Source organism: Perognathus longimembris, chromosome 25 (assembly GCF_023159225.1).
Source record: "Perognathus longimembris pacificus isolate PPM17 chromosome 25, ASM2315922v1, whole genome shotgun sequence".
Classification (NCBI taxonomy): Eukaryota; Metazoa; Chordata; class Mammalia; order Rodentia; family Heteromyidae; genus Perognathus; species Perognathus longimembris.
The window spans coordinates 15,100,123-15,171,303 of NC_063185.1; the positions used below are offsets into that span (position 1 = coordinate 15,100,123).

General features: G+C 47.4%; 2 protein-coding genes and 1 long non-coding RNA gene across 4 annotated transcripts in view; 1 reads left to right on the forward strand and 2 right to left on the reverse strand.

The window, feature by feature from the left end:
- Positions 1-3,663, reverse strand: part of C25H5orf15 (chromosome 25 C5orf15 homolog) — an 8,738-nt gene extending 5,075 nt beyond the window's left edge. The window contains exon 1 of the mRNA XM_048334182.1: positions 3,488-3,663. Coding sequence (XP_048190139.1) covers positions 3,488-3,623 — 136 coding nt within the window. The 5' untranslated portion in view covers positions 3,624-3,663. The remainder of the gene's footprint in view (positions 1-3,487) is intronic.
- A 3,337-nt stretch (positions 3,664-7,000) lies between these two features.
- On the reverse strand, positions 7,001-37,465 carry Vdac1 (voltage dependent anion channel 1). 2 transcript variants are annotated; one of them, XM_048334047.1, is made up of 9 exons: positions 37,396-37,465; positions 24,109-24,181; positions 23,295-23,344; positions 21,674-21,826; positions 21,536-21,588; positions 14,771-14,998; positions 11,499-11,649; positions 8,378-8,435; positions 7,001-7,956 (listed from the first exon to the last, which is right to left on the reverse strand). In XM_048334047.1, exons 2-9 carry the CDS (start codon positions 24,173-24,175, stop codon positions 7,865-7,867), a joined length of 852 nt encoding a protein of 283 aa, XP_048190004.1. In that variant the 5' UTR covers positions 24,176-24,181; positions 37,396-37,465; the 3' UTR covers positions 7,001-7,864. The 2 variants fall into 2 exon arrangements, with proteins under 2 accessions (XP_048190004.1, XP_048190003.1); XM_048334046.1 differs by lacking the exon at positions 37,396-37,465 and adding an exon at positions 35,587-35,615 and having other exon boundaries at positions 24,109-24,182.
- LOC125341920 lies at positions 35,824-46,003 on the forward strand. Its single transcript, XR_007209107.1, has 3 exons — positions 35,824-36,107; positions 36,478-36,482; positions 45,991-46,003. It is a non-coding gene; the product is annotated as an uncharacterized LOC125341920 (long non-coding RNA).
- The last annotated feature ends 25,178 nt before the right edge of the window (positions 46,004-71,181 follow it).

The following is a 71,181-nucleotide window of genomic DNA, read 5'->3' on the forward strand; positions in this document are numbered from 1 at the left end:
ATCGAAGTTAGGGCTGGGGATATGGCCTAGTGGCAAGAGTGCTTGCCTTGTATACATGAGGCCCTGGGTTCGATTCCCCAGCACCACATATACAGAAAACGGCCAGAAGTGGCGCTGTGGCTCAAGTGGCAGAGTGCTAGCCTTGAGCAAAAAGAAGCCAGGGACAGTGCTCAGGCCCTGAGTCCAAGGCCCAGGAAAGGCCAAAAAAAAACATAGGATCGAAGTTAGAAGCCAGCCCAGGGGGAAAAGTCCATGAGATTCTTATCTCCAATAAACTAGTCAAAAAAAACTGGAAATGGTGGTGTGGCTCAAGTGGTACAGCGCACATGCACATGCGCGCACACACACACACATATATACACACACAAAGCTATAAGCAGCTATAGATAGCATTTCTAAATGATATATGAACTGAAAGACCCCTTCCATCAGTTTTTTTAAAAAGGATACAAACGAAGCAGAAGGAGAAAAATCCTAAAAGACAAGAATTAGAAATTGAAAGCTAAGTGACAACTAGACAATTTTCAAGATTGAGGAAGACAATCTTGGTATAGGAAATGGCACTAAAACATATAAATTCTTATTTTACTGTGTAGCTACCTATTCGGCACAGTAGGTTTACTGAAGTACATGAAAAGATTAGGGACATAGAAATTAAAAACCACAAGCCAGGTACCTGTGGCTCACACCTGCAATCCTAGCTACTCGAGAGGCTGAGATCTAAGGCAAACTGTGAAAGGCATGTACAGATAGTCAAATACTCTTTGTATATTCATTTTTATGTGAACCTAAAAACTTGTCTAAAAAATAAAGTCTGTTCTAGAACATTATGCATTATTTTTTAATTCTGTTATTTGAAACTTTATATGAATCTCCACATCTCCTTCATTGAGATATTGATATTCTGAGACTTGACAGTTTACACTGTTGTGCTACAGCTGTCATTAATAAATACATATTTGTATATTGTCTGTATGCTGATACTTTTTAGAAACAGAATCATTAAATAGCCGGAATTCAATGCTGCTATTGATAACAAACAATTTGCATTAAAACGTTAGTGTTTTTACATGTATATATCTGAGGTCATCTTCACTGACTTGCAGAGACATATGAATAGAGTGCTTTAAAGACTAAGAACTATAACTTCTTCCCTTGGCATCCTACAAACACTTTTCAACCTCTCTTTCTGAGAAGACTGGGTATGACAAAACAAAGCAAAATAGAAACACAAACAAATGAGTGAAAAAATAGACTATTATGGCACTTTCCATTTTTACTCATTGATCAAGTACATGTCAATGGTACTTATGGCTGCTAGCCTCCAATAGTCATACCTAAGTAACAAGGAAACATTTTCAACAACTCTGAGGGTAAGTATCAATGAATGTTCAATGTTTTTAGCACATTAGTATAATCAATGATAAACAATTCTAGGCTGGGAATGTGGCTTAAGTGGTAGAGTGCTAGCCCTGGGCAAAAGAAGCTCAGGGCAGTGCCCAGGCCCTGAATTCAAGTCCCAGCACAGCCAAAAAATGTTTTAAAAGATGAACAATTCATCACTTTTAACATGCTAAATAATCATCAGAATATACAACGTTTAAGGAAAGAAAGAAGAAAACAAGAAGCAAAAAAAGGAAAAGAAAAGAAAGCCATTCAGCAATGCTGTATCATTACAAAAGTTTTGCATCACTTGAATCATATCCCAAAGGATGGAGGTTTGAAGCCAGCTCAGGTATCAAAGTCCCTGAACCTCTCATCTCCAATTAATCACCAAAAAAAAAGCCAGAAGTGGCCCTGTGGCAAGTGGTAGAGTGCTAGCCTTGAGTAGAAGGAGCTCAGAAACAGCACCCAGGTGCAGAGTTCAAGCTCCAGGACCAGCAGGACCGGCAAAAAACAAGAAATTAAAACCACAAATACTACAGACCTATCAGAATGGCTAAAATGAAACCTAATGACAATACCAAAAGGTAGCAAGGATGTAGAGAAACTGGGTCACTCATGTTACTGGTGGGAAGGTGAAACAAGACAACCAACCACTATGGAAAACAATTTAGGAGCATCTCAAAAACTAACAATGCAACTAGCATGTGACTAAGAAATTTTACTCTTGGGCATTTATCCCAGAGAAATAAAAGGGCATGTTAATTAGGCTGAAATCCACACACAAATGTTTATAGCAGTTTTATACCTTTTTTCTTTCTTTTTTTGTTGGCTGTGGGGCTTGAACTATGGGCCTGGGTGCTGTCCATCAGCTTTTCTGCTCAAGGTTAGTACTCTACCACTTTGGGCCACAGCACCACTTCTAGTTTTCTAGTGGTTAATTGGAGATAAGAGTCTAACAGACTTCCTGCCTGTGCTGGCTTTGAACCATGATCCTCACATCTCAGCCTCCTGAGTAGCTAGGATTACAGATGTACAGCACCAGCGCCCGGCTCACAGTTTTATTTTATTTATAGCTAAAAACTGCAAACAATCTGGACACCTATTAACATATGGATACCATGGAATCCTATTCAGCAGTATACAAGTACAGACTCCAGCATCAAATAACAACTTGTATTAATCTCCAGAAAATTAATCTGAATGAAAAAGGCCAATCTCTGCCGGGTGCCTGGTGGCTCCCGCCTGTAACCCCAGCTACTCGGAACAAAAATGAAACAATTACTTTGATTTTCCTCATGAAGAGTGTGGCCAAAAAAAACAACTCAATATATATTAGACATAAAGGATGGTTTAATAAGCCAGGCGCTGGTGGCGCAGGCCTGTAATCCTAGCTACTTAGGAGGCTGAGATCTGAGGATCGCAGTTCAAGGCCAGCCCAGGCAGGGAAAGTCCGTGAGACGCTCTCATCTCCTAGTAACTACCAAGAAGCCCGAAGTGGATGCGTGGCTCAAGTGGTAGCGTGTCACACTTGGGCTAAAGCTCAGAGACAGCGCTCAGGTTGGGAGTTCAAGCCCCAGGACTGGCACAATGTGTTGGGGTTTTTTTGTTTGTTTTTGTTTGTTTTGCCAGTCCTGGGCCTTGGACTCAGGGCCTGAGCACTGTCCCTGGCTTCCTTTCGCTCAAGGCTAGCACTCTACCGCTTGAGCCACAGCGCCACTTCTGGCCATTTTCTATATATGTGGTGCTGGGGAATCGAACGCAGGGCTTCATGTATATGAGGCAAGCAGTCTTGCCACTAGGCCATATTCCCAGCCCTGTTTGTTTGTTTGTTTGTTTTTTAAAGTGGAGATTCCACGACCGCCGTTTCTCCAGAGGCTCAGGACGCCACCCCCACCCCCCTCCCAGCACCCTGGCGCCTGCATCTCCCAACCTGGCTTCCTCAGGCCTTGGGAAACCCCACCAGCACCCCGGCCCCCAGGAGATGGGCTCAGTCCGCTCGGGACACCCGGAAGCGCCTTCCCGGGCCCGGTCTGTGTCCCGACCCCGCACCCCCGGCCCTCGCCGCCTTCGCGCGCCCGTCGAGCCACCGCGTCCCCTTTACCAGTGGACGCGGCAGAAGCCAGCAGGAGCGCCAGCACGAGCGGCCCCGCCAGCCCGCCGGGGACCCGGATACCCAGCCTCGACAGCAGGCTCGCTGACACGGCCGCTCTCATTTCTCCCAGGGCGGCAGCCGCCATAACGGAATCAGCCGAGGAACCTGCGCGGTTGCTAGGTTCTGCGTCATGACGCCGGACGTGCGTCAGGCGCCGCGCCCGAGCCGTCTACGTCCCAGCGCGATGACGTCGTCAAGTGCCGCGTAGTTGTCGCTGAAAGGGCGCTGGGGCCAACTTCGCTTCCCCTACGGAAGGTAAAGGAAAGGAAAAAGGTCAATGGGGGCGTATGTAGGTGGTGGAATTATAATTACTCTTATCCCCCACAGTCATTTGTTATTTTAACAAATATTTAGTTCGTCTATCTCCATATTTCGGGTACAACAATGAATGGACCCCCAGTGTATGCGGTTTACTTTCTTGTGAGGGAGAGTATCATGTAAAGCATACATTATATAAGATGATAAGCATATCTTTCATATGGTCATATGCATATAATTAATAGTTATATAGTTATTTATCGTTACATGGAGTTATTAGTTATTTATATTTAGCTCTATATAACTATAAAATACACATCTATATGTATATGTACATGTATATATGTGTGTAGATGTGTGTGTGTGTGTGTGTGTGTGTGTTTGTGAGGGGAAGGTGATCCTGAGGAACAACTTCCCGACTTTCTAAAATACACTTCTGTTGCCTTATAAATTTTGTAAGCTAAAACCCTAAAATTTAGAAACCTCCAAGATTACTTAGGTCCCTGACACAGTGCTTTGGTCTGTATGATCTGTGAATGTTTGCTTCATAAACAGCCATATACTTCCCACTCATCAAGTTCCAGGAAATCAGTGGAGCACAAAGCCCGTGTTTACTGTGTCCACAGCACTGTGTGATTTCCGCAGAAGAGTGCTGCTGTCCCCAAAGACAACTAAGCTGCCTCCACAGGGAAGGGCCTGTGTTCCCAATCAGGTTTCCCCACACCATTTATCTGGCCTCAAGACAGCATAGGAACACATGAACTCTTGTTAGGAAAACTAAGAAGTCATTCATCTCATTTTCAGAACTCTCCCACAAGCCCATGGAGAGAATGGTGCCCTTACTGCAACTCTGCGTTAATCAAGGCACACAGTCTTGCCAAGTGCCCCAGAGTTTGTCTTCTGTGAGTAGACAGAAAACACCATTCATTTTCAGGAATAAGCCTCTTTAGCTCTAGCTTCTTGACGATTGTTTCCAACTTAAAGAAGACTTTTATAAATTTAAAACATTGAAGTCTTCTTCCTTGATACTTTGCCCATTTGTCCTCGTAACAAATTTGCCTCAATTCTTTTAACTAATATCCCAGCACACCGCATACAGTATGTATTATGTGAAATGTTTTCTCATATTCAGAGAGTGCTTATAGACATTCAAAGTATTTAATACTGCACCTGGCACCTAACTGAATGTACCCAGTAACAACTATGCCAAAATTTTTTACATTCTTTTAGAAACAGCTGCATGTCCTTATAAGCCTGATGACATTATGACAAATACTAAGAGATACAGTTTCTGGACAGTTAAATACTAAAAATCTGGTAAATTTTTCTTCTTTGGGAAGTGCTACAGTTTGAACTCAGGGCCTTGAGCTTACTACACAGGCTATCACTTGAGCCATGCACCCAGCCCTTTTTGCTTTGTTGACTTTTTTTGTTTTTGGTTTTTTGCCAGTCCCGGGCCTTGAACTCAGGGCCTAAGCACTGTCCCTGGCTTCTTTATGCTCTAGGCTAGCCCTCTACCACTTGAGCCACAGCGCCACTTCTGGCTGTTTTCTATACATGTGGTGCTGGGGAATCGAACCCAGGGCTTCATGTATGAGGCGAGCACTCTTGCTACTAGGCCATATTCCCAGCCCCTGCTTTGTTCACTTTTGAGATAGGGTCTCATATGTTATTCCTGAGCCAGCCTGGACTTCAATCCTATTTATGCTCTCCAAATAACTGGAATGAGAAGCCACCACACCCAGCATATTGGGGTCTGCTTTTGTCTAGGCTAGCCTTGTTTCTCAGACTCCTTATCTCAGCCTACCAAATAGCTAGGATTACAGGCCTGAGCCACTTGACCACTTTTGAAATATCATTTTTTTTTTTTTGGCCGTGGAGCTTCAACTCTGGGCCTGTGTGCTGTCCCTATGCTCTTCAGGTTAAGGCTAATGCTCCACCACCTGAGCCATAATGCCACTTCTTGAAGGGGCCTTTTTTTTGTTTTTTGTTTTGTTTTGCCAGTCCTGGGGCTTGGATTCAGGGCCTGAGCACTGTCCCCTGGCTTCTTTTTGCTCAAGGCTAACACTCTACCTCTTGAGCCACAGCACCACTCTGGCTTTTTCTGCTTATGTGGTGCTGAGGAATCGAACCCAGGGCTTTGTGCATGCTAGGCAAGCAGTCTACCACTAAGCCACATTCCCAGCCCTGGAGTATCACTTTTAAACATCAAAAAAATATGCCTAAAAGCACAAATGGAGTTATTTGTTGAGGTTGGACAATGTACAGGGAGAATTCACTGGCATTATGAATGAGATTCCACAATCAAGTTTTTTTTTTAATTAGGGAGTCAGACTCAGGATAATAGCTCCTACGTTATTTCTAAATGAGACGATTGGATGTTGATAGGCTTACACACACACACACACATTCACTTGAAGACATAACTTTGAGTACTGACACGTAAAAAGTGAGGAGGGGGGTGATCTTTCTGGAAGAGATTTGAAGTATAAGAAGAATTAGACAGGAGGGAGTTTTTCTGTTCCTGGTACCGGAGATAGAGATCACGTGGTAATGAATTCTGTTTGAGAATTCTAAGCCCAGAGAATGGCCCCCAGCTGTTGACAAGGAAATAAGGACTTTTGCTGCCGTGTGGAGGATATGCTGATGAGAATAAGGCTTGGTTGACAACCCAATTTCAAGCATTATGAGAACCTGAGCTGAGCCCACATACCTGCCTGGGCTTCTGACCTGCAAAAGACAGAGAAAGTGAAGGTTTTATGATTTGTTTTGGAATCGGCTATGTGGCCCAGATTGGCCTCAAAAATCATGATCCTGTCAGGCACTGGTGGCTCACACCTGTAACCCTAGCTACTCAGGAGGCTGAGATCTGAGGATCACTGGTTCAAAGCCAGCCCAGGCAGGAAAGTCTATGAGACTCTCATCTCCACTGAGCCACCAGAAAACCAGAAGTGGTGCTGTGGCTCAAAGTGGTAGAGCATTAGCCTTGAGCATCCAGAACAGCATCCAGCCCTGATTTCAAGACCCACAACCAACAACAACAAAAATCACAATCCTAATCAGGTGTATATCCTAGCCATGAATGTCACTTCAAAGTCATGATAATCTATTGTATAACAAGAGAAAACTAATAAGGGAACAAAAAATAAATCAAAACCAATGCTCTGTTCATTTCTATTTTTATTAATAATGACAACAGGAGGGTGAGGTTTCAATATTTTATTCAAGTTTTATTTTAAGTGATGTTAATTACAGCATTTGGAGGGGGAGGTCCTAATTCCACACAAAATGGAAGACTAAAATGTACCCATTGAACTGCTAAAAAAATAGAGTGGTGAGAATACAACAGAAGTCCAATTTAGATTTTTAGTGTTGTCACCATGTGATCACAATCACACAGGCTCTTTCCAGCATGTATCTGGAGTTCCTGGAAGCGATTTCAAACTCCGTGCAAGAGCGAAAAAAAAAAAAAAATCACAACACAAAAAGGAATTGTGTCCTGAATTATTGGCTTCATCACACCCACCCTCTCCACCCAAAAATGGCACGAAAAGAAACAGCTAACACACCCTGCTGACTACTTTTGGTTGTAAAAGAGGTTGGATGATGGGCTAGGGTGGAAAGTGGGGTATGAAGATCTGTCTAAAAAAGTCCCTTTCAGATGAGTCTGTCACACACCATCGAGCAATGACAACCTCTCATCAATAAGAGTTAAGGAAAACAAGGTTCAAATCTCAGGAAGTCACAATTTCATTCGCTGACTCAATACAGATTAACAAAGGGCCTACACTTCATTATTAGCTTCCACTTGCAGCAACTCCTTTATTTAAAAACAAAGAAACCTGGCATCTCTAGAGGGGGCCACTAAGATCTCCCCTATTCTACAGCTGAAAGGATCTTTTTTGGAATCAGGTTTCTTCTGTAACACCTTAAAGCTGAATCATCTTTAAACCTGAAGATCTAACATGATATTTAGCATTCTTGCATCCCAAACAGACAACATTAAAAGGTACACTAAATTCTGAAGGTAGCTATGCTGCTTAAAATTAATGATTGTACAGTATTCATTTATGCTTGAAATTCCAGTCCTAGACCAAGCTTGTGGCCACCAGCGTTGACATTTTTGCCATCCAGCAGAGCTGACAGCGTCAGTTTGATACCTAAAGGACAGAAACCAGAGAGAATTAAGGGAAAAAAGATGGAGGAAAGAAAAGAGACGTTAATCCCAAATTCAGAACTTGTTCCAGACACGATCAGTCGAAGCCAAACTACTTTTGTGGTGCTCATTATAGGATGCCATCTGACCAGCAGATGTCCTAGAGGGAACTTATATTTGTTAATATTAATGTATGTTAATATTTTAATATGTTAACTTAGGCTTTTTCTTCCTGCTTATTATTTCTATTACTGTTAAAGTTTTATAATAATGCTACAATTCCTTTACCAACATTTAATTAGGAAACTTGGTGTAAATTCCTTTACAATTGTCCTACAAGCAATAGCATAAATCAGCAAGCCACTACCCCCATTTAAAAAACAAAATACAAGACAAAACTGACTTCATATAGGAATAAGACATACCTGGCTTTAGGGTCTGAGTGTACCCTAGTCCAATCAGGCTGGAGTTGTTCACTTTGGCCTAAATAGAAAAAGAGATAAGGCCAAGTGAAAACATGAAGGGTTTCAAAATTCCATCTTGAAAATGACCAAGTGAAAACATGAAGGGTTGTAAACTTCCATCTTAAAAATGAGAAAGAGCTTTTTTAGTCAACCAACTCTAGGCTTCAGAATCATATTACCTTCTATCATGAGCACTTCCTCCATGGGATTCATTAAATTCAATTTGAAAATGTACCAAATGTAAGCATATGTTTTCCTGCTCAAATTGTTGTGGACTCTGACACTGGAACAAAGCAAGGGAGAACGAAAGCTCTTGGCAGGCAGTGTCCCTCCTGACTATTCCATTTTGTTTGTCACATCCAGGCAAACAGGTCCTTCCTGCCCTGTTTTTATGTGCCTCACGCTAAGGAGAGAAGTTCAGTTTCCACTTCAGGAGAACCCAGCTGTTTGCAGATTATATAAGCCAGCAGGAACTATTCGGCAACAAGAGACTTCCTCATTCCATCCAGAGCAGGGTGCAGCCCCCAGTGGGCACTGACAACAGAAATTAGCCCAGCAGGAATCACTGCAAAACCCACAATTCAAGCAAGGCCCATGAGAAATCCTATAGGACAGATAAGATGACAGCTGATCACTGATTTCTTTTTTTGCCAGTCCTGGGGCTTGGACTCAGGGCCTGAGCACTGTCCCTGGCTTCTTTTTGCTCAAGGCTAGCACTCTGCCACTTGAGTCACAGCGCCACTTCTGGCCGTTTTCTGTATATGTGGTGCTGGGGAATTGAACCCAGGGCTTCATGTATACAAGGCAAGCACTCTACCACTAAGCCATATTCCCAGCCCGATCACTGATTTCTTTATCTTTTGTTTTTCAGACAGAATCTCATACTGTAGCCTAGGCTGCCCTTAAACTCAATCTTTGTGCCTCAGTTTCCCAAGTGCTAGGATTATAGACATACACTACTACACTGTTCTAAGGACTGATTTCTTTTTCTTCTTGTGCCAGAACTGGAGCTTAAACTCAGGACCTTGCGCTCTCACCTGGCTTTTTCACACAAATCTGGTACTCCTATCATTTGCACCACAGCTCCACCTCTGGCTTTTTGTTGGTTAATGGGAGATAAGAGTCATGGATTGGGGCTGGGGATATGGCCTAGTGGCAAGAGAGCTTGCCTCATATACATGAGGCCCTGGGTTTGATTCCCCAGCACCACATATAGAGAAAACAGCCAGAAGTGGCGCTGTGGCTCAAGTGGCAGAGTGCTGGCCTTGAGCAAAAAGAAGCCAGGGACAGTGCTCAGGCCCTGAGTCCAAGGCCCAGGACTGGCCAAAAAAAAAAAAAAAAAAGAGTCATGTATTTTTCTGCTGGGGCTGGCTTCGAACCATGATCCTCAGATCTCAGCCCCCTAAGTAACTAGGATTACAGGCATGAGCCAACAACACATGGCTATGACTGATTTTTTGTTTATTTGTTTTGTTTTTGTTGCCAGTCCTGGGGCTTGGACTCAAGGCCTGAGCACTGTCCCTGGCTTCTTTTTGCTCACTCTACCACTTGAGCCACAGTACCACTTCTGGCCATTTTCTACATATATGGTGCTGAGGAATTGAACCCAGGGCTTCAGGTATACAAGGTGAGCACTTTACCACTGGGCCACATTCCCAGCCTCATGACTGATTTTTCGGAACGAAGGAAAGAGTCATGGGGCTTGAACTCAGGGCCTGGATGCTGCTCTTTTGCTCAAGGCTAGCTCTCTAGCTCTTTAAGCCACAGCTCTACTACTGAAAACTAAACTCAGCATTCAGAACTCTAGGTTTCAGGGCTCCCTCTGTTACAGTTTGGATCACAGAAAAGGGACTGGTTAGGGGGCTGGGGATATAGCCTAGTGGCAAGAGTGCCTGCCTCGGATACACGAGGCCCTAGGTTCGATTCCCCAGCACCACATATGCAGAAAACGGCCAGAAGCGGCGCTGTGGCTCAAGTGGCAGAGTGCTAGCCTTGAGCGGGAAGAAGCCAGGGACAGTGCTCAGGCCCTGAGTCCAAGGCCCAGGACTGGCCAAAAAAAAAAAAAAAAGAAAAGGGACTGGTTAGGAAGAAGCTCAATAGCAAAGCAGTGTGGTCCAATCTAGGCTCTAGCATTGACCAACTCTGTGCCTTTGGGCAGGTCACTCAGTCAACCTCCATGAGCTTCTAGTTTCTCATATGTAAGAAGAGAAGTTTAAAAAGAAAAAGAATATGCCAAGCACTGGTAGCTCATACCTATAATCCTAGCTATTCAGGAAGCTGAGATCTGAGGACTGTGATTCAAAGCCCATCTAAGCAGATGATTCTCAGAAGCTCTTATGTCCAGTTAACCAGCAAAAAGCCAGAAGTAGAGCTATGGCTCAAGTGGTACAGAATAACAGCCTTGAGCAAATAAACTAAGTGAAGCCCGGTGCTGGTGGCTCATACCTATAATCCTAACTGCTCAAAGAAGCTGAGATTCACGAATCGCAGTTCAAAGCCATCCTGAACAGGAAAGTCCATGAAGACTCTTATCTCCAATTAACTACCACAAAGCCGGAAATGGCACTGTGGCTCAAAGTGGTAGAACACTAGCTTTGATCACAAAAGTTTAGGCACGTGCCTAGGCCCTGAGTTCAAGCCCCAGGACTGGCAAAAAATAAAAATAGGGCCAGGAATTTGGCCTCTTGGTAGAGTGCTTGCCTAGCATGCACAAAGCCCCAGGTTAGATTCCTTGGTACCACACACAGGAAAAACAAGAAGTGGCACTGTGGCTCAAGTGATAGAGTGTCAGCCTTGAGCAAAAAGAGATTAAACACAGTGCCCAGGCCCTAAGTTCAAAACCCAGGACTGGCAAAAATAAATAAATAAAGTTAGAAAGAAAAGTAACAAAGGACCTCTTCCAAATGGGATCAAATACAATAACCCACATATAAACGGCTCCTCACAATGCCTACATCCAAAGTAAGTACAATTACTATAAACATCAAGTCTTGTTTGGAACTCTTCACAGTGAGAAAAATCTCTGAGCAGAAGCACTGAACTCTAGCAATCCTGTGAGATGCATGTACCAATAGACACCCACCGAGAAGCAGGCATCAGGGTCGATTTGATACTTGGCTGCTATTCCAAAGCGAGTGTTACTATTCCCTGCTGTCCAGGCAAGATTGACAGCAGTCTCCAACTTCTTGTTCACCTTCTGGTAAATGGAGCCACCAAACTCTGTCCCATCGTTCCTGAAAAATAAGACACAGAACAGTTGACTATCCAGCTACCCAGGGAAGTTGGACAGAGACCAGGCAGAGTCTGAATAAGTCAACCAGATGGCAGAGATACCAGAAATAAAATAAGCCTAACCCTTGACACTGAGATCACCAAAAGCTTGCCAAATTGCACAAAACAGGAAGCTTGATGAAAATGAGACAAAGCAGAGTTGCAAAGGGTAATCATGGCTTGCTTGAGCATCGCTGAAAACAAAAAATACACTCACACTGCACAGGACCTTAAGTTTTCTTTCCAATGCTCTAGTAAACAGAAGCAGCAAGCTGGTGCTGGTGCTCACACCTGTAATACTAGCTATGCCTAAAATCCTAGCTGAGATCAGAGGATCACAGTTCAAAGCTAGCCAGGCAGAAATGTCAGTTAGACTCTTTATTTCCAATTAACCACCAAAATAAATAAATAAAAATAAAAATTTTAAAAGCTAGAAATAGAACTGTGCCTGCCACCTTGAAAGAAAAAGCTCAAGGAGAATATCCAAACCCTGAGTTCAAGTCCCACAACCAGAACAGCAACAAAAACCCAAACTTAAAGGTCATAATCTTTTGAAACCAGGAATACAACATTGCTTTCCAGAATCTGGATGCTGTCTATGAGAGTTTTTACTCAAGGCTAGCATTCTACTACTTGAGTCAGCTTTTAAAACCATTACTCAGGCTGGTGGCTCACACCTGTAATCTAGATACTCAGGAGGCTGAGATCTGAGAATCCAGGTTCAAAGCCAGCCTGGGCAAGAAAGCCCATGAGACTCCCCAGTTAACCTGCAGAAAACCAGAAGTGGAGCTGTGCCTCAAAGTGGCAGAGAATTAGCCTTGAGCAAAAAAAAAGCTCAGGAATAGTGCCCAGGCCCTGACCAACAAAAATTAAATTAAATAAATAAATAAAACCATTAGGGGGCTGGGAATATGGCTAGGGGCAAGAGTGCTTGCCTCATATACATGAAGCACTGGGTTGATTCCCTAGCACCACATATATAGAAAACGGCCAGAAGTGGCGCTGTGGCTCAAGTGGTACAGTACTAGCCTTGAGCAAAGAGAAGCCAGGGACAGTGCTCAGGCCCTGAGTCCAAGGCCCAGGACTGACAAAAAAAAAAAAAATTACCTGAAGAAGGTCCCTGATCAAGCCACATTACACACACACACACACACACACACACACACACACACACACACACACACGCTTTGTGGCCTTGTACCCACAGAAGCCTGATCACTCTCCCCCAACTTCTGCCCACCACCTCACTGTCTGTCCTTTGTACAGTGCATGGTTTCTCTCACATGTGGCAGTTAGATCTAAAATACCTACATGATAACATACAGAATTATATGCACAGATGCACAAACAGATTTACTAAAGGATGGTATATTTAGGGGATGAGTCTGATAGTGTAACTCCTCTGAACAATGAACTAATTGTTTAACAAAATGAATAGCAGGAAGCTGAAACGTGTTCTGGGTGGGGTGGGATACACAAATGAAGGGATGAAGGGAAGCAAATGTAGTCATTATATTCAGTGTACATTATGTAAAACTTGAATTGTAACTTGAGAATATGGATGGGATGGAGGAAGATCAGGAAGAACCATGGAAGGGTGATATTGATGCAGTGTACTCATAGTTTGAATTGTGGAATTGAAACAACTAATAAAAAAAATTTAACTGTTACTAATGAGAATAATAGTTTACAAACTAACACCTTACTGGGCTAAGTTTAAGTCACTTATTTAGTGACCTCTAGTGGAGAGTTGAGCCCATGATTGCCACAGGTTAATTTCCTCAAGAAACAAAAACCAGATTTTTTTTTTTTGTACCATTCCTGGAGCTTGAACTCAGGGCCTTGGCACTGTCCCTGAGATTTTTTCACTCAAGGCTAGTGCTTTTCCACTTGAGCCATAGTTCTGCTTCTGACATTTTTGTAGTTAATTGATGTTAAGAGACTCACAAGACTATCCTGCCTGAGCAGGCTTTGAACTGCAATCCACAGATCTCAGCCTCCTGAATAGCTAGGATTACAGGCATGTGTGACAGGAGCCTGGCCTTTTTTTTTTCCTTGCCAGTCCGGGGCTTGAACTCAGGGCCTGAGCACTGTCCTTGGCTTCTTTTTGCTCAAGGCTAGCACTCTACCATTTGAGCCACAGTGCCACTTCCAGCATTTTCTGTGTATGTGGTGCTGAGGAATCGAACTCAGAGCTTCATGCAAGCTAGGCAAGCACGCTACCACTAAGCCACATTCCCAGCCCCAAGCCTGGCTATTTTTATACTTGAAATGTTCATTTTCTTCAGCCTAAAAATCATCACTGTTCTTTTTATTAAAGTCTGATGACAGAGGCTCTCTCCAACCTAACCTTTTTCTCTTCACCATACTGTCTGGCAGTTACTAAGCTGTTAAATGTCCCATGGTGCTGAGAAGACCCTTTGCACTGCACCGATAAGCATCTCGTTTGTCTACCACAAATCTATTTCATCAAGCACAGCATTATGCCAGACAGACAACTATATCTCCCCACCTTCATCTTGCACCCAGAAAACTGCACCCCTCTGAACAGCCACCCCTCTGAATTCACACAAGACGCCTCTGCTGTCACTAACCAGTAGTCCCATGTGTGCACCAGGGCAACACGCATGCTCCCCAGAACAAAAGAACCGAAGACAGACACTATGGGTAGGTAGGTAGGAAAAAACAAAAATGCCCAAAGGCCATTTGCTTCATCCAATGCCAACAAATTCACATTACAATAATTAATCATTGAGTTTAGAATAAATAAAGCTGGGCACCAGTGGCTTATGCTTGTAACCCTAGCCACTCAGGAGGCTGATATCTGAGGATCGTGGTGCAAAGCCAGTCCACACAGGAAAGTCTATGAGACTCTTATCTTCAATTAACCACCAAAAAATCAAGAGTGGAATTGTGAATCAAGTGGTAGAGTGCCAGCCTTGAGCAAAAAAGCTAAGGGAATGAATAGTGCTGAGGTCCCGAATTCAAGCCTTAGTACTGGCACACATAATAATGATCATGATAATGATAGTGAAAAATGGCTCACCTCTCACACACACTCAAACCCCACACACAGCCACTTACACATTAGTGTGAAGCTGGAATTCATCCGTCTTGTAGCCAACTGCAAAGTTGCTCTGGGTCACTCGGGACTTTGCAGTCTCAAAATTCATCTGGTAGCCCGCCAGCCATCCCTCATAACCCAGCACCAGAGCACCCCGGATCGAAGGCCCAGCGATGTCAAAGTCCACGTCGCAGCCCAGGTTGATGTGCTCACGTTTGTACCCTGTCTTGATTTTAGCATTTTTTTTCCTGAAAAAAAAAAAAAAAGAAAGTATATTAGAATCAGGAGCAAATTCACCTTTATATGACCAGTTATACCAAGAAATTTGAATTTGTTGGTGTGGGATCCCAGTTTGAATGGGGGAATGGGGGGGGTGGACAGGGCAGGGCCTAGCTCTCCCAAGTAGTTAGGATGCGGTCTCTGTTGACCAAAGTGATCTAGCCTGAAGGAAGCCACCATAACAATGTGGAGGCATAGGCAGAGAGGCCTGGAAAATAAGAGCTAAGTAAATTCCCCTTTACCTAGCTACTTGAGAGGCTGAGACCTGAAGATTGTAGTTCAAAGACAACCTGGGCAGGAAAGCTCATGAGACTCTTCTCTCCAATCAAGCAGAGGTACAATTTAAGTGGCAGAGCACCAGCCTTGAGCTTGGAAACAGCCAAGGAAGAGCACAGAGGCCCTGAGTTCCAGCCCCATTACTGCCACAAACAAACATAAAATAAAGGAATCAAACACTTCATTCTATCCTATACTAACTGTACCTCGAGATAACTAAACAGTTGGTACAAATTTTCTCTTTATTGGAATATTACATCAATAAAAGAAGAAATTACAAAAAGGTAATCACCATTTTGTAATGAATAGCCTCATGTGTACAACCCAACCAGAAGTGTACAGCCCTACCTTAGTCCCTGATCCCTGTAAGAGAACCCAAAGGATTCTCTTCACAGAAAATATGGGAGGTGGAGAAACACATTAAATAATGCCACAGAGATACAAACAGTAAAACCCAGTCTATACCTAAGTCTATACAGGTCAGTGATCTTATATCAACAAATAAGTGACAAGGGGGGAAAAGAGAGAAAAAAGGAGTAGGATAAATCAACTTTCCTGATTTTATATAATTTTTGATTCTATAAAACTCATGAAAGCAAGAACATGTATTTGAACAGAGTAAAAATATGACAATATTAAGGAATTATTATTAGTTTGATTTTCTTTGATACAAGGTCTCACTAGCCTAGATTGGCCTGAGCTCAGGATTCTCTTGTCTCAGCTCCCTGAGTGCTGGGATTACACCACCACACCTGGAGATGGTTATTTTTAATATAATAATGAAGAGGAATCTTATCATAAGATAGGTATATAACAAAAGCTGGGTACTGGTGGCTCATTCTTAGAATACTAGCTACTCAGGAGGCTGAGAGCTGGGGAATCACAGTTTAAAGTCAACCCAGGCAAGAAAGTCCAGGAGACATTTATCTGCAATTAGCCAACAAAAAGCCAGAAGTGGAGCTAGGCTCATGTAGTAGAACACCAACCTTGAGTTTAAAAAAAAAAAAGCTCAAGGACAGTACCCAGGTCCTGAGTTCAAGCCCCAGGACCAGCAAAAAAGGAAAAAAATAAACAACCACAAAATGTAATCATGTGCTGCTGAGGAGGGACCAAAAAGATGAGGGAAGGGAAAAAGAGAAGGTAATAGGGAGTTAATATGATCAAAATGTATTTATGTGTCATAGGAATTTTATATACATATATGTATATGATACAAATATGCTGTGTATTATATAGTATATAATAGAATGTAATGTGTTACATAGAACATAATATGTATTATATATTATATGAGAACATAATACATAAGAACATAATATGTATTATATATTATATGAAATATACATATACTATAATATAATAGCAAATGAAATCCACTAAAAACTGTTAAAAGGGGAAAAAGGAGATTAAGAAATAGTAATATAAGCCAGGTGCTGGTGGCTCACTCCTGAGGGTCGAAGTTCAAAGCCAGTCCAGGCAGTGACTCCAGTGAGTCCATGAGATCTCCAATGAACCACCAGAAAACAGGAAGTGGCACTGTGGCTCGGTGTGATAGAACACTAGCCTTGAACAGAAGAGCTCAGGGTCAGCACCCAGACCCTGAGTTCGAGCCGCATGACTAACCAAGAAGGAAGGAAGGAAGGAAGGAAGGAAGGAAGGAAGGAAGGAAGGAAGGAAGGAAGGAAGGAAGGAGAAATATAGATGGGGGAAATTTGGTCAAAGTACAGCATATACATACATGCAAGTGTCACAACAAAACCCTTTTGTATGCTAATACATGTATGTATGTATGTATGTAGATAGATAGAATTTATTTCTCTTAAAAGAAAAATTCCAAATTTTATCTTTGCCTGCTCTTTGGCGGAAGAAGACTGAATTAGGTACCAAACTGGATATGGAGACTGATAGAGCTGGTAAGAAAAAAGAAACCAAAAAAAAAATGCAGAAATCAGATAGCTTACAACCACTAGATCAGAAGCTGCACAAAGTGTGATGATTGTGGTGGAGACTGACCAGTGGTTTGTACTGAGCCAGTTTGCACAATACCCCACCCACTGCCTCCAGGGGTCCTGGCCAGTGACTCAGGCTCCCCAAGTATAGGGGTTGGGCCGAGGGTTAAGCCTCTTCCCAGATTTCCACTCTTCCTAGCAGAGTACACCACAGCCATGGAGCCTTTGCCTTCTCAAATATCACTAGGGTTTTTGTTGCTGTGGTTTAAACTATTTAAGCAATGGTGCTAATTTGACAAGCACTCAAGAGAGACATGACTGATCTGTGATTAACGAACAAGCAGTAGACACTCAGGGTTGGTAATGGTCCCTAAATGATGTCTGCAGTACTACCAGACGTGCTCTTCCAGGAACCAGGTGCTTTCCCAGGCAGCACCAGAAAGCCAGCGTTTATTTCCAATTTCCATCAAGAGCCAACAAAGCTTTCTTCAAATAAAATACCTAGCACCCAGAACCCTTATCTTCTTTTTTTTTTTTATTAATTGGACATAAATTTTTTTACAAGGTGTTTGCAAAGAGGGTGCTTACATAGTAGGGCAGTGTGTACATTTCTTATGATATCTTACGACCTGTTTTTCTATCCCTTGTCTAGGTCAGGTTGACATATATGCAATATACAATGTATCAAGAACATATACAGTATTCACAGACTTGGTCTCTACTGTCTCTCCGTCTCCCTTTGTTAACAGTCATATATCAGGGAGATCATGCCCCTTTGTTTTCTGTGTTCTAGGCTTGTCTCACTCAACATTATTTGTTCGAGTTCTGACCATTTCCCTGCGAATAACAGTATTTCACCATTCCTAATCGCTATGTAGTATTCCATTGTGTATAAGTACCATATTTTTTGGATCCATTCGTCTGTGGAGGGGCATCTGGGTTGTTTCCATATTTTAGCTGTTGTGAATTGTGCCACGATAAACATGGAAGTACAAATGCCTTTTTGATATCTTGGATTTTGCTGTTTAGGATAGATGCCTAGGAGTGGTATGGCTGGGTCATAGGATAGGTCTATATTGAGCTTTTTGAGAAACCTCCATACTGTTCTCCAAAGTGGTTGTACTAATTTGCACTCCCACCCTTATCTTCTTAACACCATTCTCCAATGGTCTTCTGGAGGAAATCACTGATTAGCAGGACCAAAGAGCAAGCATAAGTGAACCTGATACATATTCTAAAGCCAAAAACACAGATGAGCTCAAAAATAGACAAAAGGCAGGCACTGGTGGCTCAGGTAGCTGAGATCTGAAGATCCAGGTTCAAAGCTAACCCTGGGCAGTCACGTCCTTGAAACACTCATGTCCAGTTAGCCAGCAAAACCCTAGAGGTAGAGGTATGACTCGAGTGGTATAGTGCCAACCCCAAGCAAAAAAAAAAAAAAAAAAAAAGCCAATTGAGAGCCTGAGTTCAAACCCCTGTACCCTCTTTTTCTCTCACTTGCTCTCTCTCCCCTCTCTCTCTCTCACACACATATTTAAATGCACACTAGATGTTTATCTGTAGGAGCTCCCAATGGCCAAATCTGGGGCACTGTGAGCCACAAAATAACGATATGTTATAACCCAAAGAATAAAATTAATGTTCATGAATCCATACTAATATACATAACTGCCTAAATAAATAACTGAAAGTCAGGTGCTGGAGGCTCTGTAATCCTAGATACTCAGGAGACTGAGATCCGAGGACTGCTATTCAAAGCTAGCCTGGGCAGGGAAGTCTGTGTGACTCATCTCCAATTAGACACAAAAAAGCCAGAAGTGGAGCTGTGGCTCAAGTGGTAGAGGGCTAGCCTTGAACACAAAAGTTAAGGACCAGGGCTGGGAATATAGCCTAGTGGCAAGAGTGCTTGCCTCCAATACATGATGCCCTGGGTTCAATTCCCCAACACCACATATGTAGAAAACTGCCAGAAGTAGCGCTGTGGCTCAAGTGGCAGAGTGCTAGCCTTGAGCAAAAAGAAGCCAGGGACAATGCTCAGGCCCTGAGTCCAAGGCTCAGGACTGGCAAAAACAAAACAAAACAAAACAAAAATTAAGGACCAGCACCCAGGCCCTGAATTTAAGCCCCAGGACTGGCACACACAAAAAGAAGAAGAAGAAAAGGAAAAGAAAGGAGAAAGGAAAGGAAAGGGAATGGGAGGGAAAAAAGAAAGAAGTTAAATCATTGCTTGCCAAACCTGTTGCAGGCCAGGACAACATTACCAAACCTATTTGTGAGGGGCTGGGGATATGGCCTAGTGGCAAGAGTGCTTGCCCCGTATACATGAGGCCCTGGGTTCAATTCCCCAGCACCACATATACAGAAAATGGCCAGAAGTGGCGCTGTGACTCAAGTGGCAGAGTGCTAGCCTTGAGCAAAAAGAAGCCAGGGACAGTGCTCAGGCCCTGAGTCCAAGTCCCAGGACTGGCCAAAAAAAAAAAAAAAAAAAAAAACAAACCTATTTGTGACCCAATGCATGATGAGAAATAGAATATTTGCTATCTTAAAAGTATCTCCCTAGTTGGCACTGGTGGCCCACACCCACCTGTCATCCTAGCTACTTAGGAGGCTGAGATCTGAGAATCATGGCTTGAAGCCAGCCTGAGCAAACTCTTAGCTCCAATTAAGCAGTAAAAAAGCCGGAAATGGTAGAGTGCAAGCCTTGAGGGGAAAAAAAAAACAAAAACCTCAGGGACAGCACCCAGACCCTGAGTTCAAGCCCTAGGACCACACCAAAAGTAAAAGGGGGGGGGGGGAGTATCTCCCCTAGGTATCTAATCTACTAAATACAAAAAGACTAGTATCTTTACAAAGAGACCTGTACAGATCACTTTATCCAAAGTCGATATCCATAGTAAATAGCAGCTGGGATGATGCATTCTCTCTGATAGCATGCACTGAGCACACAATACTTCTACAAATTGCCAACAGCGCATAAACTGAATTTAATCATGAAGAAACATCAGACTAATCCAAACTGAAGGACATTCTACAAAACAACTGGCCGTTCTTCAAAACTGTCTGGGTCAGGGCTTGGGGGTGGGGTGGGGAGGGGGAGGCCAAGGCTAAAGTGGGAGAGCATTTGCCTAGCAATCACAAGGCTCTCATTCAAATCCCAGTATCACCACTGCCCCACCCCACCCCCCACAAAAACAAACAAAAAAACAGCCCAGAGGTGCTGGCTCATGCCTATAATCCTAGCTACTCAGAAGTCTAAAATCTGAGGATAACAGTTTGAAGCCAGCCCAGGCAGCAAAGTCCATGAGACACTTATCTCCAATTAACCAGGGGTTAATTCAAGTGGTAGAATGTCAGCCTTGAGGAAAAAAGCTCAGGGACAACACCCAGGCCCTGAGTTCAAGCCCAAGTACCAGCACCAGAAAGAAAGAGATGGTCACTACAGCACCTAGAAGATAAGTAGACCAAAATGCTGTTTTGCTTCCTTGGGACAAAGAGCAAGCCTAATCTGTTTGTGGCCAGAGGGCCTGGCAAGGATAGGAAAGCCTCAGAAGCCAGCTTGTGGTCCAGACCACAAGGTCTCTGTGTCCTCATGCAGGAAGTGGTGAGGAGGCCTCTCCACACCTACAAAATGGGCTGGCAACAGTGACCATCAGCTAGCCTGTTTCCAACTGTCACCTACTGCCCTTCAGCCTTGACCATGAACGTCACCGGTAGCTCCGCTCATATGAAATGCTGCATCCCTAGTGAAATCCAGATATTTGCAGCCAGGGCCACAAACACAGTGTGGAATCTTTCAGAAAACATGACTGTTCAGGTACTAGTGGCTCAGGCCTAGAATCCTAGCTACCAGGAGGCTGAGACCTGGGGACTGCAGTACAAAACCAGCCTGTGCAGGAAAATCCGTGAGCTTCTTATTTCCAGTTAACCAGCAAAATGCTGGGATAGAGCGCTAGCCTTGAGCAAGAAGAGCTCAGGAACAGCACCCAAGCCCTGAGTTCAAGCCCCAAGACCAGCAGCAAAAAGAAGAAGAAAACCAAGTAACTGTTGCATGAATACTTTTCCTAAAATAAACAGTGCTTGTTGCAGCACTGTTGATTAAAGGATGAATGTTTAGGTGTCCTGGTGGTGAAACAAAATCAGAGATCTTGAATCTATAGGTCTTGGGGACCCCACTTGAGGTGACATCAGCCTCATCCCCCAAAACCCTTTATCTCCAAGGGTTTCCAGGATCCATAGCATCATCATAGAATGTCTTCATGGGAAAACAGATGCAACTCTTACCCAGTGTTTGGTGAGAAGGATGAATCGAAGGTCAACTTCAGTCCTCGCGCAAGCTGAACAGAAAAGAATCAGTAGGTTTAATGAGACAAGCCCATGTGAATGGCTACCCCGTCCGTGTCTTCCCGTGGGCGGCCTCACCTGATCCTCCACGGTAATCTCAGTGCCTAGTGTGTTGTCAGTGTTCCACTTCTCAGTAAACGTCAGGCCGTACTCGGTCCACCTATACTTGGTTTCCAGGCTGCCGTTCACTTTGGTGGTCTCGGTGTTGGCTGAGCCTGAGCTGGTAAATTCCTTCAAAGGAGAGGGAGAGTCACGGCCTGCAGCACAACATGCCCTGGCCACCTACCACTCTAGGCCTTTAAGCAACAGGTGAGTTGCTAAGCATGTGCAGGCAAAAGGGACTTCTGGCTAGATGCCAGTGGCTCACACCTGTAATCCTAACTACTTAGGAGTCTGAGATCTGAGGATTTGTGGCTTGAAGCCAGCCTGGGCAAGAAAGTCTATGAGATTCTTATTTCCAGTTAACTACCCAAAAGCTAGAAGTAGAGCTATGACTCAAATAGTAGAACACCAGCCTTGGGCAAAAAAGCTAAGGGGGGGCTGGGAATATGGCCTAGTGGCAAGAGTGCTTGCCTCGTATACATGAAGCCTTGGGTTCCATTCCCCAGCACCACATATATAAGAAACAGCCAGAAGTGGCGCTGTGGCTCAAGTGGCAGAGTGCTAGCCTTAAGCAAGAAGAAGCCAGGGACAGCACTCAGGCCCTGAGTCCAAGGCCCAGGACTGGCCAAAAAAAAAAAAGCTAAGGGATAGTGTCCAGGCCTTGAGTTCAAGCACCAGTACGCGCGAGTACACACACACACACACACACACACACACACACACACACAGAGTGCTACTTCTACAGTTTGCCTAGATATTGAAAATGTGAAAGGGGGTAACGTATCTTAGAGGGAGGTTTTCTGGGGGTTTGGGGGGGGGGCGGTTGAGAGAAAGCTCCTTCTTCCCCTGGAGCCCTCTTCCATCCTTCCTTCAGACTGGGTCAGAGAAAAAGTCAACTTGAGCTACAGTTGGCAGAGTGAAAATTCTACCTCTGAATTCTTCCCTTTTAACAGCTGCTACAGTTACAGTCTAAAAAGCTCTAAGATTGTCTTGTTCGTGATAATCCTGGGCTTCAACTCAGGCCCTCTCATTCAGCTGGTGCTCTATCACTTGAGCCATGCCTCCAGTTCTGGGTTTTTTGATAGGTAATTGGAGTTTAAAAGTCTTGTGGATTTGTCTCCTGGTGCTGACTTCAAACCTCAGCCTCCTGAGTAACTAGGATTCTAGGCATGAGACAGTGGCAGCTGGCCTACGGTGTTGGCTTTTGTTGTTGTTTTGAATAACATGAGTCCATTTTAAAATTAGAAATGACTAAGATTGAGCTAGGGTACAAAAAAGAATTTAAAAAAGAACAAATTAAAAACAAAAGACTGGTCAGCTGGGGAGTACTTGCCTAGTACCCTACATACAGGGGCCTAGGCTTGATCCCCAGAACCAAAAAAGAGAAAAGGGAAGGGGAGAGGAGGGAGGAGAAGGCAGAGAAGGGGAAAGTACAACTGAGGCCACCCTCATTTTCCTGTGAATATTAACAACTACTGAAGCAGGGTCTCCCAGCTTGGTTTTCAGAGTACCCAATATAGAGATGCACTAAACCACAGACTGTCAGCCAGGTGTGTGCTGATTGATGACAAATGTCCATGACAGTTGAACAACTTACCAATCCATTCTCAGACTTTGTTTTCAAGTCAAGTTTTATTAAACCAAATCCTAAAGAAAGAAGAAAACAACTGTAAGCAGGTTAAATCACTTAATCAAAGAACAGTATCTCTGCTTCCATTATGGCTGTTTGGAAATTCTTTCTAAAAGGAAGCCCTTGGGGGCTGGGAGTGTGGCTTAGTGGTAGAGTGCTTGCCTAGCATGCATGAAGCCCTGGGTTCGATTCCTCAGCACCACATAAACAGAAAAGGCCGGAAGTGGCACTGTGGCTCAAGTGATAGAGTGGTAGCCTTGAGCAAAAGTAGCTCAGAGACAGTGCCCAGGGCCCTGAGTTCAAGATGGGCACAAAAAAGTAAGTTCATTAAGTACACACATACATTAAAATAAAATAAAGCCCTCCATGGTGAGAACTCTACCATGAAATAGCAACAGACAGAATAACTACGCACTGGCTCCACCTGGGCCCTGCCTGTTGCTCCTAGCAGGGCCGGAGAGGTGGTGGCTGGCAGCTGGCACAGAGTCATTGGGCCTCATGGGCACATTAGGCTAAATATAGAAGCCGAGCTCCAAGGCAGGTGGCAGCAGCCACAAAGCTGCTGAACACTTGTGAGAGGGAGGAAAAAAATGAGTGTGCACTTTCACACACAGCAGTGTGACACAACCAGCCGCCGCAAGCTGATCCTGTTTCCCCAACATGGAAGTTCTCAAGAGCTGATCTGATCTCCCAGATTTACCTGGGGGGGGGGGGGGGTGGAATGCAAACACACCAAACCCATTTTGTGTGTGGAAGGGCCTTGGCCTCCCTTGACTCTTACCATAGCCCTTGGTGAAGACATCCCGGGCAGATTTGCCAAGATCGGCATACGTGGGAGGCACAGCCATCTTCTGCTGCAATAAAAGAACCACCAGAATAAAGGCGCTGGTAATTATAAAAATTAGTTTACCATCAATGATGTTTATTAGACACAGTTAACAACCAATAAAAATTATCCACTGAGAATTCCAAGAACCCTAAGTTCCCAGGTTATGGGTAGAGAAGCACGGGCTGTATTGTTTGGGAGGGAGGGGGGAGGGGCAGACAGATCAGCCTGACCTTTGACCTCTCTTCCTGGGCATCTCCAGGCCTTCACATGGGCCCAGGACATAGTAAATGTCAGTAAATATTTGCTGAATGAATTAACTGTCAAAGACACATTCCCATGAGCTAGCTATTTTACTGAACTGCAGGACACTTGCCAATAAAACAGATCATCTTACAAAATGTCGGCTGCTGGGACATAAAATGCACTGAAAAGAAATCAAGAGCTTTTGAGCCTACTGTGAGCAGAATGAATCCCAACTTTTCATCAGATTTTTGTACTTTGAGGAACTCACTTTTAGATACCATATTCTCCATAGAGCCTGCAATAAACTCTAGTCAAGCAAAAAAAAAAATCTACATATTACCAAAGAATAAAATAAAAATTAAACCAGGTCTAGTGGCTCACATCTATAATCCTAGCCACTTGTGGGGGCTAGGATAGCACCCAGGCCCTGAGTTCAAGCCCCGGGACCAGCATAAAAATAAATAGCACTTGCCAGGTGCCAGTGGCTCACACTTGTAATCTTAGCTACTCAGAAGGCTGAAATCTAAAATCATGGTTCAAAGCCAGCCCAGGCAGGAAAAGTCCATGAGACTCATCTCCAATTAACCACCAGAAAATGGGAAGTGACTCAAAGTGGTAGAGAATTAGCCTTAAGCCAAAGAACTCAGGCCCCGAGTTCAAGCTCCACAACCAACAATAAAATAAAATAAGATACAGGCATGCATGCATACAGCATAACTAAATCACCACTCTATGTAAAGTTAGTCATATCAGTATTGACACAAATGGACACATGTTCCTGAGAACGGGAGGCCCCTGACAAGGGGTTCAAGTGATCCCAGGGGACAACTCCACAACTGGGGTCTTGCTGACCAAGGCCTTCCCCTATAAGACACTGCAGACAATCTTTGGAAACCTGGGGTACACGATGCAGAACGAGGCACTGTAAACTCCCCTAGGTGAAATCACAGAACTCTGGTGCAGGCCTTGTTGCACATGCCTTGCTCACCTGTGCAGAAGAGCACAGTGAGCTGTTTACTCTGTTCTATTTTTGTTGCTGCTGCTGCTGCTATTTCTTGCACAGGAGCAGGCTGGAACCATGGCTGGGTCAGCCTATATTATGGGGTTAAGAGAGTGAGAGGAAACACAATCCAACGTAGGGTGCCCCTGCTGGCTCGGTCAGGTCTGAGAACTCCTGTCCTCCCACTGGATCTTTCCATCCACACTAATCCACATAGACACATGCACCCCAGGTTCAGACCAGGAAACCACAAACCAGGTCCTGGAGAAGGGGCCTCGAAATCAACACCAAACAACGCTGGACTGGAAGCTGAGGTAACACAGCCCAGCAGACTTGCAGAACATCATGGCAGATGGCCCAGAACATTCTCCATCCCTACTAGGATTAAGAAGTCGTTTGTGGACAAAACACTTCTCTACAGTGCCGTCCCTCACCAACTCAGCCTGGGGCAAGGAAGGAACAAGCCACTGGCAACAATTCTGGGTCCGCTAAGTGTCCCCAAAGCTCGGAACACTTTTCCTCACTACTATTCTGTGGTACCACCAAAAAAGGCAGGACCCAGAAGCCTTCAAATCTGGACTAGTCTCTCCCTTGGGAAAAAGGCAAAAGATCCATTGTGTGTGTGTGTGTGTGTGTGTGTGTGTGTGTGTGTGTGTGTGTGTGTGTTAATACTGGGGGTACTCTTGCTTTGCTTTTTCACTTAAGGCTGGTACTCTACCACATAAGCCACAGCTCTACTTCTGCCTTTTTGGTGGTTAATTGAAAAGTCTTTCTCATAGACCTTCCTGCCTGGGCTGGCTTTTAACCATGATCCTCAGATCTCAGCCTCCTGAGTAGCTAGGATTACAGGCGTGAGCCACCAGCGCCTGACTAGGACATCATTTAATATATTCTAAAGGCACTGTCATCACTAATCCCCAAGATCCAATATACAATGCCACCTGTCAAAAAAAAAAACATTCCCCCTACAGCAAACAGCAGCCTCGGCCACTAAGGAGATTATAAGCCAAGGGCAGACAAGGGAGTTAGAATGGCAGAGCTCACACAGGACCAGGCTTTCTGTGGCAGTGGGCTTCCTTCCTTGAAGGCCTACCACACTTCTTTTATTTAGTACCAGAGCTTGCCAGTTCATTAAAACAGTCTCCAGTGCCAGCATTTATGTTAACCATTTGGATGCTGGCTTTCTCACATGTGTGTCACACCCTTTCTGGTCCCCTTAAACACTGAGTAGGAAACCGAACCTCCTTGGTTCCAGGCCTCGGTCAGGTGCACTCCCCAGTACAGCAGTGTACCGGAAAACGGTACAGGAAGGGAATCCAACTTCTTCCTGGGTCTGAGGCAACACCCACATAGACCACTGCATTGCTGGTCCTCAGCCAAGGCCCCCCATCACCAAGAACTGTGGCTTCCCCTTGGGCTCTTGGTATGGTTTCTTCCCATTCTCTGCAGCACTTATCCAATAGGATTAAGAACAGCACTGTGGGGGGTTTTGTTTTGTTTTGGGATGTGTGTGTATATATACATATATACATATATATACATGTATATATGCATGTGTATATATATATATATGTGTGTGTTTGTGTGTGTGTGTTTGTGTATACTTACATACATAGGCTTGAATTCAGGGCCTGGAAGCTATACCTTGGCTCAGAGTCTCAGACTTTCCTGCCTAGGCTGGCTTCAAACCATAATCCTCAGATCTCAGCCTCCTGAGTGACTAAGATTACAGGTATAGAGCCACCAACTCTGAGCTAGTATTGCCTTCTTAAAACCACCAACAGCACCTACACGAGATATCCACTTCACACAGTTCTCACAGCCAATTCTGCAGGAGAAAGGACACTCTTCATTGTTTCCTCAGGCCAGGGCCAGAGGAAAGAGAGCCCAGCATCTGCTTCCTTGTCTCCCAGAGACAAGATCTACCCCCCCCCAAACTGAACTGGGGGAGGGGACCCTCAGTCCCTCCATTCACCTATCACTCACTGCTTCTGCTATACAGCTCAGTTGCGGCGGCGGAGGCACAGATGCTGCCTGAGCATCCACCCCGGCCCTGAGGGCTGAGCAGAAAGCAGGGCAGCCTAACACAAGCCAGGCAGCCCACCCTGCATAGACAGAAGGCAGAAAGCAGCCTGGGAAAACAGGACTACAGCTCTCTGCCTTAGTACAGGCTGTAGGGCAGAACCGGGGGTTGGGGGGGGGGGGGCGTTCCTGACCAGCATGGACAGGAAAGAGATCAGCTGGTGTTCACTGATGACCTTGACAAGGGCCAGCAAGCCACACCCTGGTCCTCATCCACAGTCTGCCACCCTACCTCACCAACCCTTCCCTGGCTGACCTTGGGAACAAATTACGCAAGCTCCACCCCAGTTAAAGAATGTAAATCCAGCAATACTGGACGCTCAAAGGGAAGGGATTGTGTATCACCCCAACATGGTCTGCACAACACGTTTATGTAACCTCCATTCTGGAGGAGGAAAAGGGGGGGGGTCACATCTTCCCTGACTCATCAGCTACAAGGCAGTGACAGCTGCTCTGCTCACTGAGCCCCCACCCCCCTACACCTACTCCACCACCACACCCCGGAACTCAGAGCCCCTCAGAGCCTGTCATGAAGTCTATTCAAAATGTGAAGAAAGCTATGTGTGTATAAGCCAGGTGTCTGTTAACTCACGCCTGTAATTCCAGCTGCTCAGGAGGCTGAGACCTGAGGATTGAGGTTCCAAGCCAGCCAGGGCAAAACAAGTCTACAAGACATATATCTCCAATTAACCAGCAAAAAGCAGAAGGTAGGACACCAGCCTTGAGTGAAAAAGGTAAGGGAGAGTGCCCTGATCCTGAGTTCAAGCCTCAGTACACACACACACACACACACACACACACACACACACACACACACACACACGGGCGCTCGCGCTTTATGAGTTCAAGCCTCAGTACACACACACGTGCACGCTTTATATATAAAGATACTAAGGCCTGGCACATGGTAGGTATAAATATAAATATACATTACGTCAGTGAATGATCAAATGAGCATCCTAATATTATTGTAAGCCAAGTCTGGTGGTGATCTCCTTTAGTTCCAGCTACTCAGGAAGCTGAGGCTGTGCGATCTCTGAACCTCTGAGTTCAAGGCCAATCCATATAGGCAGAATCTGTCTATCTATCTATCTATTTATCTATCTATCTATGGAGAGAAAGAGAGAGAAGGAAGAAAGGAAGAGGGAAGCAGAGACAGCCAGGGGGAAAATAAAAGAGTGAAAACTTACAGGGGAAAGAAACTTAGCTGACGTAGGGGCAAAGAAATTGACAATATAACCAGGAAGTAGAAACTCACTGTGCAGAGCCACAGCAATGCTGAGTGGGGACAAGCAGAGAACTAGGACTAGCACCCCACACACACACCCGCTGCCCACCACCACCTTGAGGAAACAGGGTGTCTTCAGGAGATGGCACCGCCACATCTGTGTTTGGAAAGCTCCATCAGAAGATTGGCAAAAATGTAAAGGAGGTATAGCCAGGTGCCATCTTAGCTACTCTGGAGGTTCAGATCCAGCAAAAAGTCAGGAGTGGAGCTGTGGCTCAAGTGGTAGAGCTCTAGTCCTGATGGGAAAAAATAAAAGGCTCAGGAACAGCATCCAGGCCTTCAGTTCAAGTTCAAGACCCAGGACCAACACACACACACACACACACACACACACACACACACACACCTGAGATGGTATGGAAAACTCAATAGTGTATAGAGTAGGTACAACATACACACTGTTTTAGAAGGCAACTGCTAGGCAACTCACCCTGCATTCATTCATTCATTCATTCATGGGCTGGGAATATGGCCTAGTGGTAAAGTGCTTGCCTCGTATGCATGAAGCCCTGGGTTCAATTCCTCAGCACCACACATATAGAATAAGCCAGAAGTGGCGCTGTGGCTCAAGTGGTAGAGTGCTAGACTTGAGCAAAAAGAAGCCAGGGACAGTGCTCAAGCCCTGAGTTCAAGCCCCAGGACTGGCAAAAAAAAAATCATTCATTCATTCATTCACCCTAGTGCCAGTTTCACTCCTAGGAACCTGCCCTATTACCAGGACCCAAGGAACCCAAATACACAAAGGAATTCATCCCGAGTTTACCTGCAACACAAAAATCCAAAAACAACCTAACTGCTCATCAATGGGGAAAGAAATGAACAAAATTTAAGGTACTCAGAGACTAAGGAACCATGTATGTGGTTATCAAAAATAATGAGGTAAATTTCCACGTGGTATCCCAGAAAGCTGCCTATGATATAGCTGAATGAACACCAAGTCACAAGCCAGGCCCCAGCAGCTCATGCCTGTAATCAAAGAGAGGATGAAATCTGAGGATGGTGGTTCAAAGCCAAACTAGGCGGGAGAGTCCACTCTTATCTCCAACTAACCAGCAAAAAGCGAGAAGTGGAGTTGGCTCAAGTGATAGAGTGCTAGCTAGCCTTGAGTGATAAAGTTAAGGGACAGTGCTCAAGCCCTGGGTTCAAGCCTGCACACACACACACACACACACACACACACACACACACACACAGCAAGTCACAGAAAGTTTCTAATCCCATGTGATTCAAGGAAGATCTTTTTACATATACTATGTGCTCATAAACATGTGACTAAGTGAGGGAAAGTGTGGAAAGACCTCAGCTGTCTGTAAACTTGGCCTTGGCTTTTCAGTTACATCTGCAGAAGAAAGGTGATTAAGGGGTTCAAAGAGGAATTTAGTGGGCTGGGAATATGGCCTAGTGGGAGAGTGCCTGCCTCACATACAAGAAACCCTGGGTTCGATTCCTCAGCACCACATCCATAGAAAAAGCCAGAAGTGGCACTGTGGCTCAAATGGTAGAGTGCTGGCCTTGAGCAAAAAGAAGCCAGGGATGGTGCTCAGGCCCTGAGTTCAAGGCCCAGGACTGGAAGAAAAAAATTTTTAGTTTTTGTTCTTTGTTTACATTGTATACATTGATACTTTTTCTAAGAATAGGAAATGTTACAAACCACATTGCAACAGTGTTGCAGTGGGACTTCAGAAGGAAAGGCTACTAGGTAGCTTTCCAGAAGCAAATTGAAACCAGGCTGGGAAATAGGGTTATCACCCAGTACCTATGAGAGTGCATTTTAATCCCAAGTGACATGGGTGGCTCAGCCACTCTGTTCCCCACTTCAGTGGGCCTGACTCCTCCTCCTCTTCTTCCTCCTCCTCCTCCCCTTCTTCACCTCCTTCACCACCTCCCAGGCCTTAGCAGAGCAGGCTCTGTTCCTGTACATAAGATCCCCGTGTGACCCCTCTTCTCTGCTGTGGCTCCCCTAGAACGGTCCAGAAAGGGAAACCTTGGTATCTCCTAAGAACCAATAGCCACTACAAAAGGGTGGCTGTGAGTGCCAAAGCTCAATTAGAAACAGCCAAGGGGAAGTCTTCCAAACACAGACAAGACCCAAAGAAGGTGAGACACCCCCTCCAAAGGCAAATGGGCAGCAAGGCTGCTAGCACCCACCTGCCAGGGCATTTCCCAGCCATCTAGATGACCACAAGACAGTGACTACAGTGGAGCACTGGTGGCTCACTTCTAGACTCCCAGCTACTCAGGAGGCTGAGGTCTGAAGATCTCAGTTTGAACCAGCCTAGACAGAAAAGTCTGTGAGACTTTTAATCTACAATTAACCAGCAAAAGTGGAGCTGGGGCTCAAGTGACAGCACCAGCTTTAATTAAAAAAAAAAGGGGGGGGGAAGGGTTGAAGACATGGCTCAGGTGGTAGAGCATCATTCTATGAGTGAAAGCATTCAAGTCCTAGTCTCAGACAAGAAAGAAAGAGAAAGAAAGAAAGAAAGAAAGAGAGAGAGAGAGAGAGAAAGGAAGAAAGGAAGGAAGGAAGGAAGGAAGGAAGGAAGGAAGGAAGGAAGGAAGGAAGGACAGTGACTATACAGAAGGGTCATGGCCTGGCAGGGGTCAGCCTGGGCAGGCTCCCTTCTCAAGTACCCTATACTCTACTTCCATTTTTGCAAATAATCCCTTTGTTAAACTCTTCCAGGCACCTGTCATCCTAGCTACTCAGGAGGCTGAGATCTGAGGATCATGGTTCAACCCCAATCCCAGCAGTAAAGTCCATGAGACTCTTATCTCCAATTAATACCAGATACCAGGAAGTGGTGCTGTGGCTCAAAATAGGAAAGCACTAGCTCTGAGTGCAAAAGCTTAGGGACAGCACCCAGGCCCTGAGTTCAAGCCCTATGATTCACACACATACACACACACACACACACACACACACACACACAATCTCTCCCTGGCTGTGACCTTGGTCATACCACTTATACAGATAAGATCTCACCTATAAAATGGGACTAAAGGGATTGTTGCAAAGAAACAAGCCATGAAATGAGTGTGACATTAGGCCAGTTTAGGGCACAGGGGCATCATTCAATGAACAGTGGTAGTGGGTATAATCTACTCTATTGGACATGTTTTGTCATTCCAGATCCACTTTTCTCCTTTCCATCTGGCTGAGTACCAGTGTGGATGGTTAAGGACTGTTATCAGTGGGCTTATGGCTGAGTTCAGCCAATGGGATATGCTTAAACAAACATGGGAATTTAGGGAAGAGATGGAAGGCTCCCTCCCTGCTGAGCCCCTACTCAAACCCGACCCTGCCAGGAACCACCCCCTCCACAGGCCTCAGTACCTGGATCCTATCTTTACAAATCACCCCTCCTTAAGAACCCAAATTACCACAAGCAAATATGCACCAAAGGCCTGGAGAAAAAAAAACTCAGCAGCCAGAACCTTACACCACTGCCCTTCGCCATCCCAGGATTCCTCTTAGGAAGACAGAATTGTGGGAAGGCCTTTGGACCTACTGTTTTTACCAACTCTATTCCAGATGGTTCCCCTATTAAAAAAAAAAAAACAGTGTGCTAGCCTACAGAAGAGACATCAGATCAGCCTGTATTCGATTAGAGCAAAAGCAACTCTCTACCCCTAGAGACCAGGAAAAGCACAGCTCTGAATGCCAGAACACACTCATAAGCATCCCTTCCTGAAACACACACACACACACACACACACACACACACACACTTTCTCCCAAGGCCGAGGCAGAGCCCAGGGTACAGTTCCTGATTTCTGATGTAGGCAGAGCTGATGGCAGGTTTGTGTTGCCACCGCAGCTGCCCTGGCCTCCCCCCTTCTCGGATATCTCACCGGGGGCAGCCCCGCTTTCCAGGCGTTGATTCTATTTTAGAACACCCTGGAAGCTGGGCCGTCACCAGCAGCACAGGCTTCCATGAGACTCAGAAGAATGCCGTGGACTCTGGGCAGTCTGCCTATCCACCCATGGGGCTCAGGGGAGAAAGCTTGAGCTGGCAGTTAACATGCCAGGGCTTAGGGTCCAGGCGTAAAAGGACTCTCCTGTCTGACCTCAGGTTCCCTGGAGTCCCTCTGCCTAGCTTGGTCCCTGGGGTTAACACCGACAGCCATCCAGGAATCAGGAGAGCCTGGTTCAAATCCTATCCCACCATTCCAGTCACAACCTCTCTGCACCTCCTTTTCCTTCAGCTCTAACACAGGAAAGAGCCCCTAGCTCAGAGGCCTAGAGGACAACATTGATTCCTCAATAGAAAGCACGGTGTCATGCACGCTGGTACACAGCAGGCCCACACACCCAGCTAGGTTTTCACTTTATAGAGGTGTAATCGAGTTTTTTTGTTTATGTTTTTGGCCAGTCCTGGGGCTTGAACTCAGGGCCTGAGCACCGTCCCTGGCTTCTTTTTGCTCAAGGCTACCACTTGAGCCATAGTGTCACCTCCAGCTTTTTCCATTTATGTGTTTATGGGGTGCTGAGGAATCAAGCCCAGGACTTCATGCACGCTAGGCAAGTGCTCTACCACTAAGCCACATTCCCAGCTCAATCATGTTCTTTTCTGTTGTGAGTCTAGAGATCAAACTCAAGGCTTGATCCATGTTAAGCTGGCACCCTACCACTGAGCTACCCCCTCACCCCCCAGCCTTCCTCTGTGTATTTCTTATTAGAATAATGGCTACAAAGCATATTCCCTGAACCAAAAGGTCCAGAGTCCACTCTGTCCATAAGGAAGCATTGTTTGGCTGATTGGCTGACTGCTGTCCAGTCAGGTGGTAGACGAATGCCTCCCACCTCAGCACAACTGTGCTCTCCAGCTACAGGGCAAATCCCCTGAGCACTGTCCGCTGCCAGCTAGCCAATGCCAAGCACCCTGAGCTGCATCTGATCGGTGTGAAAGAATAACATGTTCCATCTGAATAGCAATTTCTCCTTTCCAAAGGCATCCACAGCTATTAGCCCCTGAAAACAGAGCAGTGACTGCAGTATGAAGACACCAGTAATGGACTGCCAGGGAGGGCCCAGCCCCAGTGCCGCCCATCCATCTATCAACACCTCACTTCTGTGCCCAAGCACAGAACTTATATTGCAGTGACACAGAACATACATGGAGACGCCAGGATGGACTATGATGACTGTGACAATGCTGATGAACATGCTACCACGGCAGAGAAACTGAGGCACGGGAAAGTGACTTAACTTGTACGAGACACTTTGGCTCATGTCGTCTAAGTGTTTAGACACCACGTCTAGAGCTTTTTCCTGCCCAGTTGTGGTTAAGGAAAAAAACCTTAAGAATTGCTAGGGGCAAGTGGTTCACACATGGAATCCTAGCTACTCAAGAGGCTAAGATCTGAGGATCATGGTTTGAAACCAACACACACACACACACACACACACACACACACACACACACCTGTAAGTAGAGCAGTGGCTTAAGTGCTAGAGCACCAGCCTTAAATTAAAAAACTAAAAGAGGGTACCTAGTGAGTTCAAACTTTGGTATACACACATACACACACACACACACACACACACACACAATCCTTGTGAGCAAGGAAGCAAGGAGGACCATGCCCAGGCCCAAGGCCACCCACCACAGGAGTCTGGGAAGAGCCCAAGGCCATGGATTGCAGACACATGGGGCCCTAACCTCTAGGCCACCTTCAGGGCCTCTTGACCCCATATCATGGGAAACTTCATCAAGGCTGAAGCAGCCTGAGGTGCCTCAGGGGCATCTTATTGGTAAAGATGGGGTGAGCTAGCTCTCACCTTCAGCTTAGAATTCAGTCTACAACGATCCATTTCCACAGAGTGAGACCCACAGGTACCAACTCAATGCCTGGACCCATTCAGACTGCACTACTAATAAGCCATGCCTCAATTAACCCCATTTCAGACTAACAGAAATAACACTAAGAAATCAGCAGCAAGCACCCAATCTCTGGGACCAGGCATCTTGTTCAGCTCTAGAAAATGCCCCAACACACCCATCAGGGAAGGAGAAAGGCACCAGGCCCAAGGACTCAGATAGGTACCCATTCACCCATGTCACCCTACCTTCGAGCCCAGAAACACCAGTTGAACAACTTTTCCATGAAACTTGGAAAGTCATGGAATAAAGACTGTGTTTAAAGCAGTTATTTCAAGAGAGAAACCAGCTTGTCTCTCTCTCTCACTGCTCTAGACTATACCTACCATTATAGCTCTTTAAATACTTGTGACTCTGCTAGACAAAGCTATGTTCTTTTCTTTCTTTCTTTTCTCGTGTGTGTGGGGGGGGGGCTCACAGAATGGTGCTGGTGGCTCACACCTATAATCCTAGCTACTCAAGAGGCTGAGACCTGAGGACTGCAGTTCAAAGCCAGCCAGGGCAGGAAAGTCCATGAGACTCTTTTTTTTTTTTTTGGCCAGTCCTGGGCCTTGGACTCAGGGCCTGAGCACTGTCCCTGGCTTCTTCCCGCTCAAGGCTAGCACTCTGCCACCTGAGCCACAGCGCCCCTTCTGGCCGTTTTCCATATATATATGTGGTGCTGGGGAATCGAACCTAGGGCCTCGTGTATCCGAGGCAGGCGCTCTTGCCACTAGGCTATATCCCCAGCCCCCCATGAGACTCTTATATCCAATCAACCCCCAGAAAACCAGAAGTAGCACTGTGGCTCAAAGTGGCAGAGCACTAGCCTTGAGCTGAAGAGTTCAGGGACAGTGCCCAGGTCCAGATTTCAAGCCCCACAACCAACACACTCTCTCTCTCTCTCTCTCTCTCTCTCTCTCTCTCTCTCTCTCTCTCTCTCTCTCTCTCTCTCAGACTTTCCTCCAGCTGGCTTTGAACGGTGATCCTCGGATGTCAGCCTCCTGGGTAGCTAGGATGACAGGTGTGAGCCACCGATACCCAGGCCAAAGCTATTTTCTGAAACAGAGATGTCCAGGATCAAAGGACTACAGTCTGGACCTTCAGCCCCTACCTCTGCCTATTCAGTAATTCCACCACCATTTAATGTGATACTATGTATCATTCACTGGAATAGTTAGAAAGAGCTGCAAAGAGTGCATTTATAGACACAGCCACAAGCCCTTAGGAAGCACATACTTTGTTACAAGTAGCTCCACCCCAGACCTTGAAGACAAGGCTGCCAGGGCCTGGGTCTGACCCTCTAGGAGTTCAATGAGAAAGATAGAAATGGCAGGTCTGGGTAATCTGCCTTGGCCTTGCCACCAACCTAAGTCTAGGCAAAGGGGGAGCCCTTCTTCTGCTAGTCAAGGGGGGGTGGGGGCTTCAGGTGGAAGACGCCTAGCCCAACCTTCTCAGCTCTACTCCTGCATTCAAGGTCCGTGCCCCAACCTCAGCTTGCCAATTTGTAAACTGACAAAAATTACTATCTGGATAGATACCTGTTATCTGAATGCTTATTAGTAATGTTAGCCAGGACCCACAAAATAACAGGACCTACATTTACTGAATCCCTTCCAAGACACCGCGGGGAGCAAAAATGGCTGGGGGTGGGGGGAGAGGATAGGCTCCATCCTCCCCAGATGCATCAAGGTAAATGTCCCCGTTTCCATGGAAGCCTCTTGCATGACAGGCACTGTTCTGAAGGCTTCCTGTTCGTCGACTCACTTGGATTCTGCGCCCCCACCCCAAAAATCTAACGAAGGAAGAACAGAACTGCTCCCATTTTACAGACAGAGAAAACTGAGGCCTGGTATCTAACAAGCCGTGTGGCCTTGGGGCAAATCACCAGGGGCGTGGGTCACTGCCAGGCTCGGAACTAGTCACGTTTGAGGAATGAATGAGCCAGAACCCTTCCTAAAACCAAGAGGGCCGCATCGCCGACGGTGGGGGATGGGGAAAGGGTGGGGGTGGGGGGGGCCCTTCTTTCAGAATCCCTAAGTCCTAGCCCTCAAAAGTGGAGTCTCAGCAACCCGTTCGGGGCCCGGGGAAGGCGCTGCTGGCACGCGCCGGGGGTGCTGGGTGCCAGCTTCTTCCCCCCGCGTGGGCCGACCAGGGCGTGCAAGAGCCGGGGTTCGGGGGTGGGGGGGTGGAGGGGGGGTATGGTCTGTCAGGGAAGCTTATCCCGGGGGAGGGTGGGGGAGAGGGGGTTCCTGGTTAGCCACCACCACCTCGCGAGTCCAGCCTGGCGAGTGTGAGCAGCCGGAGGGTCCCTCCCTACCCAAGCCTTGAGGACAGGTTCGAAGACCAGAGGGCGCCGCCGGGGAAGGTCACCCAGGCGCGCTGGGCCTCCACGCGGTGGCCCATGTGCCCTTCCGCCCGCAGGTCCACACCACCGCTCGCCACCCCCCCCACCCCCCCACCCCCAGATGCGGCAACTCCGGGGACCTTCGTCCTCACGATCACCACCAGCCTTGGACCCTGGATCACTCGGCGGCCCGTCCTCCGGGCCTTCGGTGTCCCCGCCGGTGACCCACGCAAGGCCTGGTCGAGCCGCCCTCGGGCTCCGCTTCCCGGAGCCCGGACTCCTAGGCCCTCCAACCCTCGCCCGGTCCTCCCGGGAAATCGCCTCCCCCCCCTCCCCCGCCCTCCCCCAGAGGCCCGCCTGGAGACTCGGGAGCGCGGGCCGGCGAGCCCACAAGCCCTTCCTTCCCCAAGGCGCCTACCTCGGAGGCGGTGGAGGCCGGAGCAGCGGCAGCTACGGCGGGGGCTGCGGCGAGGAGGAACCGAGGGCGCGGGCCGAGGGCGGGGCGGAGCGCACGGCGGCGGCGCGGACCTGCCCCCTCTCCCTCTCCCTCAGCGCGCCGGGGCTCGGCGAGCTCCGCCCCCAGGCTCCGCCCCACGAAGCAGCAGCAGCAGCAGCAGCAGCGGCGACGGCGGGGTGGGGTGGGGTGGAGTGGGGGGGGCCCCTCCGGATCCCCCAGGCCCCCTTAAGCTCCCGCGATCCCCGGTCTAGGCCTTCGGGGCCGCTCCGCGCCCGCAGCAGCTGCGCGATCCTGCAGGCGGCGGCTGCGCGTCCAGGGGCTGCGTGCGCCCGGGCACGGGGTGGCCGGAGGCGGGGGCGGTGCGCGCGGGGCGGGCGGGCGTGCGTGCGTGCTCGGGGACACGCGGGGCCCGGCTGGATCCTCCAGCCTGGGATGGAAGCCGTGGTGGTGGTGGTGGTGGTGGTGGTGGTGGAGCGGGAGGAGGAGGGTCTTCCGGTTGGAGAGGCGGTGAGGTGGGGGGGGCACCCCCGGGGAACCCCCCCCTCCCCTACGCTTACAAAGGGCGCGAGATTCCCCACACTGGGACGGAACGGTATGCAGACCCGGATTCCTCCCTCGCCAAACCCCTTTTCCCGAGCCTTTGCGCGGTCAAGAGCACCTTGAAGTTGTGCGAGGCGTCCTGGGTCCCACGGTTCAAGGTCACCGCGGGTTCTGCAAACCGGCCGGTGGCAGCAGCAGCAGCAGCAGCTCCGGGGACCCGGGTCCGGCCAGAGCCTGCCATTCCGGCCGGGAATCGGTTGGTACGCGGGGACGGGGACCCTCAACTTTCCGGGTTCCCCAGTTCACCGCTTGAGGTCAGCAGCCACCCGTGCCAGGCCCAACCAGGAATTCATCGATTCCCGGATGGATGGATGGATGGATGGATGGATGGATGGATGGATGGATGGATGGATGGAGACCACCCCAGCCCCATCACCCTGACCAACAGGAAGTTCTTTTCGGCCTCAGGCATTTAAGGACCCGCGAAGGCGATGCCGAATGAGGGACTCACAACCCTGACTCACAGACAGACAGCCCGCCGGCTGTGATTGGTAGAGGCGATCCAAGGTGGCCTGCCGCTGGGTGGAGGCGGCAGACTTAAATGGAAAATAGGCCACCCGGGTTAGAAACGGTGTTCCAGGGAGCTAGAAAGAAGGAAATGGATCAGGAGGGCTGGGATGTAGCTCAGTGGCAGAGCGCTTGCCTCGCAAGTGCAACATCCTGAGTTCGATCCCCAGTACCAAAAAAAAAAAAAAAAAAAAAAAGACAAAAATATACAGTTTTCAAAACGATCAGTCAGTGCTAAGAGTGCTAACTAAGCCCACTTGCTTAGCATGCGGCAGGCCCTGGTTTGATTCTCAGCACCAACTAAATAGATCCTGGGGAACCTGGGATAGCCACTCCAGGCCCTGCTCCATTTACTAGAGACTCCCAGACTCCCAACTGTATGTACACGAAGGAAGGCGCAACTCACTCCCAGAAAAGAGTGGAGAGGGGAAGCTACTGAGGCAACTTGAGTATCCAGTGAGGAAGAGTTTGGGAGGACAAGAGCTCCAGGAAAGAGCAGGACAGTTACACACACACACACACACACACACACACAAAACGGGCCCCAGGAATCTTAGAATTGTCTGGGCCAATGTGTCCTAGTTGTGAGGCTAGCAACAAATGTCCAAAGTCCTCCTTGTCCCTCCAGTTCCATCCCAACTCCTTTCCAAGACTTGGCGGTTCCCTTCCCCTCCTCCCAACCTCTCCCCTTGAGCCCCTTCCCTAGCTGTCCTGAGTGCCACTTGGGTCAGGTTCTAAGTCACTTTGTGATCTTGAGTAAAAAGAAAATTTTTTTTTTCCAGATCCTCAACTGCGAAGTGTTGTAAATTCCAAATGGAACACATAAAGAACAAACACCCAATAAACAGAGAGAGCCTGGGAGCCCTGGGGTTAGAACTAATTTGGAGTCACCCAAAGGTGACTCAGAGTGAGTCATCACTGAATTCCCAGCCACACCCCCTGAGGAAGAGAGGGAGGCAGGCAGCCTTTGCAATCGGATATAATCCTCACTCCCTCAGCCACACCCCCACCCGCTTCTCCACAGTTTATTGGGCTGGGTAAGCACCTCACTCAAGCCTGCCCAATCAGGTCCTCCCTTGCAAATTTGAACTAAGAAACCGTTTCAGTGAGAATGCAGGGAAAGCCTTGTGCCTTCCCAAGTCCCCCTGGCATCTTGGGGGCTGGCTGGCAGCTCTGTTGGTCTTGACCAGCCAAAGCAGGCATTTCATGGAGCCAAGAAAGGACTGCCCTCAGGAGACCGTGGCTCTGGGCCTATTTCCTGAGTGACCCCTTTCTTCCTGTGTTTGGGTTTCCCTGTGTCATTTCAATAATCCAGCTTTTGTTTGTCCCAGCTCAGAAGAGTCCCTGAGAAGGACTCAAGTCGAGATGAATCTTGAGTTTTTCTTTTCACAAGCTTGGTGTGCGGGCGCTCACACCCACATGTAGACAGACTGGCCTGCAAGTTGAACACGGGGCCTCTAACTCTCACTTGGATTTTTGTTTTGTTTTCTCAAAGCTGGCACTTTACTACATGAGCCACAGCTCCACGTCTAGCTATTTGGTGGTTACTTAGGGATAAGAGTCTGGTGGATTTTCCTGCCCAGGCTGTTTTGGGAGCTGTGATTCTCAGATCTCAGCATCCTGAGTGTTGGGAAAATAGAGGAGAATGGAAAAGGAATAAGTTGGACTCACCATCAACAGGCGAGGACTGTTGAGGAACAGCGAGGAGCACAGACCTTCCCGAGGGTTTGGAGGTTGTGCAAGGGGTTGAATTTGGGACCAGGCTTATAAGGGGTCTGAGCAAGGAGGCAGAGGTTACTGAAAGCACACTGGGTCTAGGAAGCTGATGGCTTGTCCTTGGACCCATAATGGATTGTTTACAGATGGACTTAGGTGAATTGCCTTGCCTGCCCATTAAGGCAGGTCAGCTCAAACCTGGAATTTTGCCTGGTGTCTGTATGACCCCGGGGCAATAGGGTGGGGGGTGGGGGGTCAATCCTTCACTGAGTAGCTAGGATAATAGGAATGACCCACCAATGCCCAGCAGCGCATAGCATGACTTCTAACTATATAAATGTTGGTTTGCTCCTGAAGAATTGAGTGAGGCATGAGGGTAGCAGACTGGCTCTGACTTGTCCATCCTACTACCTCCCCGGGGCTGTCACAATGGCAACACCTGGAAAGGAAATGATGAGTGACTCAGGGTAAGGCTGACCTGGAGTGCCTCCGCTCCCCTCCCCTCCCCTCCCCTCCCTGAGGATTGCACACCTTGGGAGCATACCAGAATCCAGTCCAGTCCACAGTCAATTCCCCCTTGAAGATTGAGCTCACCCCCCTGTGCAGGCTGAGTACTGTTTAATCTGCTTGTGCAAGGAAGAATTTAACCTTGCCCAAACAGAGGCCCAGCCTTTGGCCTCTGGAAGGTAAACTCTAATCCTTGCAGGATCCAGCAAGTATCTTCATTTTGGATGCAAGCCATCCCTACCACAAACTAACAAAATGATTTAAGGGGGGAGCAGAGCATGTCAGATAAACCAACAGAGTGATTTATCATGTAGGCTTTAATCACATTGGCTATGAATATAGGCATGGGCAGCTAATCCTTGATAAGACTGGAGACTGAGGTAGCCACACAAGTGACCAATGGCAGCTAACCATGAGCCCCCAATATAGACTATAGATACCAAGGCTGAGAAGGTTGCTCCTCTGGTTGCCAAGGCTCCCTATGTGTGGTCTCACATCATTGCTGTGGGGAGGAGATTTCAGCCTTGACCCTTTCAGGTGAAGACAGCTAAGCAGCTCTGTGGAGGACCCTTCCAGCTTCTCTTCTCTTGGCTGATTTCACCTGTGTCCTTTCGCTGACATAAATAGTGCCCACAGTAATCTCAGAGAGCTCAGTGCTTCCTGCTAGGGAGTTACCACATGGCAGGGAGGGGGCTCAGTTCCCTGAGATTTACAATTAATAGGGACACTGAAGCTAGCCTGGATAGAGTCCCTGAAACTTGCCTTGGACTCAGGGCCTGAGCACTGTCCCTGGCTTCTTTTTGCTCAAGGCTAGCACTCTGCCACTTGAGCCACAGCACCACTTCTGGCCATTTTCTATATATGTGGTGCTGGGGAATCGAACCCAGGGCTTCACGTATATGAGGCAAGCACTCTTTTTTTTTTTTTTTTTTTTTTGGCCAGTCCTGGGGCTTGGACTCAGGGCCTGAGCACTGTCCCTGGCTTCTTTTTGCTCAAGGCTAGCACTGTACCACTTGAGCCACAGCGCCACTTCTGGCCATTTTCTGTATATGTGGTGCTGGGAAATTGAACCCAGGGCCTCATGTATATGAGGCAGGCACTCTTTGACACTAGGCCATATCCCCAGCCCCGAGGCAAGCACTCTTGCCACTACGCTGTTTTCCCAGCCCCTCCCTGAAACTCTTATCTCTAACCACCAGAAAACTGGAAGTGGAGCTGTGGCTCAAGTGGTAGAGCACCAGCCTTGAAGCTAAGGGACAGCACCTAAACCTTGACTTGAGGCCCCAGTACCAATACAGACACACACACACACACACACACACACACACACACACACACACACACACCACTGCCTTGTATGTGTGCACAACACACATGTGCACATACTCTGACCAAGAAGGCCTGAACTCTGGTTTCTCCAGGCACAGATCTTCAGCTTCTGGCTCTCCAAAAGCTACCTTCAGAAGCTATGGACTGCTTCCTACCTCGCTACCACCACCACCACCCCTTCTGACCTGGCTGGAGGGGAGTTCAGACAGACAGTCAGACAGACAACAAATCAGCAGCCAACTTGGCCTCTAGGCTCCAAGTATCTCAGCCTTTATCCCCACCCCACCTATTTGTGCTCACTGGCTCCACTCTGGTATTTCCTGCTGGAGGAAGGATGTTTGGGGGGTCCCTCTTTGCTCTCTCATCTCCCAGCTGCTTGAGGAAGAAGCTGTGGAGGCCCGACTCAGCCCTCCTGGCCACAGCCAGCAGCCCCAGTTCAAAAGTCTCAGATTCAAATCTAAACTTAGCGACTCTGCTGCCCTGAAGTGACAAAAACAAATTCTACCAAGATGGTTACATAAGAAGAAGGCTGAGCCACTTCTTGCTGCTTCTGGCTGCATACCTGCTCCCCCTTAATTTTGCCAAAGGCTCCACACAGGAACCCCAAACACAAACTTCACTATTACATACACACACACACACACACAGAGTAAATCTGAATAGATAGAGAATCTGACTTTGCTTCCACCAAAACACAGGCAATTCTTGGGTAAGCCTGCCCACCTCCAGGGACAGACTTGAGTGCCCCAGGAGCTCCCCCAAGATAAAGCAGATGGACAGATCTTATTTCCTAGGGCTTGCAGAATATTTGTTTTCAAAGCCTTCTAGGGGAAAAAAAATCAATCTAAAGCCACCCAAATCTTAAGAGACACAAAGTATCCTTAGAGGGACAAAAATCAGCCCAAGAAAATCCCAACTTGGACATAGGGTAATAGAAAGATGTGAAGATTGTCCAAATGAGGTACAACAGAGAGTCATCTAGAAACTGGAGAGCCTGCAGGGGGGAGGGGAGGTCAACCCTCAGGGTTTTCCATTCATATTTGCAGGATGCAGCTGGAGCCTGCACTCTGCCCAAGCACCTTGAGTGATCTTGGAATAATAGCAGGCCAAGGATAAAAGGATTTGGTCTTATATAGTCACAGGAAAAGGAAGGAATTTCAGGTGGAGGCTAAGTTAAACAGCACTCCCTGTTTTGGGATGGGGAGGGGGTTGTTTGTTTGTTTTTGGTTGAGGAGGGTTGTCAGGGATGGGGCATGACATCAGGGCCTGGGTATTGGTGTCTCCTTGCTCTTTTTGCTCAAGGCTAACATTCTACCACTTTGAACCACAGCTCCACTTCAGTTTCCTGGAGATTAATTGGAGATATGAGTCTTACAGACTTTCCTGCCCTATCTGGCTTCAAACCCTGATCCTTAGCTCTCAGCTTCCTGAGTAGCTAGTGCCCGCTGGTTGCTGATACAGGGGCTTGAACTCAGGGCCTGGGCACTGTCCCTTGCCTTTTCACTCAAAACTGGCCCTCTACCCCTTGAGCCACAGCTCCACCTCACAGAAAATGTTTACTTACCCCTGCATCAGAGTACATTTTTTTATGCTGGGCCTTGATCTCAGGGCCCCTTCGTGTTCTTGCTTAGCTTTTTCCACTCAAGGTTGATACTCTACCACCTGAACCGCAGCTTTACTTCCAGCTTGGTGCTGGTTACTTGGAGATAAGAGTCTCACAGACTTTTCTGCCCAGGTTGGATTTGTAACATGTTCCTCAAATCTCAGCCTCCTGAGTAGCTAGGATGACAGGCATCAGCCTGTACTGTACTGCTATCACAGTAAGTTGGAATGAACAGAACTTACTCCATCCCAGTTAAGGTGGCAAGGAAGTCCAATACAAAGGTGCTAGCTTCTGGGGAGGGCTGCCATACTGTGTTACCCATAGTGAGAGCCACACACACCATGAGGTGCCAGACTTTGAAGTCAGGCCCCACCACGTGAACCCCATTTTAGAATCGAACCCTGAGCCAATCAGATTTGTACCTGTGTGCTAATCTTGCTTGCACAGCTGATTGTTGTAACCTTGTTCTTTGCCTTTATAAGCCCTGTGTAATCACAGCTCGGGGCTTCCTCCTAACCTCCGCTGTGTCGGTGGGTAGGACGAGGCCCGAGATGGCAGCTCGTTAAATAAACCCTTGCCTTGCTTTTGCATTTCGGAGTGTCTGAATCTCGGTGGTCTTCTTGGGGGTGGTCTTGCAACTTGGCACAACATTTGGGGGCTCGTCCGGGATAGCCCCAGAGACCCCGAGATCCCAGACTCCGAAGGTAAGAAAACAGCGCTGTTCATTTGTCTGTCTGTTTTGCTTTTGCTTATACTTGTAGGGCGCGAGTCAGTTTGGTTTTTGGCCGGAACTGACCAGGAGGGCCTCCTAAACGAGACTCAACCCCCCACCTTGTACTTGGGTCTGCTCCTTCTGCTTATCTGGCAGGAGGTTGTGGGCCAACTTGGGTCCACTCCTCCCGTACCCTTGTAGGAGGTTGTGGGCCAACTTGGGAGATCTCCAACATGTAACTCGGGTCCACTCCTTCTGCACCCTTGCAGGAGGTTGTGGGCCAACTCGGGTCCACTCCTTCTTGCAGGAGGTTGTGGGCCAACTCGGGTCCATTCCTTCTGCACCCTTGTAGGAGGTTGTGGGCCAGCTTGGGAGATCTCCAACTCGTAGCTTTTCTTAGGCCTGTGTGTTTTCCTCCTTTTGTATTATCTTGAGGACCTCCATCTAGCCCCCTAGACTTGATCCTAGCTCACTGGAGGGAGGTTAAGGAGATAGCTCAGAACCAAGGTGTGGCCCTTAAAAAGGAAAAGTGGATCACCCTGTGCAAGTCAGAATGGTCCACCTTTGAGGAAATTGAGGGAGCTTTGACATAGGGAGGAAGCACGGAGGAGGAAATGTTTCCCGCTCCATACTCCCCATCCCAGTTAACTCTACAAGAGGAGGACTCTGAGGAAAATGTTTCAGCTGTGCCCTCCGCTCCGGAGGGTCCTGCCCAGTCAACTCAACGGCGCCGACAGCCCAGGACACGGACGCATCAGCCCCAAGTCCAAGTCCTGACCCGCAGCCGCCGACAGGGTGAACATAGGGCCAGCCCAAGCCACCCACAGGTGGCAGGGAGTGACCTCACCATGCTGCGCTGTCATCTCTGTGTTGTTTGTAAGTCTAACAGTCTCTTTTGTGTCAAACCTGCATAGCTCATTGGAAAGATGTACAGGCGATGGTTCACAATCAGAGTGTGAGTGTCCACAGAAAGAACTCTGGGGGGACCCCCACCCAGCCTTCTTAAGCAGAAAATTATTTGGTACGCTAAAAATGTTTAATTAAAAAAATCAGAGCTAAGTATCAGAAATTTGGATTTAAAAGGATATATATTAAACTAATGGCATAGAAGTAAACTCTCATTAACTCTATGTATGTAGGAAGAAATGGCAAAATGGGCCAATGTTTCTCACTAATATATTGGAAAGCTGAATGGATAAGTATTTCTAATTGTAATTCTTGCATTAAGGAAAAATTGTCATTTGAGTTCAAAGGTCTTCATGCCATGCAGTAACTGGGACTGGAAAAAAAAAAAAAGAGGCTCTTTTGAAACAAGCAGTCTGTAGGCAAAGGGCGGCACCTGGTTTCAGAATGTCTGTGAGCTTCAGTTTTTCCAATGCAGATAAAAGCTAAAGTGTTGTGTTAGTGTTAGAAAGGCTTTGGAAATCAAGAATACATTTCTAGATAAGAAGTTTGGAAGTAAAATTGTCCTAAATAATTATTGCAAAGTGAGAAAGGGAGAATTATGGCTACCAAAATGTTTAATTGCCATTCCAGCTTCTTTGTAGGTTTTTTGTAACAGTTTCCAGCAGGCCCACAGAAGCACAGGTGATTCCTACAAGTTTGTCAAGATCTAATACTGACCCTTAATAAGTTCCAGGTAAGAGAGCATGCTTAAAAATTCTGTGTGGACCACCTTGTTGCTTATAATTGGAGTAAAGTGGCCCCTTATAAGACTCATTGATCTGAATCTGCGGTTCGAAGCCAGCCCGGGCAAAGAAAGGTCCCTGTGAGAGACTTGTCTGTAATCAGCCAGCAGAGTGCTGGGAACGGAGTGGTGTGGAGCTCAAAAGTGGTACGGTGCTAGTCTTGAGCTGGAGAGCTGAGGGACAGCACTCAGGCCCTGAGTCCAAGTCAAAAGTCACTCCTCCTGGGACAAAAGTGATGGAGCATCCAGAGGCAGTAAGCCACTGCTTGGATGGCAGAGATGGTGTCAGATCCTAGAGTCACTACTGTTGGCCTTTCAAAAGTTAAAGCCGGGAAGTCCTAGAAGAATAGTTCATAAGCATGCCTTTCCAATGCCCATGTCTGTCTACTGGGCAGGAATTTGCCAGTCATCTGTGATAGTGGTTAGTAAGGGTAAGTTTGTCAAATGAGAGGATAGATTAAAATCTCACCCCCCGCATTTACTCAAAGCCCTGACTGGCAGTAAGAATTTTAAGCTGATACATCTGTTTAGGAAAGAAAGCTTGTAGACCTGAGATTGTGTTGTGTCCTTATTGAGATCTGTTAAAGGCCTGTCAGCTTGCCAATGCCCCCAATCAACAGATTAACCACGGTGGAAGGGACACTAGACGGCATCGCCACTTGGGTTCATTGCTTCCACGCCAGGCCAGCTGACCCCTTTGCCCTGGATGACAACTACCGTGATGGAACATGGGAGGTCTCCAAGCACCCAACTCAGCCGCTTCGCCTTCGCCTCAAGAAAAGAAAGTTAGACTGAATATTGTTATAATTTTCTTTTTGCCTTCTTTCCTTACTACCCTGGATAAGTGTTGATGTCATTTTGGCAGCTCACTCCAAAGTGAGGTGACCCCCTTATTTTAGGTAGTTTTGGGCTTGCTCAGGAGTACGGCTATAGCCACCCGACCCTTAGAGCACAGTTGAGAAGTTTATGTATTATTTTGTTGCTTACATTTGGATACTAAACACTATAGAGCTAATGGTAAGTCTGTATAGCTGAAAGTTAATTTTCAGTTTGCAGTAATCCTGCAGTCCCTTGGAAAAGTAGACTAAGGCTATAGGTTCCTGGCTAGGTAAGGTCAACGCCCCTGAGTCAGCCTGAAGAAGTTACAGAAGATGGATGATCTTCACCCATCAGCCCCCCTTTAAAATCAAGGGACCAGAGTTGTTTTGGGGAAGATGAGGCAGGATAAACTAGAGGCATGCAAAACAGAAGTACAGAGACTATTCTTGTAAGAAATGGTGACAGGCCCTTTGGTTACTACATTGGGCCCTACTGGCCCATGCCTTACCTCTATATCATCCCCTAGACATGCAAGCCATTGAAATGGACAGAATGGAGCCATGATTGGCTCCCAAGGTACCAAAAAGAAAAAGGGGGAAATGAGGTGCCAGACTTTGAAGTCAGGCCCCACCACGTGAACCCCATTTTAGAATCGAACCCTGAGCCAATCAGATTTGTACCTGTGTGCTAATCTTGCTTGCACAGCTGATTGTTGTAACCTTGTTCTTTGCCTTTATAAGCCCTGTGTAATCACAGCTCGGGGCTTCCTCCTAACCTCCGCTGTGTCGGTGGGTAGGACGAGGCCCGAGTTGGCAGCTCGTTAAATAAACCCTTGCCTTGCTTTTGCATTTCGGAGTGTCTGAATCTCGGTGGTCTTCTTGGGGGTGGTCTTGCAACTTGGCACAACAACCAGAAAGGTAAGGACAAGGCAAGAGAGAGAAAGGAATTCTGCATACAATAGGGAGGACAGAGCCTATGTAGCTGGATGCTAGTGGCTCACTCCTGCAATCCTACCTACTCAGGAGGCTGAGATCTGAGGATCATGGTTTGAAGCCAGCCTAAGTAGGAAAGTCTGTGAGACTTTTATCTCCAACTAATAACCAGAAAGTAGAGCTGTGGCTCAAAGCAGTAGAGTACTAGCATTGAGCAAAAAGTGCTCAAGGATGGTGCCTAAGCCCTGAGTTCAAGCCCCACCACCACTACCAACAACAAAAAAAGCCCATCTAGCCAAACAGAGTTATCATGCAAAAAGCTGGATATGACACTCAGGGCCCCTTCCTTGACGTAAACCTATGGAGCTAAATTCTAAATCAGAGAAATGCTAAGGAAATGTAGAAAAGGGCGGGGGGAGGGGAATAAGGGCCTAATTTTTTTTTAATATCGCTAAACACTTGAGCAAACTGATAGGGAAATATCTTGTTCCCAATGACTGCCTTGCACAGCCCGACTGGCCTCATCTGAGGCTTCTTTGGTCCCAGCTTTGAGGCCCTTACCAAGCCTCTCTGAGACGGGCCTCCTTCACTGCGCTCCCGAGTGGATCATTCTATGGTGCACTTCCACAAATTTGCCACCAGGTGGAAGTATTCTCCAAGTCAATGGCCGCGAAGGCTGCCCAATGTTTGAAAAAATAAAATTCTCAAGCCTGCTTTCCCAGAGTACAAATTAACCTCCTGTATTTACTGATGAGAAAACTAAGGCTGGTGATGATATGATTCTGAGCCCACGGTCATTTTTGTGCAAAGATTCCAGACCTCCAGCATATCGGCTGTCTGATCTAGCTCCAAACATAACTTGATCCTCCGCCACCAACTAGTATTGGGCGATACCTGGGTGCATTTTTGTCCTAAGTTGAGAAGAGGAGCCAGGCATTGGTAGCTCATGCCTGTAATCCTAGTTACCTAGGAGGCTGAGATCTGAGGGTTGTGGTTGGAAACCAGCCCAGCAGGAAAGTCCATGAGACTATTGCCAAGTAGTTCCAAAAAAAAGCTGAAAGTGGGGCTGGGGATATGGCCTTGTGGCAAGAGTGCTTGCCTCCTATACATGAGGCCCTGGGTTCAATTCCCCAGTACCACATATACAGAAAGTGGCACTGTGGCTCAGGTGGCAGAGTGCTAGACTTGAGCAAAAAGAAGCCAGGGACAGTGCTCAAGCCCTGAGTCCAAGCCCCAGGACTGGCCAAAAAAAAAAAAAAAAAAAAAGCTGAAAGTGGAGCTATATGATTCAAGTGGCAAAGCCCTAGCCCTGAACAAAAAAGCTCAGGAACAGTGCCCAGGCCCTGAGTTCAAGCCTCAGCACACACTCACACAAAAAGGATGCCTTTTTAAGGCGGCAATTGAGTTAAAGTGTAAGACAGAAATAGCCCTTTTAGTTACACAGTCAATATAAGAGTATCATGCATTATCTTCCATCTTTCCACATCCTACTTTCTGTGTTCTTGTATAATAAATTCACACCTTTCTTCAGCTTTTTTTGTTTTGTTTTGTTTTGAGGCGGGGCTAGCCTTTTTGTGCAAGGCTGGCTCTCTACCACTTGAGCCGCAGCTCTGCTTCTGGTGGTTAATTAGAGATAAGAGTCTCATGGACTTTCTTGGGCTGGCTTTGAACCGTGATCCTCAGATAGCAGTTTCTGGAGTAGCTAGGATTACAGGCTTGAACCACTGTAGCCTGGCTTCTTCAGCTGTGAATATGCATTGTGTATCAGGTTTCTCTTCCACATTGCTGTGGGGTTTGCTTTTGGTCATTTGAAGGGACTTTACCCAGAGGCCAAGCAAAATAATAATAATAATAATGTGGGACTTTATATGATCGAGCTTCCGGATCTTGCTGGCTGACTTCACTGCGTGGATCTGCCCTTCTCCCTCATCCCCTCTCGTAGCTGTCCCCCGAGGCAGGTGCCTGGAGGACCATACCTCGCAGTGAGAAGAGCCCTGGAGGCCAGGTATGGCACAGCGGGCTGAGGGGGCCGCACATCTAGGATCATCAGAGAACATCCATCAAGCCCAGACGCCTGGCCTGGCTCCATCTGTCCAATCAGAATCTCAGGCGTGGGTCAGTGTGGAGAGCTTTAATGATGCCCACAGAGGATGCCGGGTGTGAGGGCGGGATGGGCATGCGCTGTGGGAGCTCCGTTGCCACACTGGCGTGGGGAGCGCGGGGAAGGCCCTGCTGAGGGCCCAGTGGGCATGCGCAGCGGGGTGGGCATGCGCTGTGGGAGCTCCGCCGCCACGCTGGCGTGGGGAGCGCGGGGAAGGCCTTGCTGCGGGCCCAGTGGGCATGCGCAGCGGGGTAGGCAGCGCTGCGGGGGAGGACTTGGGGCCCAGTGGGCATGCGCCGCAGGCGGCGCCGCTGCCGAGCGGCCACCTGAGCGGGTGCACGCGGGTGCACCCATGTTGCAGGGTGTGGCGGCCACACTGAGGGGCGGCCACACTGACGAGTGCCACGCCGAGGGAAGGCCATCCTGGGCGTCCAAGCTGCGGGTCTCCCCATGATGAGGGTGGCTGTGACGAGAGTCGCCTTTTGCGGGCTGCTATGCTGAGGTAAGGCCGTGGTGGGGGGCGGGGGGGGGGCACGCCGAGGGACGGCCACACTGAGGGGAACCATGCTGAGGAGCGGCCCCACCGGGGCGGGGGGGGGGGGCTACATTGAGGGGCGGCCATGTGAGGTGAGGCCACGCCAAGGGGAGGCCACATGAAGGGAGGCCCTGCCGAGGGGAGGCCGTGGCTGAGGGGCGGCCAAGCCGTGGGCAGGGCCCGCCCGGCAAGGACAGTCCCAGTTCCACACTGGCAGCCCCACATCCCAGGGCCTCTCTAAGTCCTGGGCTGGAATGGTGTCCCTCCTAACTGCCAGCCAGGTGACAGAGCCGCCTCCAGCCCCCCAACACGATGACCACCAAGTGGATCTCCCATCTACCAACGGGTGGTGGCTTTAAGCTCCGACATCGGGGGTCATTTATGGTATAAAACAGAAGTAATACCCTCAGAAAAGTCTGCATTTTGTCATCCTCCCGGATCATTCAGGTTGTGAATGAATCAGTGTGTGTGAGCCACAGATCAGGCCTTTGCCTTCTTAGTCCCTAAAGCATTGCTCCCTGATGCGCTACTGAATGCAAGGCCAGTGTAGCTGCTGCAACCAAGGAATTCAGTTTTGCCTGGTTGGTTATGTGTTCAGGAACATCTGCACACATGCCAGTTCTGTCAAGGCTGACTCTCTACCACATGAGCCACACCTCCGCTTCTGGCTTTTTGCTGGTTAATTGTTGTTACTTTTTTTTTTTTTTTGTCAGTCATAGGGGTCAATCTCAGGGCCTGCTCAAGGCTAGTACTCTATTACTTTGAGCCACAGCTCCACTTCTGGTTTTTAGATGGTTCATTGGGGATAAAAGTCTTATAGACTTTCCTGTCCAAGCTGGCTTCAAATCACAATCCTAAGATCTCAGCCTCCTGAGTAGCCACCGGTGCTGGCCTGGCTTCAGGTTCTATTTTAAATAACTCTTGTATCCAAGAAGACTTAAATAACACACGTGTGGTTCCATTTATATAACATTCTGGAAATGATAAAATTGTGGAGATGGAGAGAGATTAGTGGTTAGAAGGGTTAAGGATGGTGGGTAAGAAGGTAGGTATGACTAGAAAAGGGCAGCATGTGGGAGATGTCTGTGGTGATGGGATCGTTCCATATCTTGATTAAGTGGTGGTTATACAAATATGCACATGAGAAACATGGCATAGAACTAACAGACTTTCTACCAACATCGATTTCCTGGTTTGGATATTATAGTACAATAACGTAAACTATAACCATCGGGGAAACTGGACAAGGAGCACATGGGACCTCTCAGCACTACTTACTGAACTTCCAGTTCCTTTGCAACAGGGCTAGAGTAAACAAGAAGAACACAAAACAAAGAGGGTGGAGGCAAGGTGGGAAAAGAAAGAGGAGGGAACAAACAATTGGAGGGAGAGAGAGTGAGCAAATGCAGTTGTTATATTCAATATACATTATGTAACAGTTGAACTACGAAACTTGAAGGTAAGGATGGAGAAAGATGGGGAAGAGTGATGGTAGGCGACATTGATCAAGATGGATTATGCTTATAACCTGACTTGTGGAGTAAAAACTCCTTTGCACAAAATTTTAAGAGAAGAAGGAAGAGGAGGATGTGGAAGAGGGGGAGGAGGGGAGAAGGGGGAATAAGGAAGAAGAAGAAAGGGGTTCTAATTTAGTGAGGATAGTTAGGAAAAGCCTCTGACCTTAAAGGTGAGGCCTGACGAAACTGATAGAACAATGTAAACATCTGGGGGGAACTATGATCCAGATAGTCAAGACCTACCCAAGGGCCTGGGGCAAGCCTGGCATATTTGAGACACAGCCATATAGCCAGTGTGGCTCGGTGGAGCCAGGAAGGGGGACCAGTAAGCAGAGGTGAAAAGGAAGGCAGGGGCAGATCCCACAGGATTTTGTCTCCATGGTTAAGACTAGATACGTTCTTCTCCAAAGGTCAATAACTTGTCCTTCAAACCCATGTCCCAAACATAACTCATATGAATTATGTGTGACCTCATGGGACAGGTGCTCATGAGTTCAAAAATAGTTCTCACATTGTCTTGAAAACAAACAGTTTTGAAGATTCTTGGACTTTTTTTTTTTTGTATGTGTGTGCCTCTTCTGGGGCTTGCACTCTGGGCATAGGCACTGTCCCTGAGCTGCTTTTGTTCAAGGCTGGCACTCTACCACTTGAGTCACAGCTCCACTTTGAACTTTTTTTGTAGGTTAGTGGAGATAAGAGTCTCACACACTTTTCTTTGAACCACAATCTTCAGGCATCAGTCTTCTGAGTAGCTAGGATTACAAATGTAACCACCAGTGCTCAGGGTTTGTTTGTTTTTTTTTTGGGGGGGGGGGTTCATGTTGTCCTGAAATCTTTGTGGAGTGTTCTCTGAACCGTTGCCTAGCTAAAACACATCCTTCAATTCCTTTCATCCATGAATATTAGCTCATAACAATTAAAGTAGTTTTGCTCAGCCCCCACAAGTTAATAAATTCCAAAGTTGCCTTGAACATCAAACCTTGGGGAGACAATCAGTTAATAGTTCTCTATGTGAGTCAAATTGAGTTTATGTTAACTTAAATATTATCATCAAAATAAAGATATAAATGAACAAACACCCAATAGAAGACATTTCACCCCCCCCCAATAAAATGTCCATTGGCAATTTGAGAGCCTCATCATAGATCCATCATGATGGTCAGCATTCTGACTTTAAAAAACAGCAGAGGGATCCACACAAAGGAGGTGAAGTATGGCCTTTAGTGTGGCCTTTAGTGTTCCTCTCCTCACCTCATCTTTCTTTCCAAGTTAGCAGAGGACCAAGAAACCAATGATTGATGTTTCAGTGATTAGAACCCTTGCTTCACACTGGTATCATCTGGAGATCTCTAATAAATAGTGATGTTGCGCTTCACCCCTTAGGTGATTCTGTAGTTGGTGGGGGCTGGCTCCTGACCTGTATTTCTATAAAGCTCTCCATGGTGATTCTATTAAGAACCAGAGTGGTTTTTGAGAACTTGCCACCAGGCGGTGCTATGGGACCAAAGGGGTTGATGGACTGGCCTGGCTTCCAGAGGCGAAAAGTAAGCACAGCTGATGGCCTGCAGGTATGAGGAATGCCCAGCCTGTGGGCAATGTAAGGCCTCTCAAAATAATTTGTTCTGGTCCTGCCAAAAAACTGCAGACTGCACTCGAAATTCAATAAATCTAGGAGCTTTTTCAATAACAACATGAACATCAATACCAGCTGGCAATACATACCAATGGCCCTAACAGAAAATAGCTTCTCCACCCCAGATGGGGAGAACAAGTACTAATTTCTGGCTATTTATGGTTGTTTTAATTTTTGTTTTTTGTGCCAGTCCTGGTTGAACTCAGGGCCTGGGCACTGTCCCTAGCTTTTGTGCGTAAGACTAGTGCTCTACCGCTTGAGCCACAGCTTTATTTCTAGCTTTTTGGTGATGAATTGGAGCTAAGAGTCTCATGAATGTTCCTGCCTGGGGTGACTTTGAACCACAATTCTCAGTTCTCAGCCTCCCGAGTAGCTAGGATTATAGGCGTGAACTACTGGTGCCCAGATGAGACTTCCTCCAACCCCCCCCCCACACACACACACACACTAGAAGTGGTGGAATTTCAGCCCAGAGCATTTCTAATTTCCAAACTCTTCTGGATTGGAGCCTCAGTGGGGCCTGACAAGCTACAGAGGTCTCCCAGAAGCAGATGTGGTGGTCCTTGCCTATCATCTCAGCTACTTGGGAGACAGAGACAGGAGAATCATGAGCTTGAAGTCAACTGGGACAAAGGTAGTGAGAACCTATCTCAAAAAAAAAAAAAAAAGAGGTGGGGGGGGGTGTGCTAGGAATGTGGCTTAGTGGTAGAGTGCTTGACTAGCATGCATGAAGCCCTAGGTTCGATTCCTTAGCACCACATAAATAGAAAAAAAGCCATAAGTGGCGCTGTGGCTCAAGTGGTAGGGTGCTAGCCTTGATCAACCAGAAGTCAGGGACAGTGCTCAGGCCATGAATTCAAACCCCAGGACTGGCAAAACAAACAAAAAAGGCTGAGGTTGTGCCTCAGTGGCAGAGCATTTTTCCTAGCATATGTCACGTTCCTGGTTTGGCTTCAAGGGATAAAAGAGAAAAATAAAATAAAAGATGTCAGCACACTCCTTCCTAGTATAAGAGCTCCGGGAATTCCCAGAGTAATGGTTCTCCCAGTGTCCTGGGAGGCATAACTCCCCAAGAAGCCATGAAAGTCATCTCATCTTTTGGTAGCCTACAAAACAGCACCCTCATGTCACACACAAAAAAGCAATTGATTCCATATCCAGAAAATGAAGGTTAGCCAGTAGCATCTCCTCAAATGAGAAACATGAATCCTGCTAGGGAGTTTTTTCTCTTTAGTTTCTTCCGTAAAAGTTCCCAGGAATTAAGCATGAAGGGCTGTGAACCCCTTTACATAAGTTGCCAAATTATCCCCCTGCCCCTCATGACAAAGTCTTTAGTTTTCACTAGAAGGATTAAGGGTACAAAAGAGCCAGACTCACACTTGTAATCCTAGCTACTCAGGAGGTCAAGATCTGAGGATTGCAGTTCAAAGCCAATTAACCACCAAAAAGCTGGGAATGGAGCTGTGGCTCCAAGGTGGTACATTGGTCTGGAGCACAAAACTGGGGGACAGCACCCAGGCCCTGAGTTCAAGCCCCAGGACCAGCGCACACACAAAAAGTCAAAGCTAAGTGCAGCACAGGATTTGGTAGAGCCTGGTGGGCCTGTTTCACTAGAGATAATCAAATCTCAGAGAAAACATCACACAGCAAGAGGCCTTAGAGCCAGGCCTGGGACCTGGGTTTGCTGCCTTCCACCAGAGCCCTTCCTCTGGCCCCACAAGGAGCCCCCAGCTCCAACATCCTGTTGGGGTGTGGGGCCCACCCAGGGTGACCTGACCAGCCAGTTCTCAGGAGCCAGGCGCCACCCTGGCCACCTCCCACCCCTCCGTGGCTGCCTGGCCACCCTCAAAGCTCCTGAGGTAACCCATTTCCTTCACTCTCCTCTGCAGCTTCAAAACAAACCAAAATGCAGACCAACATCCTTTGTTTGTTTTGAGGAATCAGAGAATGGGGAAGCAGCTCTGTGGGTTTACACTTAAAAACAAAACTGCTCTGCGCAGCCCAAGCAGAAACCAAAGCGAAGGTGAAGTCGGAGGCCAGACCCTCTCGAAGGCTATGCTCTCAGAATGAGTCAGGGTGGTGGAGGGGGGCTGGGAAACAAGGTTTCCTCCAGACTAATGGCTGATGGGTGTGGGACCAGACAGCCTAGGGTGGGGGCAGGGGAGGGTGTCTTAAGGCCATGGCCACCGGGCATTCACCCTCGGCAGTGTGGATTAGGGTGAGCTGGAGAAGGGAGCACACAGAAGAGCATAATTCACGGTGCCCAGATATCTAGGGGCTTCCCATGCTCATCACCCATAGAATGTGAGCCTGTGCGGGAGGCTGTTGGCAACTACCAAGTGTGCATTTCTGGCTTTGGGCAAGGCTGTGGGATCAGTTGAAGGCAGGACCCCAGAGGTCCAGCTGGGATCACTGGGGCCTCCTGTCAGCAGGCCTGATGAAGGAGCTAGGGATGAGGATGAAGAGAGACCAGAGGCTTAAGGATGGATGGCCGATAGTCCGCTTGCCTACAGAAAGACTGCAGCACTGGTTGAGGGTAGGAGAGCTCCCAGCTGATTCCCTGCCTCTCCTAATGGCTTTATTTTTATTACTTATCTTTTTGTGCTGATACTGGGGCTTGAACTTATGGGCCCAAGCGCTATCTCTTAGCTTTTTCATTCAGGGTTGGCACTCCCTTGAGCCACAGCTCCGCTTGTAGCTTTTTGCTGGTTAATTGTAGAGTCTCATAGACTTTCCTGGCCAGACTGACTGTGAACTGTGATCCTCAGATCTGAGCCTCCTGAGTAGCTGTCATTACAAGTGTGAGCCACCAGTACCTGGCTCCTAATGGCTTGGGATGACAGTCTTGACCTTCACAGCTCTTCAGTATAGAAATGATGAGGCTGCTGGAGTTCACAGAGGCAAAGCATCTTACTTACAGCAAGCCAACTGCAGAGGGCTTTGCTGCCTGGACTGGCTTTGAACCGGGATCCTCAGATCTTAGTCTCCTGAGTAGTTAGGATTATAGGTGTGAGCCATCAGTGGCTGGATAGTACATTTCTTTTTGGACAGTGTCACCCCTGGAAGGGACTTTATTGAGCACCTCTATAATGATTGTTCTTTAGTTCTTTGGCCAGAAACAGGGCACCTGACTTCCATTTTCTCATCCAATTCTTCCTGCAGCCTAGCCAAATAGCTGCCTTCAGTAGCCTGTTTCAGAGATGATGAAGCTGAGGCACAGAGATACTTCTTAAACAGCCCATTATACACAGTTATTAAGTGGCACACTGGGGTGCAAACTCAAATTTGAGAGCAAGGAAGCTTTTCAGCCCAGTAGCCTCCTTGCTTCTATTTCTTCACTGATAGAATGTTGGGTTTGCACCCCTGGCTTCTAGAAGAGTTGCCCCCAAACTGGATCTCTTCTAGGATCAAGGAGCTTTCTAATTTCAGACCTAAATTTCAGGGGTCATCTCTCTTGCTGGCAGGTGACTCAGACATTTGCACAGGCCCCCAGTCCCCACTGGGCCTAGCTCTGGCTCTCTTCATATGCAGGTGCATGGATAAAGACCCCATTAGTAGCAGCCAACATGGGGGTGCCTGCTCCCATCCAGGGGGGACTTGTCCCATCCTTCCTGCCTGGGCCCCCCCAGGAAAGCCCCAGGTGTCCATGGATTTGTAAGGCCTTACGAGGCTTGCTAAGCTGCCTGGCCTTTCAGACCCTTCAGTGCACAGGAGCATCATGCTTCTTCAAAATACAGCTCCATGTGCAGTGCGTGCCCTATGTGCACACACACCCAGGTACATTTGAGCAAAGACAGGTCCCTCTGAGCAGCAACCCCAATGAGAGGAAAAGGAGACTCTTCACCAGGCACCAGTGGCTCACACTTGTAACATAGCTACTCAGGAGGCTGAGATCTGAGAATTACACTTCAAAGACAGCATGTGCAGGAAAATCCATGAGACTCTTATCTCCAATTAGTTACCCAAACAAACAAATAAACAACAACAATAAAAACCAGAAGTGGAGCTCTGGCTCAAGTGGTGGAGCACTAGCCTTGAGCAAAATAACTCAATGAGGGCTGAGAATATGGCCTAGTGGTAGAGTGCTTGCCTCTTATACATGAAGCCCTGGGTTCGATTCCTCAGCACGACACATATAGAAAAATCAGGAATTGGCAACGTGGCTCAAGTGGCAGAGTGCTAGCCTTGAGCAAAAAGAAGCCAGGGACAGTGCTCAGGCCCTGAGCCCAAGCCCCAGGACTGGCAAAAAAAAAAAAAGAAAGAACTGAATGAGACAGCACCCAAGCCCTAAGTCCCAGGTCCCAGGACTGGCACCAGAAAAGAAGAGAAAAGAAAAAGAGGCTCTCCTCCAAGGAGACCATGCGGGGCAGCTAGCACATAGCTCACCACCCTCCAGCGGGGTGACCTGGGGCTACTTGTCTCCAGGCCTCTATCTTCTCATCTATGACAGCAGGTGCTACAGAGCTATCAAGTGGCCCATTTTGATGGTGCCAGGACTATGCTTTTCAGCTACACAGTTAGAAGGTGGGGCGATGGTCTTACAGCTCCCCCCCCCACCTCCTCCATGCATGTAAAAATGTGACAGGAGAGGAGAGGGACACAAATAGCCCCATTAGGCCTTGGTAGCTGAGATAGGACTCCTGACCCTTGGAACCCTTCTCTTGCCCCGCCCTCCCCCCCCCCCCCCAGCAGTGGCCCAAGCTGTGGTGCCCCTTTTCGGGGACATAACCCAGTGAACAAAGACTCTGATGCTAAGTGGAACAGAGGGAGGAAACAAAGGGCTGTCAGCAGCGGGAAGAGCACCTGAGAGTAGAGAAGGAAGCCTGGGTGATAAAGGCTGGGCATCATGTGACTGCAGACATGCTAGCAGGTGGTATGGGGGGGTGCAGCAGGCAGAGGCACTTCCAAACACAGGAGGAGGGGTTGGGAATAGGGGAGAGAGACTCCTGTGGTGGAGAGAAAAGACACCCTGGTGTGTCCATCTCAGGTCAAGAGTCCTCACTCAGCCTCCACAGGAGGAAACTTGGCCTCCTGGGCCCTGTCCTCACTGACACACTGAGAAGTTCACCAGCTGGCCAAACCACCCATCACAACCATTAGTGGCATCTTTTTAAAATATGTAAAAATTTCACTTTTACTCACAAAAGAATATGGACTTAGCTGTGAAACCAAAAACTGCCTGTCAAATAGTATTCCCCACAGGATTGGGGCAGCGACCCAACAGTATGTAACTAAAACCAAACAATTACTCAACATATAAAGGTCAAAAATTGACCTCTCAGGGGAATACAATAGCTCAAAAGCTATGTATGTACTTTCATATAAGACTACTGTCTACATACGGTCTAATATCGACATTACATTTAAAGCCCTAGGCGAACTTTCTTGGGCGTGGCCACGTGGCTACTGTATATGTTCTTGATACATTGTATATTGTATATATGTCTACCTGACCTAGAGAAGGGATAGAAAAACAGGGCGTAAGATATCACAAGAAATGTACACACTGCCCTACTATGTAACTGTACCCTTTTTGCACAACACCTTGTCAAAAAATTTGTGTTCAATTAATAAATAAATTTGAAAAAAAAAAGAATATGGACTTAGGAGCCAGGTACAGTGATTAACACCTTCAATCTTAGATACATGGGAAGTGGATATAGGAGGATCACCATTTGAGGCCAGCCTGGGCAGCATGTTTGTGAGACCTCTCAGAGAACAAGTAGGGTATAGTGGAGCCTGTCTGTAATCCCAGCTACATAGGCAGTAGAGTTAGAAAGATCATGGGTAGAGGCAGGCTCTGGTTAAAATAATCCAGACTCTGTCAAAAACTAACTTTAAGCCAGATGCAGGTGGCTCACACCTGTAATCCTAGCTACATGGGAGGCTGTTTGAAATCAGGGCACTGTCTCAGAGGTCTTTTGGTCAAGGCTAGTGCTCTACCACTTTGAGCCACAGCACCATTTCCGGTTTTCTGGTGGTTAATTGGAGATAAAACTCTCATGGCCCTTCCTGCTCTGACTGACTTCAAGCCAAGATCCTCAGATCTCAGCCTCCTGAGTAGCGAGGATTACGTGCGTGAGCCTCCAGCACCTGGCTTGTCTTCTTTCTTTCTTTTTTTTTTTTTTTTTTTGCCAGTCCTGGGCCTTGGACTCAGGGCCTGAGCACTGTCCCTGGCTTCTTTTTGCTCAAGGTTAGCACTCTGCCACTTGAGTCACAGCGCCACTTCTGGCCATTTTCTGTATATGTGGTGCTGGGGAATCGAACCCAGGGCTTCAAGTATACGAGGCAAGCGCTCTTGCCACTAGGCCATATCCCCAGCCCTGTCTTCTTTCTTTAAAAGTAAACATAAGTCTGTTACATGGTCACACCATAGAAAACTGTATAGATTAAAATTGAGTCTCAGCTTATCTCAGTAATCATCCTCCTCCCAGGGAAAGCCATCATTAACAACCTTTCAGACTTTCCTAAAGGTGTGTGAACACACACACACATATATATATACACACAAATACACACACACACACACACACACAGAGGGCTTTCTTATCTAGGTGGGATCACATGAAACACACAGCTCTGGGATTTGTTCTCCCTTCTCAGTACATACAGAGTTGATTCTGATCATCAGTCACCCAGTCTAACTTATTTATAGGGGACCTCACTGAAGAGAAAGCCAGCTGCCCTGCCTTGTGTTCCACAATTGCAGACCAAGCTGCAGAGAAAGACGTGTATAATTTCACTTGTAGAAACACTTGTAATTCTACTCAGGAGGCAGAGAATCAGGAAGATTTGCAGTTGGAGGCCATCTGGGCAAAAAGTTAGCAAGTCCTTATCTTTAACTAACAAGCCAGTCATGGTGTTAAATCTGTAATCCAAGCAACTGGGGAAGCACAGGCAGAAGGATTGCAGTCTGAGTCTGCCCCAAGACCAAAACACGAATTCCCATTTGAAAAATATTTGAAACAGAAAGGTCTGGAAGTGTGATTCAAATGGTAGAATTACTGTCTAGCAAGCGTGAAGTATTGTATTGATATCTTGAGTTCAAAATCCCAGTACCACCAAGGAGGAAGAGAGAGCACGAGAGGATGTATATGTGTATGTATATGTGTATGTATGTGCATACATGTGTTTGGACAACACATCTGGTTATCTGATTACCAGATAAGAGTGTAGGTCATGGGGATGGATTAGAGATGGAGGAATAGAGGTAGAAGAAAATGTAACTGAGAGAGGAGTTCTAATTGTAAACAAATAAAGTATAAATGGGGAAGGGAAATAGGGAAAATAGGGAAGGGAAGAAAACATGATTTAAAATCAAATACTTAAAAGCAAGTGTTGTGGCTCAGATATAATTGCAGAGAAAAGAAAGTGAGGAGGGAAAGCAGAAGGAAAAAAATTAAAGGAGGAGGAGAATATAGATTACTTGTATCAGATATAGCAGAAAACCAATACAATCAAACCAAAATAGAAATGAAGAGAAACTTGGGGGGGGTGGCACAGAAAATGTGAACTTCCGATTCTTTCTCTGTGTCATGTATACCTATACATTTTTGTATGGGGTGCGGGAGGCTGTGGGTATCATAATTAGGAAAGCATTGGTGGGAGGGCTCTGACCCACTCAGCAGTCAACTCCTGGAGCCAGGGGCTGGCCCTAGAGCCTCAGGCTCAAAGCTTTGTTGTCACCCTGGTCTCAGGCAATGGGAGTCACTCCTCGCCTGGAAAGGCAGACTCAACAACCCCAGCACCCAAGTCTCCAGCATCCCAGCTCCCCCTAGTGGCTCTTTTGCCAGGCATTTTGCATGCCATCTGTTCCTATCCGTAGACAACTAGAGCAGTTTCCACACCCAGGCCTCTGCTGTATGTCTCCACAGGGAATCCCAACCTTGGTCACCCATCACTGCCAGGCATCTTGAACTGCCACCTCTGATGCTGAGCTACCAGTTTAAACTTCCTCTCCTCAGCCATCTCTTATGACCAGCTTACGCCCAAGCTCTATAGCAAGGTGTCCCATGTCTTTTTGACCTTTGATTGCTCCTCAAGAACAATCCCAGGATTCATCTCCAACAATGCAATCCTGTCAAGATGGCTTCTTGCTATTGTCCTCTGAGGTAAGGAAAGTGACAGAATGAATGCCTTTCTTCACTAAGGCTGGCCCTGCACATCCGAGCAGTCAGCCTCATAAGTCCCTGTCCTGGGATTCAGGTTTGCAGGATGTGGGGGAGCTTTTCCTAGAATGGCAGTCTTTCACCAGGGGCATACATTTTGCCTTATAATGCTTCCTCTCCCCATTCCCAAGGAGTGAGGGACAAGCTTGGAACTCCTCGCTGGTTTTGTTTTGTGGTGGTTTGGTTTCTCTCTAGTCTTCTGTCTTCCCTTCACCTCCTCTAGTTCTGTTTCTCACTCATTCTCTCTCCAGAGTTTCTTTTGTCTTTTTCACTCATGGAGTGAAAATGGTATATATTTCTGATTTTTCCATATTGCCTCACTTCCTCAATACTGGAGTTTTGAACTCAAGGGCTTTACACTTGTTAAGCAGGGTCTCTACCATTTGAGCCATGTACCCAGCCCTTTTTGCTCTCTTGCTTTTCCTTCCTTCCCTTCCTTCCTTTCTTCCTCCCTCCCTCCCTCCCTCCCTTCCCTTCCTTTTCCTCCCTCCCTCTCTTCCCTCTCCCTCTCTCATAGGCTTTCTTTTTGCCCAGGCTCACCTGGACCATAGCCTTGCTATTTATTCTCTATGGCTGGAATAACTGGCACATGCCACCATGCTCAACTTATTGGTTAAGATGGGCACTTGCTAATTTTTTTGCCTGAGCTGGCCTTGGATCTGCATTTTCCTTATCTTTGCTTCCTGAGTAGCTGGAATTACAAGTGTGAGCTACACCTGGATCTTTCTCCTTTTGTGGCCACATAATGATAGATGACTAAATGAGTGGCAGAATCCAGCAGGTCTGCAACCCGGCTGTCCCTCAGCTGTCTCCTGGCTTGTTAGTACTTAAGGCCTCTGAGGGGTCCTCGACAGACCACGTACTGAACCAGCATCGGCTATGCCAAGTACTCTTGGATCAGGTTGAGATGGAAAGAAGGAAAATGAGCCCACCATTCCCAAGGCCTTTCTGAAAGCAGAGTTCTTGAAGTGCCACAGCACTGGTGTCCTGGGCTACAAAGCCTCTAATAGCAGCCCCCATGGTATGGGGTGAGCTCCCCACACCAGCTCTGGGTGGGCCTCCTTCCCCCAGCACCCATGAGGAGACTAGCAGAAAAGGGCAGGCTGGTGACTCAGTACAGCCTGTGCGTGGTTTACCAACCCATGGCGACAGGCCATGAGTCACAAATTATAGGCCTTCTCTGCAAGAAGGCTTTAACCACCCTGTGAGGCAGCAGCACAGGCAAGGAGCTCTAGAGCTCCAGACAGGGGTCATGAGACAAAGGCCCAGAGAGGACTATATACTGGGTACTCCTGCATCTTACCTCTTCACCAGCCATGGAGAGGCTCCCACACTACAGAGCCAAGGCCTCATGAGGTTCAGTGGTAAATTCCAAAAGAAAGGCTTGGAGATGTGCTTAGGCCTCCTGGACCCCAGACCAGGAGGAAACACTGTGCCACAGTGCCAAAGCCAGCCCACACTACCCCATCTCAACAAATAAAAGCTAGGTGTAGTGATATGGACTTGTCATCCATCCACTTGTCCTCCACCGAGAGAGGGGAAATGCAAATATGAGGATGGAAGTCCAGGCAAGCCCTGGAAAAAGGGGAAAGCAAAAATAGCTTGTTACATGTCTTAATCAGTAGTACACTGTCCTAGCAAACACAAGAGCCTGAGTTCAAACCTCAGTGTCTCTATACACAATACGATATTTTCAAATATCACATACCTAGGCCCTGGGTTTGATTCCCTAGCACGAATAGAGATGGAGGGAAGGAAGAAGAGAAAGAAGAGAAGGAGAAAACTTTTTTTATTGAGTTTAAGTTACTACATTTATTTCACAGTACACATTTTAACCTTCACAATGATGAAAATTATCATTCTAGTCTACATAGCTTACAAAGTCTATGAACTTTAACAATAAAACCATTTCTTCCATTTGGGATGATATGTACATTACTTGCCTTTTGTTTAGTAACGTCTGTTCCCTCTTTCTCTCTCATTCCCTCCTTCCCATCCCAGCCCATGAGTTGCTTAGTTCACTTTCATCAATGTCCAGTGTAGCTGATGGTCCCCTCTGCTATATACTTTTTTTTTTGTCACTTGCTTTCCGTTCAGTCTGTGCCCTCCTCCCAGATTCCCTCAGGTGTGTGCTTCTGTATATCCCATATATGAGGTAGGGAATATAGAGTCATCTAAAAACAATAGGACATTTTCAGATGAGGGCTTTTGAGGAAACTAATTTTTAACTTCAGATAAAGCTTACCTGGGGGCTAGAAATCAGGATAAGGTGACTAGGAAATTAAACGTATTTCACAGATTAAGCCAGGTTCAGGAATTGAACAGAATCAAGCTGAAGCCCACTTGCAAGCATCATCCTCCCTTTCTTTAGATGCTGCTTTAAACACTTCCTAGATGGGTAATTTAGTCTGAGAATACTAGGTAAAGCCTTGACCACAAGGAATACCCGCTACACCCACTGTCTCCACATGTTGAGAAATAGTAAGACGATCCTAGGCCCTATGTCTTTATGATTGTGGGTAATAATAGACATACCTAAACTCATGGTCTCCATGCTTGAGAACTCAATAAAGTGCTTAGGGGCTGTTAGGTGATATGACCAATTGTATAGGTAAGGAATAAGCTGGAATCCCCAGCTCAGAAGGTATAGGCAACTTTGGTAGCCCTTTAGCTCATTGGACCCTCTTTGCACAGGATGTCCTTTGGCTAAATCCACCCTCATAAGAAGCCCATGGAAGTTGGCATGCTGCTTAAGCTGGACTGAGTTCTTTCCTGGGCAACAGCAGTGTGAACTTCCTGCACTGCTCCCTCCTGCACCTCTTTGAATCCACACCTCCCAGATCTCCCACAGTCTAGAGACAAGATAGATGGATCCAGCGTCTTCTAGCTTTCAATTGCTTTGATGTGTCTTGGCTCTCTACCCCTTTCTTAGGAAAACTTTGTTCCAGACCTGTCGGTGTTTCATTCAGGTCCACACAGAGTGGCATATTCTGAGAGAATTAACAGTCCTCCAAGCTATCCTCTCTTCATGCAGCTGCTCAGAGAGAAGGGTCTTTTCTTCTGACTGGCTCCTCATGGCTGCCCAGGAAGAAAGAGCAGCAAGGAGTCGCCACAGAACAAAGGTGGGAGAATACACTGGGCCTGGTCATCTTCCTCTGCAGGAAGTAGATGGGAATGGCAAGCAGGGTGGCACTTCTGCTTCTCTTCTACTATTTGTCATCATAGGGCAGCTGAAATTCAGACAAAGAGGAGACTGAACTGGCAGGTGAACTGGCTGTCCCTTCACAGAGGGAAAGGGCAGGTGAAATTGCGTGGGTGGGATGAGAATGGCATAATCCCTGGCTCCATTGGCATTTATCTTGGATGTGTCTGGTGCCTCACAACTTAAGTAGGGCTGTTGAATAATAAAGTAGGACTTAAGTAGGGCTGTTGAATAATAAAGTAGGTGCTCATCACGTCATTGAATTTTCTGTCCACCACAGATATACTCAGGTCCATGTCAGACATTACTATAACAATAGTGGGGTCCAAACTGTTGGGAATTGGCTCTCAAGGACTCAGAGAACATTTTTCACCTTGATTGAGCCAGGGGTAAATCACTATTTGTTCTATGGTGAGACTCTGTCTGGCTTCCATAGTTAACAACTGAATGATGACATTTTGTCTTTTTGCAGAGAGGTAAGTTGGAACATTATGCATTGCCTAAAGAACCTGCATCTGTATCTGTATAAAATTCTGCCCCTTTAAATGGGAAGTTTGCCATGACCATAAAAGACAAAATGACACCCAGGCTTCAGACATCTACCTTGCAGCCATCATATTTTTAGTGCAGAAAGATTTCTGGACATGGACTATCAAGGCACCACATATGGCTGGGGATATAGCCTAGTGGCAAGAGTGCCTGCCTCGGATACACGAGGCCCTAGGTTCGATTCCCCAGCACCACATATACAGAAAACGGCCAGAAGCGGCGCTGTGGCTCAAGTGGCAGAGTGCTAGCCTTGAGCGGGAAGAAGCCAGGGACAGTGCTCAGGCCCTGAGTCCAAGACCCAGGACTGGCCAAAAAAAAAAAAAAAAAAAGGCACCACATATGTCTGTCTGTATCTGCTCCGGGGTTAACCTGGTGCTCAGGCCAAAGTTACTGACCTTGGCATTGCCTTTGGCATCCAACAGGATGTTGTTAGGCTTTAAGTCCTGGTGTACAATCCCATTCTGGTGAAAGTAGTATACAGTGAAAGGATGTGTCCCAGCCATCCCAGGGGACCATGCAGAGATAGTCACAGACAGGAGAAGAAGATTCATAAGGAGGTTTATTAGTGGGGCCATATCTCCCATGGGAGAGGGAGCAACATGGCGTCTGCACCTTATCCAGGTGGCAGCTTCTCTCTCAGGGTAAAGGGGAAGTAGGTAGGTCTTAATGGTGAGTGGGAGTAGCCCATTATAGTTCTAGGGCAGGGAGTTTAGGTATGGGTGGATCTGGGGCCTAATGGGAGGAGCTGAGGAACTAAGGCAGGGGAAATGCTAACACACAGCCCTTACAATGTGTTTGAAGAACCTCTTGGCTTCATCCTGGAGTAACACAGTGGGAGTTTTGCAGGGCTGCAGTTTCCACTGCAGAAGGTCTCCCCTAGTGACCAGTTCCATCACCAGATAGATGTGGTCAGCCGCCTCAATCACTTGGTACACCCTGATCACCTGAGGGTGGTACAGACTTTTTAAAATATTTTGTTTTGGGCTGGGGATATAGCCTAGTGGCAAGAGTGCCTGCCTCGGATACACGAGGCCCTAGGTTCGATTCCCCAGCACCACATATACAGAAAAAACGGCCAGAAGCGGCGCTGTGGCTCAAGTGGCAGAGTGCTAGCCTTGAGCGGGAAGAAGCCAGGGACAGTGCTTAGGCCCTGAGTCCAAGGCCCAGGACTGGCCAAAAAAAAAAAAAAAATTTTTGTTTTGCCACTCCTGGGACTTGGACTCAGAACCCGAGCACTGTCCCTGGCTTCTTTTTGTTCGAGGCTAGCACTCTGCCACGTGAGCCACAGTGCCATCTCTGTTTTTTTCTGTTTATGTGGTGTTGAGGAATGGAACCCAACCCAGGGCTTTGTGCATGCAAAGCAAGCACTCTACCGCTAAACCATGTTCCCAGCCCCGCGTACAGCCTTTATGCTATCTACTTCATTTGCTATGCAGGAAGACTAGTCTCCCATATGGAGTACTTTCATAGCCACTTGGGTGTGTCTGTGAGGCAGTGATGGGCCAGCTTCACATGGCCAAAGCCACCAGTGCCAGTGATCTTCTTCATATGGTATTGTTCCATGAGGATTTTCTCCTCAGAGGAACTGGCCAAGGGGTGGTGCTGTCCTGCCAGCCACTTACTAAGCATTCTGGGTAGCAATGCTAATTATAAACAAATAACCAAAAAAACACAAACATAAATATATAAATACATAAACAAAAATATGAATATAACTTTAAAATAGACACACAAATTTATAAATATATAAATAAAACAAATTTAAATAAAACATAATAAAAAGAAAAACTAACAAAAATTGTTAAGAAAAACAACAATGGTAAAAAAAAATAGCTTAAAAAATAAAAACAGGGACTGGGAATATGGCCTAGAGGTAAGGGTGCTTGCCTCATATACATGAAGCCCTGGGTTCGATTCCTCAGCACCACATATACAGAAAACAGCCAGAAGTGTCTCAATTGGTCGAGTGCTAGCCTTGAGCAAGAAGAAGCCAGGCACAGTGCTCAGGCCCTGAGTCCAAGCCCAGGACTGGCAAAAAACAAAACAAAACAAGAAAAAATTCAAACAAGTAGCTGAGGCATATGAGATGCTAAAACATGGGTTATTTACTACAAATATGGCCAAGAAGGATTGAATGGTGGAGGAGGTAGAACTCTGGAGGCAGAAACCGAGGCCCTCGCAGGCTGCTTTTCCCTGCCTTCCCTGGATTTCCATCCTTGCCTGGATTCAATTCATTCCTTTCATGCAGGCTTTGCTGAGTTGGGGTCACAGGTCTCCAGGGACTCTTCTCATAGTCACTTGGTGGCAGTGAGGGCAACTTCATGCCCAAGCTGGCTTCCAGCAATAATCCTCAGATCTCATCTTCCTGAGTAGCTAGGAATACAGGCCTGAACCACGGGGGGCGGCACCTGGTTGAACAATCTTTTAAGAAAGGTTTCTGAGGGCAATCTCATATACCTAGTCTCTCTAACCCAAAGATAGTTCCCTGGGGAGCCCTTGGGCCCACTTAAGGATGAATTTGCAAATAGTGCTCAGCATGTCACAATATTATCATGAAAAGGCCAAGGCCTAGATTCTGGCACAATGGGGTGGGGGTGGGGGTGGGGTGGGAAGAGATACTTCCAGCAGGGAGGTGGCAGCAAAGGCGGCCACTTCAAAGCTCTTCTTCCTTTTGGGGATGCAAAGGAAGGGGGTGGGCACAGGGAAACCTCCTAGGGTCAAACCCCTTCTCAATTCCCTCCTGGGAAAGGAGCTGCACAGCCTGGTGGGGCACTGCAGTCCCCAGGGGAGTGTGCCTCCCCCCCCCCCCCGCCCCTCCCCGCCTTAGGGCCATGACCCCAGATCCTCAGTGCCCCCAGTGACTCAGCCTTGGGTGCTTGTGCTTCCAGATTCAAGATTGGAGTAGCAAATGCCAAGACCCAGCCCCACCAAGATCAAAAGTCACACCTGGCGCTTTGGCACCCCCTAGAATTCCCCTGAGCCTCACTTTCACCTTCTGAGTCGGGGAATAGAGTTTGAAAGAAATGAGAAGTGAAGTTTTGAGTCAGAAAAGATGAAAACTCTCTGCCCCGCCCACCCTCACTGTAGTTCCAGTATTACTGCGGAGTGGGTGAGGGGCAGCAGTGGGATCCCAGACACAGCCAGCCTTGCCCTTGGCGCAGGTGGGCAGACCTGGTGGCCTGAAGGCTCCCATAAAGCTTACAGATGAATTGCACCCCTTCCTCCCTGGGAAGGACTTCCCCTTCACTACCACCACCACCCTACCACCTCCTGCCAGAGGAACCTTCATTTAGTCAGGAGGCTGAAAGTTTCCATAGGCCCCTTGCACATCTGCAGATGTTGTTCCTGGTGGTGGGACCCAAATACTTAAATAGCTTGGTTCTGGACTCTAGCCCTACTTCTAGCGATAAATTAGTCCAGGCCCATTTTGGAAACACCTTCTAAAATCTTCCTATTTCAGGAGCCTCCACTGGCTTAGCAGTGGAGTGCTCAAACAAGATTTCACATGTAACCTGAATAGAGAGAGGGGCTCACAGGCACAATGCTGCCCCAACAGAACTATGGTGGCTGAGGGTTAGAACCCTATATGTGTTCTTCTACCACAAAGGGAAGGAGCCTAGGGCTGGGAATATGGCTTAGTGGTAGAATGCTTACCTCATATACATGAAGCCCTGGGTTTGATTCCTCAGCACCACATATATAGAAAAAGCCAGAAGTGGCTTTGTGGCTCAAGTGGTAGAGTGCTAGCCTTGAGCAAAAGTAAGCTCAGGGACAGTGCTCAGGCCCTGAGTCCAAGCCCCAGGACTGACAAAAAACAAAACAAACAACAAAGGGAAGGAGCCTGGAGCAGTTTCCACTCCATTTGTGACATGTGATCCTTTCTTGATCCAGCCTCCTTTGGGATTCCTGCAGCACAGAAAGGAGTCAGTGGTCTTGAGTAAGCTGCTTTCTGAAGATGGAGGCCAGATTGCCAATGTTCATGGATAGTTTGTATTGAACAAAGGACAAGGAGCCTAGTAAGCATCACAGTTCTGTTGTGGGCAGAGGCACCAGACAATGCCCACTGGGTCTGCCTTTTAGCCTCCAGTAGGTCTATCTTCAGATGGAGAAGGGTACCTACAGGGCTGGGAATGTGGCTTAGTGGTAGAATGCTTGCCTAGCATGCATGAAAGCCTGGGTTCGATTCCAGAAGTGGTTCTGTGGCTCAAGTGGTAGAGTGCTACCCTTGAGCATAGAGACGCTCAGGAACAGAGCCCAGGCCCTGACTATAAGCCTCAGGACCAGAAAAAATAAAAATAAAAAGGTGGAGGCTCGGGGTATGGCCTAGTGGCAAGAGTGCTTGTCTGGTATATATGAGGCCCTGGGTTCAATTCCCCAGCACCACATATACAGAAAACAGCCAGAAGTGGCGCAATGGCTCAAGTGGCAGAGTGCTAGCCTTGAGCAAAAAGAAGCCAGGGACAGTGCTCAGGCCCTGAGTCCAAGCCCCAGGACTGGCCAAAAATAAATAAATAAATAGGTGCCCCCCCCCCCCCAAAGCTACCAGGAAGGTCTGGAAAAGTAAGGGAAGTTCTTCTGGCTGGTTCTGCTGCTCCCCCCACCCTTCTATTCTCTCCCCACCCAGGGTGACCTGTTGTAGTCATGCTAAGAACACAAAGAGCCGTGGGGTCCTGAAGCCTCAAGACTTCTAGAAGCCCCTCTCTGGGGATGTGGTCTTCTGTTGTTTCGTTTATGAAAACCTCAGAGCACTTTGCAATCATGCTGTGTAAACAGCTAACCCCAGTCACAGAGGCCTTCATTATGCTCCAAGGGGAAGAAGAGAACCAGGCCCTACAGAGTGGGTGTGTTGCTGCTCAGAAAAGTCTTGTCCTGCAGACCTTTCTTTCCTTGTCAAGAGGCAAGAGGTCCTGGGTCTCCAGTCCCAACCACAACCTTTGACCAGACCACTTTGCCAGCCAGTTGGACTTGTTCCCAGAGGGTGGGTGCCAATTAGAGCACCTACTTCCCAGTAGAAGGAGGGTCCAGAGTGAGTTCTCATTGAGCATTGTCTCCCAAAGGTGGACTGCAGCTTTAGGTTAGTGGAGGCTGAGCAGCTACCACCATGACACAGGGATTCTCAGTCAGCTCCCTGGACCCACAGTCACACCTGGGAATTTTGATGAAATGAACGTTCTCAGGCCTCACCCCAGACTCCTGAACCAAAAACTCCAAAGGTCTTTTCCAGTGAACTGTAATTTAAAAACCATTTCAGGGTTGGGCACTGGGCCTGATTACACATGCTCTGTGTGTGTGTGTGTGTGTGTGTGTGTGTGTGTGTGTGTGTCTGTGTGTGTGTGTGTGTGTGTGTGTGATGAGGCTTGAACTCAAGAACTGGGTACTGTCATTGAGTTTTTGCACCCAAGGCTAGCACTCTACCACTTCGAGCCGCGCAGTTCCATTTCTTGTTTTCTGGTGGTTGGTTAATTGGAGGTAAGAGTCTCATGGACTTTCTTGCCGATGCTGGCTTTGAACTGTGATCCTTAAATCTCAGCCTCCTGACTAGCTAAGATTACAAGGGTGAGCCACTGGTGACCGGCTAAGACCTTGTATATTAAAATAAATAAATAGGGCCGGAAATGTGGCCCAGTGGC

Excerpts from the sequence above, each read along its gene's own strand:
- Vdac1 (XM_048334047.1), bottom strand. The coding sequence starts at position 24,175 with ATGGCTGTGCCTCCCACGTATGCCGATCTTGGCAAATCTGCCCGGGAT. Across the intron at positions 8,436-11,498 it reads ACCCTGATGCCTGCTTCTCG|GCCAAAGTGAACAACTCCAG; the intron begins GTGGGTGTCTAT and ends TTTTCTATTTAG. Across the intron at positions 7,957-8,377 it reads CACTCAGACCCTAAAGCCAG|GTATCAAACTGACGCTGTCA; the intron begins GTATGTCTTATT and ends TCTGTCCTTTAG.